Source organism: Schistocerca cancellata, chromosome 2 (assembly GCF_023864275.1).
Source record: "Schistocerca cancellata isolate TAMUIC-IGC-003103 chromosome 2, iqSchCanc2.1, whole genome shotgun sequence".
NCBI classification, from domain to species: domain Eukaryota; kingdom Metazoa; phylum Arthropoda; class Insecta; order Orthoptera; family Acrididae; genus Schistocerca; species Schistocerca cancellata.
Window position 1 is genome coordinate 243202406 of NC_064627.1, and position 72089 is coordinate 243274494.

General features: G+C 40.6%; 1 protein-coding gene across 1 annotated transcript; it reads right to left on the reverse strand.

Annotated features, from left to right (window-relative positions):
* Window positions 1-17862: 17862 nt before the first annotated feature.
* LOC126144913 (uncharacterized) lies at window positions 17863-39479 on the reverse strand. Its single transcript, XM_049915520.1, has 4 exons — window positions 39428-39479; window positions 23219-23305; window positions 22115-22173; window positions 17863-18070 (listed from the first exon to the last, which is right to left on the reverse strand). The coding sequence occupies exons 1-4, from the start codon at window positions 39471-39473 to the stop codon at window positions 17939-17941; spliced, it is 324 nt and encodes a 107-aa protein (XP_049771477.1). The 5' UTR covers window positions 39474-39479; the 3' UTR covers window positions 17863-17938.
* Between the last annotated feature and the right edge of the window lie 32610 nt (window positions 39480-72089).

Consider the following 72089-nt stretch of genomic DNA (forward strand, 5'->3'; position numbering starts at 1 on the left):
CATTTGTCCAAGTAACTAAAAAAATATTTTTTTTTTTTGAGAATTTCGAACATCGTGCACCATTTTTATTTTCAAATGTATATGTCCTTTTTTTTAAATTTTGCATCCGCTACCAGTCGCACGGACAGATCCTCATTTTTTCCACTCTTCTGTATATTATTCTTGTCAGCAACTTTAACAGATACGCTACTAAACTGACTGTGCGTTAGTTCTCGCACTTACCTGTCTTTCTGTCTTCCGTATTGTGTAGATAAAATTTTTGCAAAAGTCTAATCGCATGTCTCCAAACTCAAAGATTTCACATATGCATATTTATATACACTCCTGGAAATGGAAAAAAGAACACATTGACACCGGTGTGTCAGACCCACCATACTTGCTCCGGACACTGCGAGAGAGCTGTACAAGCAATGATCACACGCACGGAACAGCGGACACACCAGGAACCGCGGTGTTGTCCGTCGAATGGCGCTAGCTGCGCAGCATTTGTGCACCGCCGCCGTCAGTGTCAGCCAGTTTGCTGTGGCATACGGAGCTCCATCGCAGTCTTTAACACTGGTAGCATGCCGCGACAGCGTGGACGTGAACCGTATGTGCAGTTGACGGACTTTGAGCGAGGGCGTATAGTGGGCATGCGGGAGGCCGGGTGGACGTACCGCCGAATTGCTCAACACGTGGGGCGTGAGGTCTCCACTGTACATCGATGTTGTCGCCAGTGGTCGGCGGAAGGTGCACGTGCCCGTCGACCTGGGACCGGACCGCAGCGACGCACGGATGCACGCCAAGACCGTAGGATCCTACGCAGTGCCGTAGGGGACCGCACCGCCACTTCCCAGCAAATTAGGGACACAGTTGCTCCTGGGGTATCGGCGAGGACCATTCGCAACCGTCTCCATGAAGCTGGGCTACGGTCCCGCACACTGTTAGGCCGTCTTCCGCTCACGCCCCAACATCGTGCAGCCCGCCTCCAGTGGTGTCGCGACAGGCGTGAATGGAGGGACGAATGGAGACGTGTCGTCTTCAGCGATGAGAGGCGCTTCTGCCTTGGTGCCAATGATGGTCGTATGCGTGTTTGGCGCCGTGCAGGTGAGCGCCACAATCAGGACTGCATACGACCGAGGCACACAGGGCCAACACCCGGCATCATGGTGTGGGGAGCGATCTCCTACACTGACCGTACACCACTGGTGATCGTCGAGGGGACACTGAATAGTGCACGGTACATCCAAACCGTCATCGAACCCATCGTTCTACCATTCCTAGACCGGCAAGGGAAATTGCTGTTCCAACAGGACAATGCACGTCCGCATGTATCCCGTGCCACCCAACGTGCTCTAGAAGGTGTAAGTCAACTACCCTGGCCAGCAAGATCTCCGGATCTGTCCCCCATTGAGCATGTTTGGGACTGGATGAAGCGTCGTCTCACGCGGTCTGCGCGTCCGGCACGAACGCTGGTCCAACTGAGGCGCCAGGTGGAAATGGCATGGCAAGCCGTTCCACAGGACTACATCCAGCATCTCTACGATCGTCTCCATGGGAGAATAGCAGCCTGCATTGCTGCGAAAGGTGGATATACACTGTACTAGTGCCGACATTGTGCATGCTCTGTTGCATGTGTCTATGTGCCTGCGGTTCTGTCAGTGTGATCATGTGATGTATCTAACCCCAGGAATGTGTCAATAAAGTTTCCCCTTCCTGGGACAATGAATTCACGGTGTTCTTATTTCAATTTCCAGGAGTGTAAATTTCATAGAGCTGGAAAGGTCATTAGCGGTTAAGGTACCTAAACCATAAAAGTGTATCTTTGCTTCCTTTCTTTATCTTTCTTAGCCACAAGTTTGTGAAATTTTAATTTGTGAAGTAGATGATAAATGAATGTTGAATACAGTAACGTTGTTCAGAACAACGGAGGTGAGGAGACCCAGTGTAGGCACGGAGTGTTTTCCTATTGATCAACATCAATAAGTAACCAGAGTCGTTAGGTGAAGGACGGATAACCATCAACTGTTCTAAATGGCCTCACTAGATAGAAGTTTGGAATGCAGTCCAGCAGCCAGGACACCACTCCAAAGTGTGGTGACAAGAAAATTTGCATCATTAAGTATCGTTCTCTGTCCGGTTGAAAGCCGGTGGACAGAATTTCCTGCCACCACTAATAGTAGTTCAGAATATCTCCGTGTCTATGGCCACTACACAAGAGCTAAAATATCAGCCACAGTCTCACTTTTGTTATCCTTTCTTTCCACATTGAACTAGTAAACTTCCTGTACGACGTGAGACAGATGCTATGCGGTCTTACGATACTGTGAAGCGTAGTGCTCAGCAACTTAGCGACATCTCTGTGAGTGCGACGAAGCATCGCACGGCTGAAGATGAGGAGTTGTCGCTGTTGAACGGTGTGTTGGCTCCCATGCGTCCCACTGTGGCCTTGTAAAGCACACGGCAGGACGAAACGATAGCAAGTGAGGGGACACAGGGAAACACGCCGTATCACAAAGCGCGCCCACACAACGCAGCTCGAGTCACGTCCTTCACGGGCACCACTCACGGGCGAAGTGTCAGTCACTTACGGTATCGGCCCCACTCAACCGGTGGCTGTGACCCAGCTACGATATGCAGAGCGAAACCAACGATTGTTTCCAATGGCGTGAGGTTCTGCTACACGAAATGAAATATTTTTAGTAACAAGTGTGTTGTTATGAGAGTGTCATGCTTGGAGGATAGTGTAGCTAAGTACACGTGATGTTTCCTGTTCGGTGTTTCAATGTCTGAATTTGGGTTCACGTAACGGAACGCAAACTAAAGGCCACCACACGCGATTTGCAGCATTGTCTACTACTTTTGTTGTTGTGAGACATGAGGTTGTGTTTTGTGCAATGTTCGTAGATATTACGAGTTGTCTGCTTTTCGGTATAGTATAAAATTTTAAAGCTAGTTTCAGGATACTGTTAGTTCTTCAGTTAACACTATTTTAATTTTTATAACTAATTACATAGAGTGTAGACTGTTAAGCCAGGCTTCGTTACCTGTACAACATTTTCTACGTTGGCATGGCTCACGTGGTATTTTCAAATGAACTGCCTTTCTGTAAATCCCCATAAATTTCACCAATCGTGAAAATGGATATTTCTTTTAGTTGCCAAGAGATTTTATTTCAGAACGCTTTTAGCTTGTAAGTGCGCCTTAAAAGTACTTCTCCGTAATTTAATTTCACTTACTGATTATTGGCACGTAGTAGAGTAATAATGTAAGACATAGACTACTAAATACGGTACTGACAAGATTTTTCTCTATTGCAGCAGTTTTAAGTTTGAAAGGGATATTTGTTCTTAGGAATATCACCAGAGTAACTTCTGTAATTTCAAAAATTGACTGCAGCACACATATAGTGAGAGCTATAATGGCAAAATGCAATAAGAAAATACACTGAGGTGACAAAAGTCATGAGATACCTCCTGATATCATGTCGGACCGCCTTTAGCTCGCCGTAGTCCACCAACTCGACGTGTGATGAACTCAGAAAGACGTTGAGAATACCCAGCAGAAATATTGAGGCATTTTGCCTCTATTGCCGTCCATAAGAACAGAAGTGCTACTGACCCAGGATTTTGTGCACGAAGTAACCTCTCGACCATGTCCCATAAATGTTTGAAGGTGTTCATGTCGGGCGATCTCGGTGGCCAGACCATTCGCTTGAATTGTCCAGAATGTTGTTCAAACTAGTCCCAGTGACACGGTACATTACCGCCCATAAAAATTCGATCGTTATTTGGGGCCAAGGTGTTGTAAACGGCTAGAAGTGGTCTCCAAGTAGCCGAACATAACCATTTCCAGTCAAATATCGGTTCAGTAGGACCAGAGGACCCAGTCCATTCCATGTAAACACGGACCACACGAGTATGGAACCACCACCGGCTTCCAAAGTGACTTATTGACAACTTGGGTCCATGGTTTCGTGGGGTCTGCCCCACTTTCTAATCCTACCAAAAGCTCTTACCAACTGAAATCTGCACTCATCTGACCACGCTACGGTTTTCAGTTCGTCGAGGGTCCAACCAATATGGTCGCGAGCCCACAAGAAATGGTTCAAATGGCTCTGAGCACTATGCGACTTACTTTCTAAGGTCATCAGTCGCCTAGAACTTAGAACTAATTAAACCTAACTAACCTACGGACATCACACATATCCATGCCCCAGGCAGGATTCGAACCTGTGACCGTAGCGGTCGCTCGGTTCCAGACTGTAGCACCTAGAACCGCACGGCCACTCCGGCCGGCAGCCCACAAGACTCGCTTCAGGTGATGTCGTGGTGTTAGCAAAGGCACACGCCTAGGTCGTCTGCTGCCATAGCCCGTTAACGTCAAATTTTGCCACACACTCCTAACGCGTATGTTCGTCATACGTCCCACATTGATTTTTGCGGTTATTTCACCCAGTGTTGCTTGTCTGTTAGCACTGACAATTCTACACAACCGCCGCTGCCTTTGGTCGTTGTGTGAAGGCTGTCGACCACTTTGTTTTTTGTGGTTAGCACATCACCCCCTTATTGTATTTAAGAAAGAACGATATCCAGAAGGATATGATCACATTTTACAGCATTGTGAACTGCCTACAGTAGTGTGACGGCTCGGAGATGATGACTGTTGCATCAGCATGACAATGCAACCTTCCATGAAGCAGCATCTGTGAGACAATGGTACGTAGACAATACCATCCCTATAATGAATTGGCTTGCCGGGAAGTCCGACCAGCAGCCAATGGAAAATCTTTGGTACTAGTTATGACATTGAGTTCCGTCTACATCCCAGCATCCGACATCACGACCTTCTCTTGAAGAACAATAGCTTGCCATTCCTCCACATACATTGAAACACTTCATTCACTGTATCCCCTGGTGCAGTTAAACCTGCCATAAAACCGAAGCATGGACACATCCCATATTAATGTTCAGTAAAAACTGTCAAGATACTTCCAATTAGATAGTGTATTCTTGTGGTTGCTTGTGTTCTTTGTAGACGAGCAACACCATTTTCTATCATGATTTGTAACATCGGAGTAAACTGTGGTTTCTATATGTTTATTAACTATTCTAATTTCCTTATTAGTACAGAACTGTAGATAATGTTTCACAGAGTGGGTACTGTGACAAGTTTTTGACATACACTGCACTAATCCATCGTATGAAAAGAGATGTCACTTTTCGACTGTGTTTACTTTTTTGCTGCAATGAGTTTCTCAAGTCCACACCCGGTATGTGCCCTTTGTTTCATAACTGGTAATTCGGAGTAGCTGTTCTTGTTCCCGAGTAGACTTGAGGACGCGACATCCTTACAATCATATCGCTATCCTGTTGACTAGCTTAGCTGAGCTGGCTGTAATTAGTTTCTATCAGCACACAATATGCCAATGCAAATGCCGCCTTATCAGCTGTCATAGCTAACAAATGAGTGGACTTGTTGCTGATAGGGTAGCTGGTGCCAGCTCGTGACGTCCCCTCTGCTGACGCAACCATTTTAAAAACTGTTTTTCCCTCTGTATGGGGAATTGTACAAGCACAAGCATACATACACTTGCACCACTGCACATACTTTACGTGTGTTACTTTACAGCTACCGATTCACTCGCGTTACTCCCTTCACAATGGGGATACCAGCAGGCCTCTCGCGATGTGGTGTTTCCTCAGCTGCTGTGGCTAATTGTGAAACGTGCTGCAGTTTTCTCAAATCTTTTGGAGCATTTCTGGTACTCAAGGCAGAAACTGGCCATCATTACCATGGTAATTTCCTCATTATCTCTGTTTGTATATCTGCATTAATCATTCCTGTCTGTTTTCCGCTTCTGTCTGACAGCGTGAACATTTATAAAAGTTCTTCGGCTGTTGCACCTACAAGTTCCGTCTGTCAGTAGCGGCCGCTTTCACCAGGTTCATCATCTGTTTCGTTTCCACGAAATCCACAGTGGTCTTTCATCCAGCACAATGCAACTCCAAATTTCTATTTGTGAACTTGAACATCCTCTTCTTGCTGTTGTATGCCACTAGTTGCTTGTTTCACCTAGTGTGAAGGACCACATAAATTCGAGAGCTCATTTCGAATCATAGAATATGACCGCTGGATCATTCAATTTCTTCTCGGCATTTAGAAGCCATCATTGTGTGGCTGTTATAGTCGGTGCTTTCTCAGGCGGCAAAATTTCTTATCCTTGGGACAGCTCCTGTACGAGTAACCCTGATCACATCCATCTTTATTCTCCCTGGTGTCAGAGTGGAACGGCCTTGGATTCGAAACGTCATAACTTAGACACTGATATCTCACGTCTAGCTCTGGTATAATATGTCATTTTATTATTCTGCTATGGTAAACTGAATCACAGTACAGTAGGCTTTGTTGAGATAAATTTCTTTTTAAAGCAGACTAGTTTACGAATATTGCACAATTAAAAGAGGAGAAGTTTGGTTGAGCCCTTTTCTGGACGTGGGTCACAACGCTGTTTAGGTATGTACGTCTTCTTGTATTTCATACTGTGTGAATAATTATCCAGTGAACTGAACTTGTATCACAGTACAGGAGTAATACAAGACCAGCGATAAGTAAGGAACATCCTCCTTATGCATTACTGCACAGGCTGTGATTACCATATGGGCTATAACTGTTGAGATGCAGGGTAGTTAAAATAGTGTTCTATATTCTTACAGGTGGTACTGGTCAAAGTTAGAACAAAATGTCCATTGTTCGTCTGTCTGGTGACAAACCCTTGCTGAGACAAGTGCTGTTCTACCTGTGGCGAGAACAACCAGTACTCAGTGGTGTGTGCTGTCTTCCTGCTGACGCTCTTTGTTCGTCTCCCTGCTGGCTCTGTCTGTCTCCGTGCTCAGCTCTGAGCACTATGGGACTTAACATCTGAGGTTATTAGTCCCCTAGAACTTAGAACTACTTAAACCTAGCTAACCTACGGACATCACACACATCGAAGCCCGAAGCAGTTTTCGAACCTACGACCGTACCTGCAGCGCTGTTCTGGACTGAAGCGCCTAGAACCGCTCGGCCATAGCTGTCAGCTCTCACAGCAGTCTCCCACACCAGTCGACTGTAGGCGTCTTTCTGTGATAGTCGTGGTATCTGATAGAAACTGGTGATTCCTTGGAGTGTGAACAGCATGTACAGTGAAGTGGAATCTTATCATTTGTTGCGGGAAACAACAGACACACCCAAGTGACATGTACAGGTTTGACGTAAAATCTCTCTGCCAGCCAGCTGCCACAGAGAGTAGGTCCGAGTCGTCGATGTAAGGTGTCAATAAAACTGGCCACCCCATAGAATAGTAAATCTGGCCATCTGCACTATTTGGCTACGCTGCATACAGTGATATTTCGTACTAAAAGTTGGCCAAAAGTCCACTTTTGAAATGCAGTTAATACCTGGAATGCATAACTTCTTGTGATAGGCTGACAGAACGGGCATTTCTGAGGCAGTGTGTTATATGCTTATCATGCACTGATATGCAGTAAAGGTAATCTGTATATACAATGCGCTTGCAGTGCATCTGAAGCTTCACTATTCGCCTGAAATCACTCTGGATATCTGAATGCGTTAAAGTGTGTTTTTACTTAAAATATGGTAAAAGCAACATGGATTCTGAAGATCCGTGCATGTACTATTATTTATATTTCTTTTAATTTTTATTATTTACTGCTTTCATAGCTAATCATTTTTTATATAATTCAGGGTGTGTCCCTGCATATTAACACAGAGAGATAGAAAAGTCAATCCTTTACTGGAAATTTAAAGAAATATCCACTGAATATCGCAATTTGACTTTGTACTATTGTTTTACATTAATGAGTAGTCAGCTATAAAAACGTCAACTGGAGAATAAATCCTGAGAGCATATTGTTTTTATCCTAGGTCCTTCGATCGTCAAAGTTATGACACGAAAATGCCTCTGTGACATTATGAAGAGACTTTCTGAAAAAGAGTGTGTAAAAAATTTTACTTCGCAAAAAATTATATATTATCAGATGCTGACTTCCCTGATGCAGAAAAGAAAGTTTTTAACATAAACTGTCTCATATAAAGTCACAATTAAGGAAAAAATGGCTTTCTTCACATAAACTTCAGAGTACCTTGTTAAAAAGTCTACAACTGGCAGCGAAGTATCACTGTACTACTGTAATTCCGTGTTACAAAACTCGAGTTGATAGGCCACTAAAGTTGTTCGTAGAGTTAAGTGAATAAAAAAGATACAGCTACTGAGAAACAATTTTGTAGCCACAGAATTAATACATGCCACTCAAATGAAGCTCCGAGAATTTGAAAATGTTGATGGTTTCAAAGTGATTAACGATATTACTTCATCTCCCGTACAAGGAGCTGAACACCTAGAAGCATTAAACAGATTGGGGTCTTAGAGACTTCCAAGCAAAGAAACGTCTTTTATACACCCAAGCCTTGTCAATTTTTGTGGAACCCTCGCTGACAAAGAAAAAATGCGAAATAATCCGAGCAGCTGATAAGAAGGTTTATTCCTGTTACAGTATTTTTCAAGGGTCTAAAAAGCAATGCTACTCTGTGGCTGAATCTGTCAGGTCACTAACAATGTACGGAGATTCAAGTTGTAGCTTGCTTAATCACACATGAGGGCGATTACTATTATATTTGATAGAAGTTTTAAATGATCTTCCAAATGATGACATAAATTCATTGGAACTTAGCTATAAATGGGGGTGTGATGGTTCATGGCAAATCCAGTTTAAACAGAAATTTAAGAATGACCATCATTCCGATGAGAATACATTTCAGTGATCTTTAGCGGCTCTCCAACTTATTAGTCGCATAAATAAAGACCTAACTGATTAGAAAAATAGTACACCATCATTCCCTCGCTACTGAATACTAGGAAGCATCATCTGAATAATACATATTAGTACAACTAAGAAATAAATAATCTAATAGAAGCACAAAGCAGAAAGGTGGAAGGAGTATATAGAGGGTCTATACAAGGGTGATGTACTTGAGGACAATATTATGGAAATGGAAGAGGATGTAGATGAAGATGAAATGGGAGATACGATACTGCGTGAAGAGTTTGACAGAGCACTGAAAGACCTGAGTCGAAACAAGGCCCCCGGAGTAGACAACATTCCATTGGAACTACTGACGGCCTTGGGAGAGCCAGTTCTGACACAACTCTACCATCTGATGAGCAAGATGTATGAAACAGGCGAGGTACCCTCAGACTTCAGGAAGAATATAATAATTCCAATCCCAAAGAAAGCGGGTGTTGACAGATGTGAAAATTACTGAACAATCAGTTTAATAAGCCACAGCTGCAAAATACTAACACGAATTCTTTACAGACGAATGGAAAAACTAGTAGAAGCCGACCTCGGGGAAGATCAGTTTGGATTCCGTAGAAAAATGGGAACACGTGAGGCAATACTGACCTTACGACTTATCTTAGAAGAAAGATTAAGGAAAGGCAAACCTACGTTTTTAGCATATGTAGACTTGGAGAAGGCTTTTGACAATGTTGACTGGAATACTCTCTTTCAAATTCTAAAGGTGGCAGGGGTAAAATACAGGGAGTGAAAGGCTATTTACAATTTGTACAGAAACCAGATGGCAGTTATAAGAGTCGAGGGACATGAAAGAGAAGGAGTGGTTGGGAAGGGAGTAAGACAGGGTTGTAGCCTCTCCCCGATGTTATTCAATCTGTATATTGAGCAAGCAGTAAAGGAAACAAAAGAAAAATTCGGAGTAGGTATTAAAATCCATGGAGAAGAAATAAAAACTTTGAGGTTCGCCGATGACATTGTAATTCTGTCAGAGACAGCAAAGGACTTGGAAGAGCAGTTGAACGGAATGGATGGTGTCTTGAAAGGAGGATATAAGATGAACATCAACAAAAGCAAAACGAGGATAATGGAATGTAGTCGAATTAAGTCGGGTGATGTTGAGGGTATTAGATTAGGAAATGAGACACTTAAAGTAGTAAAGGAGTTTTGCTATTTGGGGAGCAAAATAACTGATGATGCTCGAAGTAGAGAGGATATAAAATGTAGACTGGCAATGGCAAGGAAAGCGTTTCTGAAGAAGAGAAATTTGTTAACATCGAGTATAGATTTAAATGTCAGGAAGTCGTTTCTGAAAGTATTTGTATGGAGTGTAGCCATGCATGGAAGTGAAACATGGACGGTAAATAGTTTGGATAAGAAGAGAATAGAAGCTTTCGAAATGTGGTGCTACAGAAGAATGCTGAAGATTAGATGGGTAGATCACATAACTAATGAGGAAGTATTGAATAGGATTGGGGAGAAGAGAAGTTTGTGGCACAACTTGACCAGAAGAAGGGATCGGTTGGTAGGACATGTTCTGAGGCATCAAGGGATCACCAATTTAGTATTGGAGGGCAGCGTGGAAGGTAAAAATCGTAGGGGGAGACCAAGAGATGAATACACTAAGCAGATTCAGAAGGATGTAGGTTGCAGTACGTACCGGGAGATGAAGAAACTTGCGCAGGATAGAGTAGCATGGAGAGCTGCATCAAACCAGTCTCTGGACTGAAGACCACAACAACAACAACAATAAAAGCACAATAACTTTGTTTTATTTCATGTTACAAAGTATGTAAATACGTAATCATTCTCTAAATACGTTCTTTAGAGCCTCACAGTACAGAAAAATACCAAAATTTTGACCAACCTTTTGCACCAAGTACTCTTACATGCGCTGTAGGATACGGAAGTTTCTGCAGGAAGTGTTATCTTCCATTCGAGGTTTACAATCTTGTATTTACTAGTGGTCTAGTGGTGAACGACATGCAATGGGAAATCAAAGTAGTTAGTTCGAGGTCACTCATTTGTTTATTCTTTTTTAACCACATATTGAATGCCTGCTGTAGGTGTCAGTCTGATGGAGGTTCAGGTATGATTTGATTAAAGTTGTAGTCCACTTTTCTTTTCTTGGTCATCAATCTACTGACTGGTTTGATGCGGCCCCCCACGAATTCCTTTCCTGTGCTAACCTCTTCATCTAAGAGTAGCACTTGCAACCTACGTCCTCAATTATTTGCTTGACGTATTCCAAACTCTGTCTTCCTCTACAGTTTTTGCCCTCTACAGCTCCCTCTAGTAGCATGGAAGTCATTCCCTCATGTCTTAGCAGATGTCCTATCATCCTGTCCCTTCTCCTTATCAGTGTTTTCCACATATTACTTAACGATTCTGCGTAGAACCTCCTCAATCCTTACCTTATCAGTCCACCTAATTTTCAACATTTGTCTATAGCACCATATCTCAAATGCTTCGATTCCCTTCTGTTCCGGTTTTCCCACACTCCATGTTTCACTACCATACAATGCTGTACTCCAGACGTACATCCTCAGAAATTTCTTCCTCAAATTGAGGCCGGTATTTGATATTAGTAGAATTCTCTTGGCCAGAAATGCCTTTTTTGCCACAGCGAGTCTGATTTTGATGTGTTCCTTGCTCCGTCCGTCATTGGTTATTTTACTGCCTAGGTAGCAGAATTCCTTAACTTCATTGTCTTCGTGACCATCAATCCTGATGTTAAGTTTCTCGCTGTTCTCATTTCTACTACTTCTCATTACCTTCGTCTTTCTCCGGTTTACTCTCAAAACATACTGTGTACTCATTAGACTGTTCATTCCGTTCAGCAGATCATTTAATTCTTCTTCACTTTCACTCAGGATAGCAATGTCATCAACGAATCGTATCATTGATATCCTTTCACCTTGTATTTTAATTCCACTCCTGAACCTTTCTTTTATTTCCATCATTGCTTCCTCGATGTACAGATTGAAGTTAAGGGGCGAAAGGCTACAGCCTTGTCTTACACCCTTCTTAATACGAGCACTTGGTTCTTGATCGTCCACTCTTATTATTCCCTCTTGGTTGTTGTACATATTGTATATAACCCGTCTCTCCCTATAGCTTACCCCTACTTTTTTCAGAATCTCGAACAGCTTGCACCATTTTATATTGTCGAACGCTTTTTCCAGGTCGACAAATCCTATGGAAGTGTCTTGATTTTTCTTTAGCCTTGCTTCCATTATTAGCCGTAACGTCAGAATTGCCTCTTTCGTCCCTTTACTTTTCCTAAAGCCAAACTGATCGTCACCTAGCGCATTCTCAATTTTCTTTTCCATTCTTCTGTATATTATTCTTGTAAGCAGCTTCGATGCATGAGCTATTAAGCTGATTGTGCGATAATTCTCGCACTTGTCAGCTCTTGCCGTCTTCGGAATTGGGTGGATGATGCTTTTCCGAAAGTCAGATGGTATATCGCCAGACTCATATATTCTACACACCAACGTGAATAGTCGTTTTGTTGCCACTTCCCCCAATGATTGTAGAAATTCTGATGGAATGTTATCTATCCCTTGTGCCTTATTTGACCGTAAGTCCTCCAAAGCTCTTTTAAATTCCGGTTCTAATACTGGATCCCCTATCTCTTCTAAATCGACTCCTGTTTCTTCTTCTATCACATCAGACAAATCTTCACCCTCATAGAGGCTTTCAATGTATTCTTTCCACCTATCTGCTCTCTCCTCTGCATTTAACAGTGGAATTCCCGTTGCACTCTTAATGTTACCACCGTTGCTTTTAATGTCACCACAGGTTGTTTTGACTTTCCTGTATGCTGAGTCTGTCCTTCCGACAATCGTATCTTTTTCGATGTCTTCACATTTTTCCTGCAGCCATTTCGTCTTAGCTTCCCTGCACTTCCTATTTATTTCATTCCTCAGCGACCTGTATTTCTGTATTCCTGATTTTCCCGGAACATGTTTGTACTTCCTCCTTTCATCAATCAACCGAAGTATTTCTTCTGTTACGCATGGTTTCTTCGCAGTTACCTTCTTTGTACCTATGTTTTCCTTCCCAACTTCTGTGATGGCCCTTTTTAGAGATGTCCATTCCTCTTCAATTGTACTGCTTACTGCGCTATTCCTTATTGCTGTATCTATACCGTTAGAGAACTTCAAACATATCTCGTCATTCCTTAGTACTTCCGTATCCCACTTCTTTGCGTATTGATTCTTCCTGACTAATGTCTTGAACTTCAGCCTACTCTTCATCACTACTATATTGTGATCTGAGTCTATATCTGCTCCTGGGTACGCCTTACAATCCAGTATCTGATTTCGGAATCTCTGTCTGACCATGATGTAATCTAATTGAAATCTCCCGGCCTTTTCGAAGTATACCTCCTCCTCTTGTGATTCTTGAACAGGGTATTCGCTATTACTAGCTGAAACTTGTTACAGAACTCAATTAGTCCTTCTCCTCTTTCATTCCTTGTCCCAAGCCCATATTCTCCTGTAACCCTTTCTTCTACTCCTTCCCCTACAACTGCATTCCAGTCGCCCATGACTATTAGATTTTCGTCCCCCTTTAGATATTGCATTACCCTTTCAATATCCTCATACACTTTCTCTATCTGTTCCTCTTCAGCTTGCGACGTCGGCATGTATACCTGAACTATCGTTGTCGGTGTTGGTCTGCTGTCGATTCTGATTAGAACAACCCGGTCACTGAACTGTTCTCAGTAACACACCCTCTGCTCTACCTTCCTATTCATAACGAATCCTACAACTGTTAAACCATTTTCTGCTGCTGTTGATATTACCCGATACTCATCTGACGAGAAATCCTTGTCTTCCATCCACATCACTTCACTGACCACTACGATATCTAGATTGAGCCTTTGCATTTCCCTTTTCAGATTTTCTAGTTTCCCTACGACGTTCAAGCATCTGACATTCCACGCCCCGACTCGTAGAACGTTATCCTTTCGTAGATTATTCAATCTTTTTTTCATGGTAACCTCCCCCTTGGCAGTCCCCTCCCGGAGATCCGAATGGGGCACAATTCCGGAATCTTTTGCCAATGGAGAGATCATCATGACACTTCTTCAATTACAGGCCACATGTCCTGTGGATACACGTTACGTGTCTTTAATGCAGTGGTTTTTCCATTGCCTTCTGCATCCTCATGTCGTTGATCATTGCTGATTCTTCCGCCTTTAGGGGCAATTTCCCACCCATAGGACAAGAGAGTGCCCTGAACCTCTATCCGCTCCTCCGCCCTCTTTGACAAGGTCGTTGGCAGAATGAGGCTGACTTCTTATGCCGGAAGTCTTCGGCCGCCAATGCTGATTATTTATCAAAATTTAGGCAGTGGCGGGGATCGAACCCGGGACCGAAGACGTTTTGATTATGAATCAAAGACGCTACCCCTAGTCCACTAGCAACAGCAAAACCTTCCGGGAATGTGCTCCTGGCCACATCAAGAGCAGACTAGTTCATATTGCAGAGTTGCCCCTCTGTACAACGGCCGCAGGCCACCGGCTTTGACGCCACAAACCGACCGACCACGTGACCCAGGCGCGGGGCACTTCCGTACGCTTCTGCTCTCACTTTGTGAGCATTCAACTGTTTCTTACTGTAGTCTGATTTTCCGCGAGAAATAACCTCGATACAACGAGTGAATACCGTGTAGTTTTACAAGACGCGTAACTTGCTGTGGGTGTATCTATCAAGTGTTATTTTCTTATTTCAACTTCTAGTCTCTGTTGTGCAATTACGTAGTGGATTTTGCATACTCAAAACTTGTGAAAGTTGTTTAAGTGGTATAAAATGGAGTCACATGTGAAAACGGCGAAAGTTGTCTAAGCGTTATAAAATAGTGTTCCCTGTGAAAAAGGTCTAACATTTGCGGCATATTGTTCACTCTGGGTTTAATGGAGGGGTGAATGAAGCTGAAGCAATTCCATACACTTGTATCATATAGAATCAATCACGAGAGAAAATAATTTCTGCTTTCAAGAAGGAACGTTCTGGATCTAATGATGTTCTGAATTCAGAAAATCTGGAAAATTGACATATGCCTTAAACAGCTTTATTTACGATCAGTAGGATAGTTTCAGAGGTTGGGTGGGGAAGTAATGCTTATCTACACTCATGCTCATAAATTAAGGCTAATGCTGATACATGGTGAAACAACCCTCTGGTGGGCGGTTTGCGGGTTTAAATCACCTCAGGGTATGACCACGCGGTGCATTTGACCTGCAAGGTTGGCAGCAGTCCACATCGCAGAAGTGTGTGGGTGCATGTCACAGTACGGTGCAGTGAGTAAATGTGCAGACGTTTTCAGACGTGCTAATGGTGACTGTGTGTGGAAAATAGCTCAAAGAACACATATTGATGGCGTAGTCGGGGTGGAATACTAGGGCGACTGGTGGCTAGTCAAACACAGCAGGTTGTAGCACGGGCCCTCCGTGTGCCACACAGTGTGATTTCAAGAATATGGCAACGATACCAGCACACTGAAAACGTGTCCAGGCGCTACAGTATGGGACGTGCACAGTGTACAACACCACAAGAAGACCGATATCTCACCATCAGTGCCCGCAGACGGCCATGGAGTACTGCAGGTAGCCTTGTTCTGGACCTTACCGCAGCCACTGGAACAGTTGTCTCCAGACACACAGTCTACAGACGACTGAACAGACATGGTTTATTTGCCCGGAGACCTTGAAGTAGCAATCCACTGACCCCTGGTCACAGGAGAGCCCTTAAAGCCTGGTGTGAAGAACACATTACATGGTTATTGGAACAGTGGTCTCAGGTTATGTTCACAAACGAGTCCAGGTATAGTCTGAACAGTGATTCTCGCAGGGTTTTCATCTGGTGTGAACCAGGAACCAGAAGACAACCGCTTAATGCCCTTGAATGGGACCTGTATGGAGGTCTTGGTTTGATGGTGTGGGGTGGGAATATGATTGGTGCACGTACTCACCTGCACGTCTACAGGTGTTAAGATATATTCGTATTGTGACTGGCCAATTTGATGCAGGCTTTGTGTGCCTATACATTGTTTTCTTTTTATTCTCATCATTTTTGTACTGTTTTTCTTTATACTATTTATCTTCTTTGTGTTGTGATAATTGATTGTAATGTATATGTAAGTACTTTACATGAATAGCTAGTTTTGTAATCCTTGACCTCAGTACGAGAGGAAAATGAATATCGCTGTTTGTTAATAACACAGAAGGAGAGAGATTTGAAGGGCAGTATAGGTAGTTCAGTGAAGGACTAAGACTAGACTATATTATGGAATAAACTCGACAAAAATATGGTTCAAATGGCTCTGAACACTATGGGACTTAACATCTGCGGTCATCAGTCTTCTAGAACTTAGAACTACTTAAACCTAACTAACCTTAGGACATCACACACATCCATGCCCGAGGCAGGATTCGAACCTGCGACCGTAGCAGTCATGCGGTTCCGGACTGAGCGCCTAGAACCGCGAGACCACCGCGCACCGCAGCCGGCAAAAAACTCGACAGCTTCATCGAGAAGAGAACCGTTTATCGAAAGAGAAGAAGGTTTGAAGATATAAGATGAAGACAGTGGTACTGAGAAATAAGATCACATCTGAGTTCCTGATATATTTATTCTGTGACATGTAACAACCAAAAATTTAGAGAGGAATGCGAACTCGCAAGAGGAGAAGATCGCAAGGGGAACGAAAAGCACAAGAAAGAAGATTTGGAAGAGAGAAGAGATTGGGGAAGATTCATCGCAGAAGACAACACAATATACTTTGAACATATTAGAGCCTCAGAATGTGTCAGAGACAACTGATGATAAACAGGAATAATTCCACTACGTCACGAAACTGAAGTGTAAAGAACAGTTTTCGCAATATTATTTGAAGTAAATTGCTTCCTTGCTTTATTGATATTTGGAACACTGCCAACCCACATTCCCGTATCACCAGTTACTCTCAGTTTTGGATGTACAATTTACCTACTTGTGTGAATAACTCATATGCATTCATTTTGTGTGCGGTATTTGTGTTTTGTGTCCGCAATCTCGGTCAAACGAGTTGACGAAATGTGGAGCAATGACATATGTTTCCTTTCTTGTTGACCTCTGTAGAATAGGGCGCACAGGAGGGCTACAGCAATATTAAATTTTTATATAACGGTCTTAATCGATAGGAACGACAACAGGAAGCAGTGAAAGGAAATTAGGGTCGTTATACAATGAACATATTAAGACGATCAAGCCAGTGGAATGTACTGCTCCCAAAGTCGTCAAAAGAAATGTTAATTTTGTGGTAAGTATACTTGCCATGTGTCATGAAGAAACTGCTTTTGTGTTAAGCTTATTGCAGAAAGGCCTTGTAAATAACGTTATTTGGTGGTACCGATGTGTCTCGCGTCTATGTTCCAAGACAAACAGAAGTTTCAGCTGGTGCAACGGCCTGTTGTTAGATGCCACGAGCGTTCAGAAGCGGTGCAGAATATTCCCGACAACGCAGTAAATACACACGGTGAGTGGTAAGTATTGTAGGAATGCGACCACGATATTGCTGCACTTAGCCTTCCTCGGCTGTTATCGGAAACAGGCGGTGACATTTTAGTAAACAAGTACAGTGGTAACTAAGGAAAACATACCGTACTACGAATGATTTCAGGACAGCTGCGCAAATTCTGTCAAGTGGTTCAGCGCGTCCTCGTGAAATATCGCGATAGAAACTCTCGGTAAACCGATCGAAGCGCCGTCACAACCAGGTGCAATACTGTTGTGGTCGACTGATATATCTCCCACACCCCGCGAAAAGGCTACTTTAATGGCGGGATAACTAATGTTATTGATTGTTAGACATAGACAAAGTTTTTCTCCCATTATTCTCGTATTGAACAGAATAAAAACCATGCCAGTTTTGACTGAATTTACCTGAAAGAGAGGATACTTTGCTGTAAAGCAGGTATTTGTGACGGCTGTGTGGAAAGGAAAGGTAGCTGTTAATACACAAGCAATTTGCCAAAATTCTTTAATTTTTGTGCAGTTTATTTCCGTACATGGTGCTGTTGTTACCCGAGTTCTTGACCCAAATTTCTGCTTCTACTGGTGATTACGGCGGTGATGAAGAGAGGCGAGTCTAGCGTGGGACGCAGACCTCCCTCTAATGCGAGCCGATCCACCGTCTTCTTCTGTAGTTTCGCCCTCAGTTAAAGGAGTTACGGTCGATGTCAGCTAGAGAGGAAGAGAAGAAGCAAGTGCTGTGCTACGTTGTTTCGAAATCTGGAGCCAACGTCACATTTCACGCTTAACATCACGTTACTGCTAAAGTGCCACATAATTTACAGAAAATAAACCACCTCCCAGTCACGGTATCACGATATCTTTGTGGCGTCATCGGTGGGTACGTCGTTAGACAAGCTAGGTTCTGTGCGCGGGAATTGTATGCATATAGGGAAACCAATGACCTGTCTGTGCACTCGTAGCTCACAGCTGTCCTTTGGTGACGTTTGCGTTTGCAAAGTTTCCGCGCACCTTTGATATGAAAGCGTATATCGTCTGAGGTAACGCCACCTTGTGGAACTTGTAGAGCAAGATACGCCGTTTATGTCAAGTTCGAAAGGCGTTGTAAATGAGATTACTTACCGCAACAAGAGACTAGTCATCCACAATGGCGGTATAGTTTGCGCCCAAAGAAAGCTTTTTTTATAGACGAGTGGTGACAGAAACAGTAATAAGGTCGAAGTAAGTGTTATGGTTTTGTCGTAAGCGACGAGCGTGCAGTTACTATTTCGAAGAGACGACAGACGAAAGCCCATGATTTACACTCATCAAACATTAAGGTCCGAGATTGTGCCGTGACGGACACGGCGGACAGGAGTCAGTGGAGCCGGCGGATGATGGCGGGTTCGAATCTCCACCACCGCTGCCGTGTGCGTCTTGTTGCAGCGGTATCACCAGCTGCGGTGCAGCCGCCAGCGAGGCTCCTTCGGAGAAGTGTTCCTAGCAGCTGAGTCGTGTCATTTGGTTAAGACTGGTGTTCAAAATTAAAGCAACAAAGAAACTTTGCAAGGTTGTGTTTATATTGCCACAAAACAGTATAAACAGGTGACAGTAAAGTAGAAACAATGTAATGAATACATAACGTAACCAACTGCAACATGCATAACGATAGACAAATATGTTCTTCGTTTTTCCCGACTTAACAGATTTACACACACATTGCGACACCTAGTTAATGTGCTGAGTGCGAGGTATGACAGCCTTTGGCACCAATACTGGCCTGACAACGACGGGACATGCTGTGAATGATGTCACTTATCTCATGTTGAGGCAATAACGCCCATTCTTCCTGGAGGGATGCTCACGAGTCTTGGAGAGTGGTTGGTGGATGCTGACATGATGCAACCCATCTCCCTAGTGCTTCCCAGACATCCTCTTTGGAATTCAAGTAAGGAGGGCAAAGAGGCAAAGCCATTCGTGCAGTACCTTCACTTAAAAAAAAAAAAAAACAATAACCACCCGAGCCTTATGTTATCGGGAATTATCGTCCATCAATACGAAGTCTGGGTCCACAGCACCTCGCAACAACCGTGCGTGAGATCCCAAGATCTCCTCACTGTACCTGACAGCAGTTAAATCTTGCTGATTCACCCGCACAATATCATGAGGAGCTGTTCGAGTGGTCAACATAATCCCTGCCCATACCATTGGAAATTCTCCTCCATATAGGTCGTTTTCTACAATGTCAGGATCCTGAAATCGTGTTCCACGTGCCCTCCAGATGCAAATCCGTCGATTATCACTCTCCAGGCCTAATCGGGACTCATCTGTGAAAAGAACATTGGCACACAGTTCGACCGTTGAGCGTGGTATGTTGATGGCTCAACTATAGACGTTCCCATCTGTGAAGACACGCCAGACGCCAGACGTAGACAGACATCAGGTCCCCCAACAATAAAGGCCACTCGGTTGAAGCCTTCTGTACACCGTTTGCCTCGATGCACCACGTCCGTGGGATGCTGCGATGTCAGATGCCAGATGCAGTGCAGTGCTAAGGCGGGACCGTCGTGCCCTTACTGCCAAATAATGGTCCATTCCTTCTGATATCACACGTGGTCGGGCTTGTTCTGGTCTCCGGGATACACTTTCCGTCTCTATAAACTGTCGCTTCACCGAAGAAACCATAGAACCATTCATATGAAGCCACCGGGCCACATCAGATTGCGACTCTCCAGCTTCCATTCTTCATATGGCCCTCCATAGCACATAGTATGTAGGCGTGTTCTCTGTGCCAAAGTGCGCCGTCTGTGAATGTGTACACAGCAGTTGTGGATGTTGGACTACCCTGACGTCATCGTCGGCGTGGTTATTCGTTGAGCGGAATGCACTCTTCCGTGCAGAATTCGATCGTAACGACATCTGTCGACAGTTTCCGTGATTATATCGTGAATTAGACACAGCACGGGGAAACAACAGTTTGTTGCTTTAATTTTGGACACCAGTCTACTAGCATTTATTGTTCGAACTCAACCGCAAGATCAGCTGCTAACACTGCGAAGACAACATTTATTTTGACCGACTATTTCTTGACGAGTAGAATTTGAATATATTGATTTGATTCAACATGAGGCATTTACATGAAATTTGGGTAATAATTATTATACACTCCTGGAAATTGAAATAAGAACACCGTGAATTCATTGTCCCAGGAAGGGGAAACTTTATTGACACATTCCTGGGGTCAGATACATCACATGATCACACTGACAGAACCACAGGCATATAGACACAGGCAACAGAGCATGCACAACGTCGGCACTAGTACAGTGTATATCCACCTTTCGCAGCAATGCAGGCTGCTATTCTCCCATGGAGACGATCGTAGAGATGCTGGATGTAGTCCTGTGGAACGGCTTGCCATGCCATTTCCACCTGGCGCCTCAGTTGGACCAGCGTTCGTGCTGGACGTGCAGACCGCGTGAGACGACGCTTCATCCAGTCCCAAACATGCTCAATGGGGGACAGATCCGGAGATCTTGCTGGCCAGGGTAGTTGACTTACACCTTCTAGAGCACGTTGGTTGGCACGGGATACATGCGGACGTGCATTGTCCTGTTGGAAGTTCCCTTGCCGGTCTAGGAATGGTAGAACGATGGGTTCGATGACGGTTTGGATGTACCGTGCACTATTCAGTGTCCCCTCGACGATCACCAGTGGTGTACGGCCAGTGTAGGAGATCGCTCCCCACACCATGATGCCGGGTGTTGGCCCTGTGTGCCTCGGTCGTATGCAGTCCTGATTGTGGCGCTCACCTGCACGGCGCCAAACACGCATACGACCATCATTGGCACCAAGGCAGAAGCGACTCTCATCGCTGAAGACGACACGTCTCCATTCGTCCCTCCATTCACGCCTGTCGCGACACCACTGGAGGCGGGCTGCACGATGTTGGGGCGTGAGCGGAAGACGGCCTAACGGTGTGCGGGACCTTAGCCCAGCTTCATGGAGACGGTTGCGAATGGTCCTCGCCGATACCCCAGGAGCAACAGTGTCCCTAATTTGCTGGGAAGTGGCGGTGCGGTCACCTACGGCACTGCGTAGGATCCTACGGTCTTGGCGTGCATCCGTGCGCCGCTGCGGTCCGGTCCCAGGTCGACGGGCACGTGCACCTTCCGCCGACCACTGGCGACAACATCGACCTCACGCCCCACGTGTTGAGCAATTCGGCGGTACGTCCACACGGCCTCCCGCATGCCCACTATACGCCCTCGCTCAAAGTCCGTCAACTGCATATACGGTTCACGTCCACGCTGTCGCGGCATGCTACCAGTGTTAAAGACTGCGATGGAGCTCCGTATGCCACGGCAAACTGGCTGACACTGACGGCGGCGGTGCACAAATGCTGCGCAGCTAGCGCCATTCGACGGCCAACACCGCGGTTCCTGGTGTGTCCGCTGTGCCGTGCGTGTGATCATTGCTTGTACAGCCCTCTCGCAGTGTCCGGAGCAAGTATGGTGGGTCTGACACACCGGTGTCAATGTGTTCTTTTTTCCATTTCCAGGAGTGTATTATGCTCTTCGAGAGGTATGCCTGTGACGAGACCTTTTATTACCTTAAATGCCTGTCTCATTCATGAATTAAATGGCTGAAATGTTCATTTTATGTTTGTGGGAATTTTTAACAATTTTGTGAAACATACTGCTTAATCAGTCCAGTCCTATAACTCCCAAACCGCTCCCTAACAAAGATGCACTTCGTCCATTTTTTTCAACTTACCTGATACAGTAGGCAACCGTCGTCGCAGCCATCTCCGTAATATTCGTCAATTAGGTCTTCTGCACAAGAAAAATAAAACACTTTACAAACTGTTTGTATTCAGAATACCAAAAAACAATTCAGTCATAAATAACGTTATAATTAATCTGACATAAACGTATGATTAGGCCTATTACCAGGCCGCTATACTATTACTTCTGCCACATGTTTCAATGTCTCCCCTAAACACGTTAATTATTGGAACACAAAACTGTTGCTATTAATTACTGTCGCGAATGATCCTGTCCACAGGAACATCAAAAGTTGGCAACCTATCAGCATCGAAGATGCAGGGAAACATCGGGCACTGAAATGACACTGAACGTTCTTAATATGTTGATACTTCAGCACAGACATTAGATTTAAATATTCTTAGTCACTTTATATGACTGTATTACGCGTATAAACATATGTTCTTGCATTTATTTAATTTCCATTAATTTTTTGTGTCAGTGAGCGAAGTTCACAAATATAACGTAATCACTTGAAACCGGGTTATCCGAAAGGCTTTTGATTACCTACTTATTTCAATGTTTTTCAGTTAGTGGAAGATATATATGTTGATCTTAAGTTCTCTATGTTCTGTATTATGAACAGTACTGTGTACTGCTCCTTTCATTGCACTGGATTCCATTCCGACGAAATAATAGCTCCCTCCTTATTAAAATACATAGTCCATCAATTTCTATCAATACTTTCAAAGGCATTTTTGCGTTTCACTAATACTTAACACGTTCTTTAATAACTTTATTAATCAAGTTGTGTGGATTGACATAATCCATCAAAAATAGCAACGCAGCTTACAAGGAAATAAACATTTGTATTTTTTCATTGTAAAAATAGCAACCATGCACTTGTAGCCACCTTTAAAACGTAAACGTAATTTTTTGATACTATTGTAAGAATCAACAAATTCAGGTCTTCTCAATGTTATATACGTGGGAGACCTAGAAGTAAATACATTATGGCCAAAAAGTTTAAAACTTTTAGAATGTTATTATAATTAATTAATTAAAAAATTTCGTTCATGAATTCTTCAGATACGTGTAACAGTAATATACATACCGTGCGAATAGGGGTATAGCCCATAATTAGCCTTTTCTGCCAGGTCTAGGCAAAGATCAGAACACGTCACCTTTGCGAAGCTGGCTCCTGCGAAAAAAACAATGCTGCAAGTAAATATGCATTACATATGTATTGTAGATGTCATTCACAATACACCACAGAAAAGAGTGTTGGTTTGTCTACGAGACCTAAAAAGGATTTTAATTTTTACTATCTGATTGAAAAGTTTCACGATACGACAACTCAGTACTGTGCCTGTATTTAGCGTTATGAAATAATGTCGGAGTTATATGAATATAGATAACCGCAAAAATTTAGCACACTAACGGAATTAGGTTCACTTCAGTGCGAATACGAGCACATCATCGGAACTGGAGACATAAACAGGATCTTATTGACACAGTCTCTACACAACGTGTAAAGAAGATTCTTGAGTTACCGTACGAACATTCTCTCATTGCGCCCCACACACCTCACTGCGTACCATCCCATTGCGCGATGAAAGGTGGACCCCACACATCTCACTGGATGTAGCTATTTCCGTGGTTCACTCCTACCAGCCCCTATGGCTCAAGTTGCGTCACGCATCCTGCGTGCAAACTCAGAACTACGTCAAATGTTGATCAATAGGTATAATGTTCAAATGCGTTTCCAGTCAAAGCCGACGCCTCAGTGCTACTACGTATACAGAAAACCGTGGAAATGGCGAAGAGCAATACGTTCCGAACGCCTGAATAAGTCATACTCGTTGCATCGCGCTCAGAAATACCAAATACGAGCTGCGCGGTTCTTTGGAAGAATCTCCGTAGCGTGGGTGAAGGGAACACAGTCAGATGACGAAGTGAATGAACTTCTTTCACCTCTATTCAGCTCCCATGCTGAGACGAGTCGTCACCTGGAAGAATACCAAGATACAAAATGCTGATATTTATCACATTGCTATGTTACAATAAACACAATAATAAAAGCAATAAAATAACGAGAATCTTTCTTAACCGACAGGCAACGACTGTATTAGCATTACCATATTCAAGAATGTTCCTGACGGCACAGTATCAGCCTTGATAGGCATATTTATTATTTCTTTCGTGAATGGGATACATTCTTTTCAATGGAACATGAGTGTACCCAGACATGCTCCTAAAATCATCACCAAGTCATCAACTGTGAAATATCTGTATAAGAGCCGTTTTGTGGCATCCTTTCCGTTTAAATAATATTCTGAATCAAATTCCGCGCCACGAGGTTGGTGCTGTTCTCTTTTTCCTGTGACAGGATTGAGCAGTGGAGCTATTTCAAACCTGACAGATTAATATAATGCGAGCTACTTGTGCTCTGCATCTTTATTAGGAATTTTTCACATTTGGCAGATTAATGCAAGCAACTTGTACTCTGCATCTTTATTAAGATTCATTTTACAATCACTTTCTATTCATATGTATAACATGTGCATCGTATTTTACCCTCTGTACTCTACATTACCATGTTTCCTTCCCCACCCCTCATGACGCGATTATGTTTGTGTGAATGAATATTAATCTTGGTTATAAGGGATAGCGTTGTCCTGCTGCTTTTCGTCTACTGCTGGTGCGGGTCTACCACCTAGATGCAGTTTAACCAACTTGGTGTCCTGTCAGCAAACAAAGAGGTTTATCCCCACTGCCCGAGTGTAGGTTTTGTGCTAAGTTGGCGGCGGAATGAATACTCTGGTCACTTCCGTTTACCTGGGAGCTCCCCTGCCTGCGACTGTGCTGAAGACACTCTATCTTGGGCTTTTGGCGTGTTCACTTCGTAATCGTCCGCCCCCGGTAGCTAAGTGGTCAGCGCGACAGAATGTCAATCCTAAGGACCCGGGATCGATTCCAGGCTGGGTCGGAGATATTCTCCGCTCAGGGAATGGGTGTTGTGTTGTCCTAATCATCATCATTTCAGCCCCATCGATGCGCAAGTCGCCGAAGAGGCGTCAGATCAAAAGACTTGCATCCGGCGAACCGTCTATCCGACGGGAGGCCCTAGTCACACGACATTTACTTCGTAATCGTTAAGCATGGTCTTGGTCTTGTTAATTTCGCTTTTGAAATGTGTAAGCTTCATTCAGACCAACTGAAGTGGTCTAATTTCTCTTCCAGTCATTAACAGTGAAGCATTGTGCTTATACATTTGGGGGAAATGTTAGGAGTGTCGGATTTAATAATTACCTCGTAGTAACATTGTCGCTTCAGAACATTACATGGTGGAGAGCGGCCCAGTACGTAATGAGAAGGACAGTATAAGCATTTTTTAATTTGTATGAATGTATAAATAATTGTGTCTTCGTATGCATGTGCTGTCTCCGTTCTTTTCGTTGTGTATAAGTGTCTACCACTTGATCTGTCTCCACGTGTCTCTTGTAACGAGCCACCAGCTCATAATTCATGAATTCCGTTACTGAATGAGGAAACTCTTTCTTGTTTTTCATATTTCCGTGATTGATAGCTATTTTGCAACTTTTCTGAATGATAATCTGCGTGATTTGTTCGTGGTTAGCTAGCTCATATGTTAGTAGAATCGCGTGACATTTACACGGCGAACCTACAGTTACCGGGTGTTTTAGTGTTGAAATATACATGTAATTGAATATTAGTCTGGTTTGCTGACGCAGTTGGCGTTCGCGCGTAAATTTGACCGTATTTTCATTTCAGTGCCGTTTTCTTGGATCCGTTGTACTTTCGGCTGGAACTCGTATGCTGTTTTCCTATGTAACGAATTGTATACAAATTATCTTGCTTTCGATTCATAGTTGACGATAACCACGCAGTCGGTACCAACCTCCTTGCTGCAGTTTCATTTATGTAGCGTTAGCGGAGTTCTGTATGTCTGCGAATGAATGATCGATCTGAGATTGTGAGATACTAGGTCACGATTAAATTATCGTGTGGTTTTACGCTGAGGCACCAGAAAAAAACTGTGTACATCGTCCGTCCATGAGCACATCATCTTGGCTTCATTAACAAATTGTTTTGTTAACGTTTAATCGACATGTGTTTTCCATAGTCAGTCAAAGCTCCTCTACTGAACCACCTTGTTTGAAATTATTCTCTTTTATTAATTCTGTGTCACTGCATAGTTTAAGCTTTGTTGATCATTCACGAAAAGAACCTTGAAACGAATTAATGCAACTGTGTAAGCTTTTCCAGACCAACTTTCTTTATATTTATGTACAGAGTAGGGTCTGGGCTGGTGGCGACGCAGTAGAAGCACCTTCGTATGACATGGTATGTGGCGTTCCCAGCCATAGTCAATATCAAGAGCCAGTTAGAATGTAACAGCAAACAGGTACAGCCTTACAAAACATCACCCACTGTATCCATAGTATTGGAATACATTGATCACGATCAACTGATTAAATGCTTGTGTAAATACGACACTTATGTCATAGATCAGTTCGGATTCGTAAATACCACAGCACAAATCGTGTGTAAATTCAAGTAATGGATGAGATGAAATATGTCACACTCAACAGCATGATCACAGTATTGACACTACTAGACATCTGCAATGCATCTGACGCCATCAAAATTCATACACTGTCGACGCAGATAAAATATTCCGGTAACATACTGAAGTGAACTGAGACCCAGAGAATAGCGTGTGGTCTGTGGGAGTGGAGAGCCTTACTGGAGGCTTGTTCTCACAGGAGTGTCCCAGGGCTCAGTCCTAGGCTAACTTTTATTCTCCTTGCGTGTCAACGTCTTCTCATCTGTTCTGTCTGCCTGTTAACTTTCCTTTCTGTGCAGACGTCCTCCATCTTCACACGAGAGCCACACCAGTAGATTTCAATGCAGCCACTGTCCAGATGAATAGCGATCTGTCTTCGGTGGTGCAAAACCGAGAACTAAATATGATGAAATCCTAACTACCTTCAGTACACTACCAGAAATTAATTAGTTCCAAATTGTATGTTCAGCTCCGGTATCCAAAAACTATGTCAGTAAACGTGAACGTTACGGGTGAGACTTTGAGTGAGCAGTTCCGCCGGGTAGAAATCACTGCCGCCACGCTTAGGAAGACTCCCGCTTGCAGTCACTCGATCTCCTGAACCTCCGCTACTGCGATATAATCCAGTACGGCGCGAGACTGTAAACTCTTGACGGTTAGGACAAACTGTGAATAATTGTGTGCGTTACATCTCCAATATTCGCCAATATCCACGTAATTTTCTCGTACTTTCAAAAAGGACTATTATAACGTGACTACCGAAAGCTGTCCGTACTTCTTCGACTCTTCAGAGTGAATGAAATCCGATACTTCTTTGCATCAAAGGTCACGTACCTGTCACATCATCATAGCCGTATTGTACAAGGAGTAACTGATCTAGAACGCCAGCGGTGTCTGCCCATAAAACAAAATCATTCGCAAACTCATTCTCCGTTGCTGGTGCCTGCCTCTTCAACAAGCTACACTGCACGCTCCACACAATTCAGTGCCCCCTTGTATTTACGAAAAAACTGTATCACCTCCTGTGGCGCACCTAAAAAGAAGGAACAAATATATTCAGTTTCTTGCTATGAAACAGTAATTAAATGCTCCCGTCTTCTCCCCGTTATGTTTCCCTTTCCATTCATTTCTTACACAATCGCTTCCATTCACTATCTTGAAAAAAATAATTAAAAAAAAGGCTCTGACCACTATGGGACTTAACATCTGTGGTCATCAGTCCCCTAGAATTTAGAACTACTTAAACCTAACTAACCTAAGGACATCATACACATCCATGCCCGAGGCAGGATTCAAACCTGCGAACGGTGCGGTCGCGCGGCACCAGACTGAAGCGCCTGGAACCGCTCGGTCACGCTGGCCGGCTCACTCTCTTCGTTCATGCCCATTGCTGCTTGTGATTTGAAGTAAAACTACTTTCAGTCTCCTTGTGGTCTACTGTACGTCGACAAATACTATATTTTATCCATTCTGGTAAGAGAACACCGCAGCCGTTTTCGTAAATTACACTGTTTGAAATACTACTACGAGCCACAACTATTTTGAACTGTTTTTATTCTACCATTACTAGTTCCAGCCTTGAACCCTTCGTCATATAGTAACGTCGACTTCTTTGCAAGTTTTACATTTGTGATCATAATGTAACAAAGTTTCTGTGCCCGCTTTGTTTACAAAAGATTTTTCATTTGCGTCCTAAATTACAACAAAGTTTTTGTGGTTACATAGCTTTACTCTTATATACGCTCTATGTATTTCACTTACTTCCTGAAAAGCCCTCCGATACATATTATAAGAAAGACGTATGCTTTTCTTTTGCGATACATGCTGATCAATGAACTGAACTAAATATAGGATGGCGGATACATTTGTTTACATCGGCTACTGATTTGATGTGACGAAGACCGTGATATGTGTACAGATACGGTTCTCTACTGGGATTATTGCCAACATACTTCTTCGTAATACACATAGTTTTAATACAGTTATATATTTAATTATTATGGTATGAAAGGTGCTGGTAACTGCCTATGTAGAATTTTCTCTCTGTCAGTTAACTATTATTTCAATCATTTTAGGTTATAGGAAGTGTATGAAATTTTGAAGATACGCATGTTTTTTTCATTCTAGTTGGTCATTCAATATGCAGTCAGGTTTATTGTGAATGTGGTTATATGTTTCTAATTCCTCTAACAAATTCATCTGTATTCCTCTTTCGGCAAAATGTAATGTCTCAAAGCTTTCTTCAATGCTTACCTCTGTGTTTATGTGTTGGGCCAAGTGAATAGCTGAAGTTGACGTGTTTGGGTTGTTGAGCCTGAGAGCATCCATGTGTTTGCTGTATCGTACGTTGAAACTCTACCAGTTCGAATGTAGAATTTGAGGCACACAGAATAATATAGTTTTAAATGCCAGACCTGTGGTGTACCTTAGATTTTAAATTTAAGTTGTCGAAATTTTTGTTTCGTTTTATTGTTTGTGGAGAATTAATTTTCATATTTTTGACACCGAATACGTTTGCAGTCCGATATGGAACATTAGTAACGAATGGTATGCAGACATATTTAATAGAGTTTCGAGGAACTGTTTGTGCCACTAAAGTGCTGCTTGATTTGAACGTAGAGATATTTTTGTTCCTGTGTTTATTTTAGACTCTACTGTGAAGTTTGGGGACGGTGTCAGTGCAGAAGAAAAGAATAAACCACTTGTAGTTACATCAAACGAAGGAAGCTCAGCAGTAATAATATATGAAGACGATTATTTAAATAAGAAACTTGATTTTTCAGAAACAGCAACATAAAGGAAATTAATACCGAACTAACCCTAAAATGACAAAGCAAGCCTAAAAAAGTCCTTGAAGAATGCAACTTCCTCTTAATCTCAACTGAAAAACCTGAATCTGCAATAATGAATCCATCTGTCCCAAAACTTCGATCACAACCACAGATTCACAAAGAACAGTCTTCTATATGTCTGAATGTCAACTCACGAAAGAGCCTTTTCTACGAAATCTGTTAAAATCTTAATGAGATCCTCAAAAAAGGGCTATACATTTGAATCTAATATTTGTGTAAACAATAGCTGTGAGCTTTCAGAAAACATCAAATACATTCCCATGCTTAACAGGCCAGATTCACATCCTTCGATATAGTTCATATGAAAACAAAATCTTAGCAATTAAAAATAACATGTTTCGATATAAAGAGCTTACTCTACGTGAAATTTATGAGCTTGTTGAACTTCTAACCTTAGTACTAGCACGTAACTCCTTCAGCTTTAATAACAATTTTTATTAAAAGGCCCGAAACTAGTAACGGTACAATAAAGACTTGTGGCTGGTTGCAGTACTTTCTACAGTCAATCAACAAATACTTTTAATGTTTTCTTCAGTCTGGTGACTCGCCTGATGCAGCTCTCTATGTTACTCTATCCTGTGACAGCTGCTTCATCTCTGAATAACTACTGCAACATGCATCCATTTGAAGTCTGCTTGTTCTAGACATTCCTAGGTCTCTATCTCTACAGTTTTGACCCCCCCCCCCCTCTCCCCACCCGAACTACCTCCATTACCAAGGTGACTATTCCCTGGTGCCTCAGAATGGGGTCTATCAACATACCCCCTGTTTTAGTCAAGTTGTGCTATAAACTTCACGCATTTCTTCAATTCAGTACCCCCTCACTAGTTATCGAATATAGACATTTAATTTTCATTTTCCTGTAGTACCACACTTGAAAATCTATTTTCTTCTCGGTTAATCTGATTATCATCTGCGTGCCAGTTTCCCCAAGTGACCTCAGAAAATAATTAATAACCTTCAAATTTATATTCGATAATAACAAATTTGTCTTTCCAGAGATGATTATCTTCTATTTGCTAGTCTACATTTTATCTTCTCCGCTTCGTACATCGTCAGTTATTGTGTTGCCAAAATAAGTCATCTACTAGTCACTAAACTGCTAATTTTCGTACTCATTTTCTAATTAATTTCCTCAACTTCAACTGATTTAAATCGACAACATTCCATCACCCGTGTTTTTCTTATATTTATATTGAACTTATAACCTCTTTACAAGACAGTATCCATTCTGTTAATCTGCCCTTCCAAGTCCTTTGCCGTCCAGTATTTTGCAAACTTCATGTTATTGTTATATCTAAGTGTTTTTATCGCAGATTGAATGTAAGATTTCTGATAGCATATTTGTCGTAAGGAACATAACATAATATGCCTACTTGTATGTAATAGAGGGTCAGATAGTTCTAATCTTGCGAGGACAAATTTATCGATCAGTAAAAAATAAAATAAAAACTGTGATGTCGGACTTTTTTCGCACATTGTGTTTTCATATTTTTTACCTATTACGCTTTTTTTGCCGTTATATCCATGCACTGTGTGATAGAGACTTCAGTGATGGAACTGATGCAGTAATTATGACCACATTATGTAACATATTCCAGACAGACTCTATGAAATAGGTACCTAATTCACAAAAACATGTATTCGCTGTGGAAAGTGTTCTACACCGGGAGACTTTTCAGGTTTTATCCTCTAGCCGTCCTATTACAAAGCTTTAATATATTTTCTGATTTCATTTTGAAATAGTAGCAACCATGTTATCTATGGTGCAGCCTTTTTGTGAAATTACAAAAATTTCTGAGCAGGTGTAAGCTTTTTCCAAATGTGAAAATTTGTGCAAGGTTCAGCATGGCCATGCACATAGGAACAAATACGCAACTCATATTTCAAATGTTGCAATCGAGAATATCTTGTCAGTGCAGGATTTAACAGCCTATGTGATCAATCACTAAGTGAAATAAAATTGTATAGAAGTATTATCAAACAGAAGATACGAGTTAAATACCTTTTGAAAAAGAACTTACCAGTACAAGAAAGGCTAGTATTTTTCTATTTAAAAGGCTCTGATTTAAAAGTCGGGTACCAGCTGTCTAATTCTACCTTTCTCAGAACCTTTAAAAATATTCACAAAAATTTAGGCGTGTGAACATTATCGCGGTCTTTCAAACATAAAATTCACCTCTCACCGACTTGCCCTTTTTCACCACTTATTGAGCCCAACTGACTGTCCTTATCCCTGTGTGTCTCTCTGTCATTGTCTCTTTCATTCTGCCCTAAAACTATTGTTTCCTCTCATTGTCACTATCTGCCTGTTGTTACATTTTAATGCTAGTATCCCATTCATTCCTTTCCACTACTGGTGTCTCTTTTCATTGCCATTATCTCTCTCTTCCTCGTTGTCATTGTCATAGACCCTGCCTCTCATTATCACTGGTTATCACAAAGTTCCTCTTCCTCCTCTTTACTTCTCTCCCACTGGCAATGTCTCCTTTACTCTTTTCCTAGCACTGTTCTGCCAATTTCAACTATGATCTACTGCCAATGTGGCCCTCTCTTTCTCTCACATCGCCATTGTCTTCTTCGCTCTTTTTATAATACAACCATTGTCTCTCGTCTTCCAGTATTTATTAATTTTCCGTCTCTTTCCCACTGCCACTGTATATTTCTCTCTCAGCATAAAGAAGAGTGAATATGTTCGCATGCCCAAATTTTTAGGATAATCCTTATAGGCGCAGAGGAAGATAGATTGAGGCAGCTGATATCGCACTTTCCAGTCGAAGTCTTTTAAATAAACAGGAGCATATTCATCTTTTTGTGTTTCGATAGGACCATTTATCATATTTCCGCTGGTTTTCTTCTTTTCCGTACTGCAGCAGCAGGGCATGTCACTCATATGAAAAGAACTTTATGGGCCAGCGGAATTTTAATAATTCAGTTATATGAAACGGAAATAAAGCAAAACTAGTCATACATCTGAGACCGGATTTCACGCCTACAAAAATTTAGTATCTGCTTCAGTACTACGACATGGAGTGAACCCTTCTGATGATAACAGAGAGAGTTTACAGCATCTTCCTTCGTGCTGCGTCACTTTATAAACTATGTTTTAGCCTAACACCGGACTTTTCGTGTTATTTTAAGTGTACAAGTAGGGTAAATTTGATTATTCATATTTCGGAAACGGATAAAGATATCAAGAAAATTTTCGAGGTTGTTCGAGATCGGGATCATGGGAATATACAGAAACAATTACAGCCCTTTTCCGTACTTAGCCGTCCTGAAATCCATGTATAGGTTTGGTACCCAAAAACCTGTTTTTGGGGTGTTTCACGGGAAAGGATAAAGATTTTTAAAACGTGAAGATGGTACTTCTAGAGAAATGCATAGAGAATATACCGTTAAAATTCGTGCAATTTGCTGGGGTTAGTTATTCAGAAGTCTGCTGCTGACGGCGCAAACATGGTATAAACTCTTTTTCTGGTTTTCTCAGGAACCGTTCATGAACTATATGATGCCTCCATTAGCCCTGTAATTCACATCGTTCGCCACATCTAACGCAAACAGAACCAACCAATTTTCTCCATTTGTCTGTTCGGGAGGAAGTGTGAAAGGTCCAAATTTGGACCCTGTCCTGTAGGATAGTTACAGTAAGTCTATATTTGTGTTGAGTATGCAAATGGTCCCTAGCCACAATTTCCATTTTCGAGACAGGAAAATTATTAAGAAATTAGAGAAACTCACGTGTTCCATGGGAGAAGAGATTCCGTTCGATGTAGATGATCGTTGACGACTGAGCAAGTACCGTATGTCATAACAATCCGCATGTTCTGCAATTATTTTTAAAAGCATATACAATTTTATTCGCCATAATATTCTACAACTGAAGAATTAACAAGATCAACCAAAATAGCTTTAAAATACGATGCACTGCTGAAGTGTGTAAACTCGTAACATTTACAAATGCTGCACAAAATACAACCTCACGTGTCACAACAACAGAAACGGTAGAAAATTTCGAAGCTGCTTACCGTGTTCTCTAAAATTCATTCCTCCATATGATTCTGCAATGGGTCACTAGATTGAAACACTGACTAGGAAAAATGAGGTTTCCCTAGTATATTCCAGGTAGGAGACTCTCTCCCACCGATTTCACAATCTATTCGTTGCGTAAGTGAGAACGAGTGTGACGCCACAGAACGCTAAATCACAAAAGGGGAGGGAGTCCATTAAAGCTGTGAGTTCTTAGGTTTGAGCCATTCCAGCAAGAGAAGCAGCCTCATGAACGATTCAGCTGGACCCCGGGTGCTTAGCGCGCGAATGTAACTGCTGTAGGAACGTCTGTCGAGATATGTGGCGAATGTGGCGAGGGATAGCGTGGAAATACTAAAAATAGCTGTTCGCATTTCCTTTTTCTCACATAAAGAAGGAACTAACACTTGAATTAACAAAACCGATGCAGTACACCCCGTTGTTGAGCCCGTAATTGCATCAGTGTATGCAAAGCATGTGATCAAAAGTATTCGGACACGTATTAGTGCACATAAATGTAGTGTGTGCCCATCCTTTGCCTCCATGAAGGCTTGAACTCTGTTGGGGAAACTTTCAGTGAGGTCTCGGCGGGATTGGTTAATGCCGGCACGGTCGCGGGTTCGAATCCTGCCTCGGGCATTGATGTGTGTGATGTCCTTAGGTTAGTTAGGTTTAAGTAGTTCTAAGTTCTAGGGGACTGATGACCTTAGAAGTTAAGTCCCATAGTGCTCAGAGCCATTTGAACCATTTTGATTGGTTAATAATGTGCTTCCGGGTGTTTTGCAGAGTTGTTACTCGTATTTATATTTTATGTGCTAAATACATGCTCTAAATCCAGAAAATAAACAAGATCCACTAAGTTCCTAAAATGGAATCAGTAGCTCGTCAGAACACCCAAAAGCAAAGCACGCTATTAATTTTTCGTTGAGATGTCTGTGAAGCAATGGTGGTTCATTCTTCCTCAATAGCTCAAACCAGAGAAGGCAGTGATGTTGGACGCTGGGATCTGGAGAAAAGTCGGTGTCCTGACTCATCCCAGAGATGTTATGTTGGGTTCGGGTCGTGATTGTGAACAGGACATCCTACATCAGGAATGGTTCTCACTGTAAAATGTGCGTTTAGTGTTTTCTGAAGCGCACAAAGTGAACCGCAGCCTAATCATCAAATACACTAATGAGCCAAATAGTATGACCACTGCCCATCGCGATGTTAGATGCCGCCTGGAGGCGTTTCGGGCATGTGACGCGATAACGAATGTATGTTAGCTAAGCAGACACGGACAGGGGATCACCATGGCGCAGCTATGGACTGCAAATGGGAAATCCATTGAGATAAGCGACTTTGACAAAGGACAGATTCTTAGTATGCAGCGCCTGTGAACGAGTATCTCGAAAACGGTGAACCTGTTCGAATGTTCACCTGCTACTGTCATGAGCGTCTACGGAAAGAGGTAGAAGCACAGTGAAACTACCACTAGGCGTTAAATGGTTGGACGTCCACGACTCTTCATAGAACTTGGGGTTCGTAGGTTTGTCTGCTCTGTAAAATAGGATAGGTGGTGATTTGTGGCATCTCTGCCGAAACAGCAAAATGCTACTGCACGCACAAGTGTTTCAGACCACACCGTTCACCGCACATTGTTGAACATGGAGCTCCTCAGCAGACCTCTGATACGTGTTTACATGACGACCCAAAGGCAGCGTCAGTTACGATTTCAGTGGGCGCGTGACCATCGGGATTCGACCGTCGATCAATGGAAACGTGTCAACTCTTCGAGGGAAATTACATTTTTGCTACACTACACGCTGGTCGTCTCCACAAGCGCCACCATCGAGGTGAACGGCGGCTCGAAACGTGCAGGGCGCCGAGGACGCAGTCTCATGGGTACAGTACTATGCTATGGGAGACATTTTCCTGCGAGCACGGAGGACCTGTGGTAGTAATGGAAGACACGCTGACAACTGCGAACTATCTGCATCCCTCCATGTTGATGTCTTCCCCGACGGTGACGGCACCTTTAAGTAGTTTAATTGTCCGTATCTCGGAGCCGGAACCGTGCTACGGTGGTATGAGGAACGTTATAATTAACTCACGATGATGATCAAATTCGCCTGATGTAAATTCTATGGAACCCACCTGAGTCGCTATCGGGCTCCATCAACGCGTCCGCAAATCAGCGGCCCGTTATTTACGAGAATTACACGACCTATGAGTAGACATCTAATGCCGCACACCTCCACAAACGTACCAACAAACTGTTAGATCCCTTATATGTAGAATGAGTTATGTATTTCGTTCCAAAACGGACAAACAAGCTATTAACAAAGTGGTCATAACGTTTTGGCTCATCATTTTACACCCTGTGCGATTCACTTCGGTCTTCAGTGCTGGCACTGCACATGGTTGGGGGTAAAGTTCTCCAGGCTTTTGCGATACTCAGATCCATCCACTGGATTGCTACAGGCTATAGTTTGATTCTTAAGACCTAATATTTCGTTGCCAGTTGTTCATTGTGCAGCGACGTCGCTCTCTGCAACATCAGAAGCGTCACTCAGCACTACCTACAGACGTGTGGGGCTTATGAGGAGCTGTTTTACCATTGTACCTCACTATTTTTAACCCTCTATCCTAGCTACAGTGATGGTAGAACTTGGGAGTTCACGAGTGATTCCTTTCGCTGATTTCATGCGATTTTTCACAACGACCCTCCACAATGCTCTACTGTCCCTTTCCATCAGGGCAAGTGGTCCCCTTGGTCTTGGTTTAACTGTGATTGTTCCATCGCGTTTCCACTTCCCAATTACGGCACCAAGAGTCGACTTGGGTAGCTTTAGAAGAGTTGAAATGCTACTGGTGGACTTGTTGCTTAAGGGGGCGTACTGAAAAGTAATATCTCCGACTTTCTTATGCCAAAACTCTTAGAACCTTTTACATAAAACAAATGTTACTAACATTCTACATCATTATTCATAATATCAACATATTTGCAGCCCTCTTGTAGCGTGTAACGTGACTGTATGTAATGTAAATACGTCGGTGCGCCGGAATCAGAGCACTTTAGTCGAGTTTCGAAGTTGAAGACTTCCTCTACACGTGGAACACCCTGTCCCGTTACATAAAAATGCCAGACCACACATGAGTACATTGACGCCTGCAACAATCCGGCGGGTTGGTGTCACTGTCATCGATGAAAATGGTCCATTGACACACAGTCAACACGGATTTAGAAAACATCGTTCTTGTAAAACACAACTAGCTCTTTACTCGCAGGAAGTGATGAGTGCCATTGACAAGGGATTTCAAAATTGATTCCTTATTTCCAGATTTCCGGAAGGCTTTTGAAACTGAACGACACAAGCGGCTGCTCGTGAAATTGCGTGCTTATGGAATACGTCTAATTTATGTGACTGCATTCTTAATTTTCTGTAATAGAGGTCACAGTTCGTAGTAACTGACGGAAAGTCATCGAGTAAAACGGAAGTGAATTTTGGTGTTTCCCAAGGTAGAGTTAAAGGCCATTTGATGTTCCTTATCTATATAAACGGTTTGGGAGACGATCCGAGCAGCCGTCTTAGGTTGTTTGCAGATGACACTGTGTTTATCGTCTAGTAAAGTCATCAGAAGATCCAAACAAACTGCAAAACGATTTAGAAAATGTGTCTGTAAGGTGCGAAAATTGGCAGTTGATCCTAAATAACGAAAATGTGAAGACAATACTATTATTTTCCATTCTGCTGATTCAAATAAAATATCCAATAGGATGAGAAAGAGAATTTTATCCTTCAATAATAATCAGATCCAGATTACTTTTGAAGACTGGGACTGCGCCTTTTCATTTTAGATTTACAGAAGTCATAGGTGCTTCAAGCTGAAATAACTGCTTAAAAATAATAACATGGCAAAAAATTGCCCCGATAATAGTACTATCATATTGTATTCAACTAAGAACATTTATTTTAACCATTATCATCTTAAGAATTATCATTGGGGCAGTACTGCAGATGAGTGGTAAGAGGAATCCGTTAACTTCTGTTGTACGATAAATCAGTCAAATCTAAAGACCGAAAATTCATCTAAATACCTCGGAATTACAACTGCGAACAACTTAAATTCGAAGGAAAACAGAAAATATGAGGAACGCTAACCGAAGACTGCGTTTTATTGGCAGGACACTTAGAAAATGTAACAGATCTACTGAAGAGAGTGCCTACACTACACCTGTCCGTCCTCTTTTACAATACTGCTGTGCGGTGTGGGATGCTTACCAGAGAGAATTGACGGAGTACATCGAGATAGTTCAAAGAAGGGCAGCACGTTTTGTATTATATATGAATAGGGGACAGAGTGTCACAGAAATGGTACAGGATTTGGGGTGGACATCATTAAAACAAAGGCGTTTGTCGTTGCGGTGGAATCTTCTGATGAAATTCCAATCACCAACTTTCTCCTCCGAATGCGAATATATTTTGTTGACACCTACCTACATAGGGAGAAACTATCAACACGATAAAATAAGGAAAATCAGAGCTCGCACGGAAAGATACAGGTGTTCGTTTTTCTCATGCGTTATGTGAGAATGGAATGATAGAGAACTGTGAAAGTGGTTCGATGAACCCTCTGCCAGGCACATAAATGTGATCTGCCTAGTATCTGTGTAGAAGTAGATGTCTACAAGGTGCTTACTTTGAGAAATACATATGTAAACTTGTAGAATATAAGAGACACACTATTAATAGCGGTTTTTTTGTTTAAAATATTTTAGAGTTTTCTCATAAAAAAATTCGGAGACATTTCTTTTCAGTGCATCCTGGTAGATGACGTCCAGGGGCAAGTGAGCATTCACAGTCGCTGAACTTTCCTAACAAACTCTGCTATAACTGCTTCTCTGCTTACAATACGATATTCGTCTCCTCATATACTGGCTGGTCTGCCTCTCGTGCCGTCTAGTGGTCACTTCAGCATTAGCCCTATATTGGGATGTCCAGATAGTTCTGATGAGACGATGTATCATTAACGTTATTTATGAAATATCAAATAATTAATTCCTTGTCAAACTTGTATAAGATATTTGTTATCTCTGTCGCCACTCCTGCATCAGTACCAAAAACTACAGTAGTATTGCCCATTTATTTTAAAGATAGATGCCATTCTACACCTCGTTCTGACCAGACATTAAATTACTGTGTTTGATTTTGAAAGTCATTCAAGCGATAATCTTTCAAGTTTTGGCCACATGAACCACACTTACTCAAGTGCCTAAAGGGAAAAGCCGTCACAAATTAGTTAAGTGATAAGTGAACATTGCAATCCCATTTTAATCTTTGTAAAAGTTAGTCTTCTCTCATATAATTTCAGATGGCTTCCTGTCTTATTATACTTAAGTTATTCACTAGTAACTAACCTTTTTCCCAAATTGCTTTTCTACTTAATGATATGTAGGTCATCTTACTCTGCCATATGGGATGCTACTGTCATTCTTCCTTTAACTTTCTCCTTACTTTACGACTTGGATACGGTAATAAAGGTAGCGCTGTGGTGCCAGAGGCAAAATTTTCGTTTTATGTCATGTGAGGGAAGAACAAATCTCATGTCAAAGACAAGCTTAGGGATGAAATGATGCAACATAATCGCAAAAGGTCACTGCATGAGAACCACGAATGGAAATCAATTTAATTCTGATGCAATTTAAAACAAATGATTACGATCCTCATCACATGTTTAGTTAAATATAAAACATCACTTAGTATTTATCCGTCACACTAAATAAACACACATTTAGAACTCTAGTGTTAGGGGATGCAGGTCCACCGCACACGAACATTATTCTGCGCTGCTGGAACTGCTGGCTTACCGACACAGGCGACGACCGCGACGACAAAGATGAATGACTTCTGCATGGCGAATGATAGCCAAGAGTCCCTAACACAGCCCTATATATGCAGGGAATCGCCCACCGCTTCGGAATGCAAATTTGAGCGGAAAAAATGTGCATAATAATGATAACTACTTGCAAATTGCATGTCCGTCAGGTTTCTTGTATTTTGCTTCTGATTATCCACACAATTTTTAAACAAAAGTTAATCGACATTCCTTGTCCGTTATCATATGTGAGTTGCGTGTCTACGCGGGTAAGCCTGATAATAGAAATATTATGAGGTACAATCTGTAGTTTCAGATGTTTTTTTTTCTAGACATTGAGTTTCTGCGTGCATCAGTACTGCGATAAAGGCTGACAAGGAAACCTTAGCCTACTTGCCACTATCAACATGAGTCATAGGTAATTACGTCGTTAGGGAAGTTTTAAAAGTGTCTATACCGTTGGATAATTTCTTTGGTTTCATTCCTAGTTATAAACTAAATAAGTTGTATTATAAGGAACACTGGCTATTAACGTTGTTATAAAGCTGCATTATTTGCAAGTCATTCCATCAACTTCCATAGTTGTCAATTGTGTTCGCTGAAAATACTGTGCCACGTTATTTTCATACAGAAAAATAGTCCATATGTAGTGAGGTTAAGTAAAGGAAGCATAACCATTAGGATTTTTGACATTACCTGTACGATGTAAGAGGGCTACGAAGTTCTTTCTCAACGTAATTTTGATAGACGGTGTCGCGCCACGGTCGATGATGGAAACCTTTTATTGTTTGATCCGAATCGACTACCACACTGCTATTGTTGATGCCGTCTTCGGTGCAGAGACTGGTTTGATGCAGCACTCCATGCTACTCTATCCTGTGCAAGCCAGTTCATCTCCGAATAACTACTGGAATCAACGTCTTTCTGTATCTACTTACTCTACTCACCTCTTGGTCTCCCTCTACGATTTTTTCCCCTCCACGCTTCCCTCCAATACTAAATTGGTGATCCCTTGATGCCTCAGAACGTGTCCCTTCTTCTAGTCAAGTTGTGCCACAAATTCCTCTTCTCCCCAATTCTATTCAGTACCTCCTCATTAATTACGTAATTTATCCTTCTAATCTTCAGCATTCTTCTGTAGCACCACATTTCGAAAGCTTCTGTTCTTTTCTTGTCTACATTGTTTATCTTCCATGTTTCACTTCCATACATGGACACACTCCATACAAATACTTTCAGAAACGACTTCCTGACACTTAAATCTATACTCGATGCTGACAAGTTTCTCTTCTTCAGAAAAGCTTTCCTTGTCATAGCCAGTCTACATTTCATATCCTCTCTACTTCGACCAACATGAATTATTTTCCTCCCCAAACAGCAAAACTCGTTTACTACTTTAAGTGTCTCATTTCTTAATTTAATCCCCTCAGTATCACCTAATTTAATTCGACTACATTCCATTATCCTGCTTTTGCTTTTGTTGATGTTCATCTTATATCCTCCTTTCAGGACCCTGTCCATTCCGTTCAGCTGCTCTTCCAAGTCCTTTGCTGTCTCTGAAAGAATTACAATGTCACCGGTGAACCTCAAAGTTTTTATTTATTCTCCATGGATTTTAATTCCTACTCCAAATTTTTCTTTTGTTTCCTTTACTGCTTGCTCAATATACAGATTGAATAACATCGGGGAGAGGCTACAACCCTGTCTCACTCCCTTCTCGACCACTGCTTCCCTTTCATGCCCCTTGACTCCTATGAACTATCTGGTTTCTGTACAAATTGTAAATATCCTTTCGCACCCTCTATTTTACACCCCTCATCTTAAGACTTAGAAACGGAGCATCACAGGTAGCTTTGTTAAAAGCTTTTTCTATGTCTACAAATGCTATAAACGTAGATTTGCTTTCCTTAACCGATCTTCCAAGATAAGTCGTTGGGTCAGTATTGCCTCCCATGTGCCAAAATTTCTACGGAATCCAAACTGATCTTCGCCAAGGTCGGCTTCATTCGTTTTTAAAGAATTCGTGTTAATATTTTGCAACCATGACTTACTAAATTGATAGTTCGGTAATTTTTAAACTTGTCAGAACCCCTTGTCTTTGAGATTGGAATTATTATATTCTTCTTCAAGACTGAAGGTATTTCACCTGTCTCTTGCATCTTGTTTACCAGATGGAAGACTTTTGTCACAACTGTCTCTCCCAAGGCTGTCAGTAGTTCATGTGGAATGTTGTCTACTCCTGGAGCCTTGTTTCGACTTAGATCTTCCAGTGCTCTGTCAAATTCTTCATGCAGGATCATATCTTCCATTTCATCTGCATCTACGCCCTCATTCATTTCCACACTGCTATACTTGTAGAATCTTGTGTATAGGAAGCCGGAGTAACACTTTCTTTAACTCTTCTCCTTCCTTCAAACACGCACTAGAAGTAAAGATGCGAACATTCACTTGGAAATTATTCATCGCATGAAATATACTTTTAAGGTGCTAAAAGTTTGTGACTCTCTTAAAAACAAAATTCTCATGTAATTAACTGAGAAATATAGGTTCCAAATAATCAGATAAACTCTATACTTTTTAGATAAACTACAGACTTTCTAAGATAAACTCTATTTTCTTTTTCGATAAACTACAGACTTTCTAAGCACTTTAATGTACAATTTTATGCGGTACTGGCGAGAGTGAGCTATTAGGCCAACGTCATATCACAATGACTGTCTCTGAAAGAGGATGTACTATTGCTCACTAAAAATAACTCATGAATCGTTACGCTGTAAGTGCCTTCAGAGTAAATTCAGAAAAACTTTCGAGATATAGAATGGCAGGTGATCCACTCAGTTATTATAAGACTATTATCTTTCACCGGGGACATGAACATTTCTGTAAGTACTGGCACTCCTCAGCCTTTTATGCGTTCCTGGACTGAGCTGTCTCCCAGACGAAGATATGGTTCCTGTTCTGGATAAAATAATATCGACATGAAGAACTTTTCTCACATGCAGAGGCCTATTTAGGCCCAGGCAGACAAGGTAGCCGCCTAGGGCGGCCGATTTTAAGGAGCGGTGGATTTTAGGAGGTAGCTTATAAGCAGTTATTGCTTATTCGAGACATTTTAATCATTACTCTTGAAAAGAGAATGCGAATTTATCTCTGAATGAAATGGGTATGAAATACATTGGCAACAACCCATAATACACTATTCAGTGTAGTGCCTTCTCTAATGTGGCATACGTTAAGAAGAAAATTCTCATTGCTCGCAGTTACGCTTTTTGATGGGAGATGCCGATAACCAGTGTCGGCGTCGGCACTCAGTCGTGCCCATTCAAACATTAAATTCAAAGAAAATATCGCAAATCAATCTAACAGGCGCCCAATTAGCTCACACTTCGGTTTAATTTGAAACTATAAGGAATGCAATTGTCTAGTGTTAAGTTTGCAATTTACATTTTCGTATTAATTAAAATGAGTGACAGCACACATCCAGCTCGTGTCAGCTATAGTCGGAAACATTAGAGTGGAATAACGTGCAATGTAACAGTGTTGTAAACAATGACAAAAATAGGGAAGTGGGTCATTTATCTTGCCATACTCTCCTTGAATTCCAACATCACAAATCAATTATACTATAAAGATGCGAGGAACAGATTTTCTACAAAGAAACCACGCCGTAAACAGCTTTAATGGTAGGCTAAAATTTGCCACCACCCCACTCTGCACTAATGCCAAATTTCTTCAAGATGTCGTATCCAAGATGGAGGCGATATCCATGGCAACATCACAGTGAGGTCATGGCGCAAATTCAAATTTTGGCAGGAAAATAGGTCAATTGGGCTACCTCCACAAACCCAACCCCATCCCTCCCCACTCCTCCCCCCACCTCCCACTAACAAAATTGTGGGAAGTTCAAAATTTGGCAGCAAAAATGTCACTTGGTCTACCTCCACTAACCTAAGAAACTGGAAGGAAAATAGGACACTTGGGCTATCTCCACTAACCTAAGTCGTCCAACCACCACCTATTCCCTGGAATTGGTGGGGAAAGGACAGCCTTTGCTGGGCTGCTGGATAGGATCGATGTAAGTCTTTATTTTGCATCCATTGTTTATTTAAAGAATTTGAGCTGTTATAGGAAGTAGCTCAATCTAGTGTGTTCACCGTGAGGTCTGGAGTCCAACTGACCTAGTACACAGTACTGCCACCAGAGCGCACTGTCGTCCAACAGCGCTCTGTCGAAAAATGGGGGAAAAAGGACTTAGTCTGTATCCAGCTACTGGAGAGAGGAAGGAGCGTACTTTATTCATCTTTTTAGTGGGAAGTTGGAACAATTTACTTAGGGATGCATTCCACATAGTATATGTATCATGCTGATACAACACACACTGACATTCTTGGGATCAGAATAAATAACTACGGAACTGCAAAGTATTCGTAAATCAGCGAAATAATGCAGTACACTGATGTGCAGACTTGAAATCAACCAACAAAAATAATGCATAGATAAAAAAATAATGCATAGATAATGCTCTACACACGCTCACTAATTGAAAACGGTCGAAATAATGCACTGCACAGACTACAGACCCGCAAACGACTAGTAAATTACCGAAAAAAGCAGGAAACTTACGTACAGGCATGTAGCGAACTCGTAAATTGTGAAAATAATGCATGTACAACGCTCTGCACACACACTCACTAATTGTAAACTGTCAAAATAATGCACTGCATATCCCACAGACCTGCAAACTACTCGTAAATTACCGAAATAATACAGCACACTGATGCACAGACACAGTCACCACACGTAAAATTGACAAAAATAATGCATGTACTACTTTGTCAAACACACTTGCTCCAGCCAGGTGGCCGTGCGGTTCTAGGCACTTCAGTCTGGAACCGCACGACCGCTACGGTCACAGCTTCGAATCCTGCCTCGGGCATGGATGTGTGTGATGTCCTTAGGTTAGTTAGGTTTAAGTAGTTCTACGTTCTAGGGGACTGATGACCTTAGAAGTTAAGCCCCATAGTGCTCAGAGCCATTTGAACCATTTGAAACACACTTGCAAGGCTTAAACAACCGAAATAATCAAATGCACAAACACTCATAGCATGGAAAACAGCTTTCGTACTATCGTTAAGAAATTCGTTCATGACATGTCAGCAAGCTGTTCCCTACAGAGTTCCAAGGTGGAATGAAGACTGGGACATCCTTCCTAGTGATTCTAACTGGACAGCCAGTCCTACATGCGAGACGCATCTGCCTGCACATGTCTTTACCAAGCCACAGTGACTGATGCATAGCTTTCAGAGCTGCGGGTCCAGTGCCGACCAAGATGTCTGCATAGCGGCTCACGCTCACAGGCACAGATAAGGGGTTGCCATTGTTACACTGATGTCACGTGTCTACATAAATAAGAGCCAAGTCTCCCACTGAGAAATCGTAAATTGTCGCAGGAATATTTAACGGTCTCTTTTGTTGCTTTAGGAATTTCCGTCTGTCTAATCTTGTTTACATGGAAATTCTTGCCTTAACAGAACCTGTTTAGGAAAATCGTCCAGAATAACACCGAGTGAATTTTTTGTGATGGTCCTAACGACACATCCCTTGCTACCTATCCTGTAAATCCTGAGGTCCTGCCCTCTACACACGTCTCAAAAACGGTAACAATCCTCATTGCTAAAGGCCATGTATGTGCACACTTGCAAGAACACTGTTAATCATTAAAGAAATCTTGTTATTTGGAAAGAGAGCGCTGTCTAAGCACAGACAGGAAAATCAGAACAATTATGCACTGTCCTGCAGAAGAGAAAAATGGCTGGAATTCTTGGCGTCCTACAGTTCTTGGTCTGGAGAGGTCCTAACGCAACAATGGTGAATGAGGGACAGCATCCATCCAGAGATGGATGGAGTGCTTGAACATGTCATGAACAGAATGAGATATTCACTCTGCAGCGCAGTGTGCGCAGATATGAAACTTCCTGGCAGATTAAAAGTATATGCCAGACCGAGACTTGAACTCGCGACCTTTGCCTTTCGTGGGCAAGTGCTCTGGCATCTGAGCTACCCAAGCACGACTCACGGCCCGTTATCACAGCTTTGCTTCCGCCAGTACCTCGTCTCCTACCTTCCAAATTTTACAGATGGCAGAGCTCTTGCCCGCGAAAGACAAAGGTCCCGAGTTGTAGTCTTTTTCTGGCACACAGTTTTAATCTGCAAGGAAGTTTCATGTCATGAGCAGTTGAACAAAGAAGAAGACATCACGTTACTCCCAGAACTTTCCATAGATACCATGGCCCCATCTTGTTTCAACTAGTCAGCAGAGACTCTTGTATTCCAGCACATAGGATGTAGGCTCTTACTGAATTTACCTGCCAAATTACTGATGCTGCTTGTGTGGATGCACTGTCCGCATATCTTTTTCTGCAGACGAGACTTTCGGCGGCAAAACTATTTTGTACAGCTCGCCTTATTGCACTGACCGTTAAACCCTGCAGAAGTAGTCTCCAGATCGTTAAATATGGGAAGACACTTCCTCAATTACACTGCTCTGCCACTGACAACAGAAGCTTGAATATTTCATCGTGAAACCGGTATCCTATCTAGATATATATGACAACATACCGTATCAATGTAGAAAACACGCAATTCGTATCCTGCACCATACAGAATTATCACTTCTGCATCCTGCATACAGCTATCGACCATCGGACACTCTTATATATACCGCGAAGGCAGATAAGCTAAGCGCATTGACTGTGCAGAGTCTTTGCAACACTAGATCTTTCGAGCAAGTTTGGTAGGTCATCTACTTCAACCGACAGTCACAAGCTATCCATCCCCACACACACACTGGCCCGATGTGTGACCAGAGCACCGTCAGTGGACCGATATGGCTCTCCGATCTGTTGTCAGTTACTGATTTAGTCCCGACCCGCTTGCTTCCTTGCTTGGTACACCCATCTCCAGACTCTAGGATTTTAAGAACATATGTATTTTCAAATGGGTTTATCAGGATATTGTACCACTTTCACGATACTTCTCGCTATCAAGGACACAGCAATATTGCTAGAATAGCAGTATCGCTTGCACAGTATAGTTTCAAAGATATAGGCTGGAAGTTGTTTCTCTAGAAACCCAAAACTGTAGCAAGGTGCAGCGTGTTGTAAACCACTGAGTAACTGGAAACTTATCCTGTCTGCAAAGGTCCTCACCTGAAAACTGGGAAAAAGTAGAGGAACCTGATATTGCCACTCGCGAATACCAATGTCAGTGATGAAACAGATTCCAAATGATCCCTATAATTTACAGAGTAATTAAGGAGCTTCTCGTGTATGTAGAATAAGCAAACTTGTCTTTCACCTGTCTTTCATCTGCTAGATGCACTCACCAAAATCGAAATCCTCTCATCCAAATAAAGGTGGGAAATGTGCAGAAGCAGTCAACTGCACAATTTACGTGGGAGGGAATATTGGTTCAGAGAAAACACATGACCATATTGTATCTGCTCAAATTTCCGTGGAGATCAAATGTGATCAAGAAGGCTGTCCAACACATAGTGAATGTTGTTTCACTATATAGCTGTCTAGAGGGCGACACAGTTAAGTCAGCTGCATTCCTGTGCTCCAGCCGGTCTTTCCATTTCGATGGCCCCTGTCGTGGGTGAATCATTCCCGCCACAGACCACCACCGACTCGTACTCCTCGCACACCAGACAAATTCGACCTAGGAACTGGCCACATACACTCCTGGAAATGGAAATAAGAACACCGTGAATTCATTGTCCCAGGAAGGGGAAACTTTATTGACACATTCCTGGGGTCAGATACATCACATGATCACACTGACAGAACCACAGGCACATAGACACAGGCAACAGAGCATGCACAATGTCGGCACTAGTACAGTGTATATCCACCTTTCGCAGCAATGCAGGCTGCTATTCTCCCATGGAGACGATCGTAGAGATGCTGGATGTAGTCCTGTGGAACGGCTTGCCATGCCATTTCCACCTGGCGCCTCAGTTGAACCAGCGTTCGTGCTGGACGTGCAGACCGCGTGAGACGACGCTTCATCCAGTCCCAAACATGCTCAATGGGGGACAGATCCGGAGATCTTGCTGGCCAGGGTAGTTGACTTACATCTTCTAGAGCACGTTGGGTGGCACGGGATACATGCGGACGTGCATTGTCCTGTTGGAACAGCAAGTTCCCTTGCCGGTCTAGGAATGGTAGAACGATGGGTTCGATGACGGTTTGGATGTACCGTGCACTATTCAGTGTCCCCTCGACGATCACCAGTGGTGTACGGCCAGTGTTGGAGATCGCTCCCCACACCATGATGCCGGGTGTTGGCCCTGTGTGTCTCGGTCGTATGCAGTCCTGATTGTGGCGCTCACCTGCACGGCGCCAAACACGCATACGACCATCATTGGCACCAAGGCAGAAGCGACTCTCATCGCTGAAGACGACACGTCTCCATTCGTCCCTCCATTCACGCCTGTCGCGACACCACTGGAGGCGGGCTGCACGATGTTGGGGCGTGAGCGGAAGACGGCCTAACGGTGTGCGGGACCGTAGCCCAGCTTCATGGAGACGGTTGCGAATGGTCCTCGCCGATACCCCAGGAGCAACAGTGTCCCTAATTTGCTGGGAAGTGGCGGTGCGGTCCCCTGCGGCACTGCGTAGGATCCTACGGTCTTGGCGTGCATCCGTGCGTCGCTGCGGTCCGGTCCCAGGTCGACGGGCACGTGCACCTTCCGCCGACCACTGGCGACAACATCGATGTACTGTGGAGACCCCACGCCCCACGTGTTGAGCAATTCGGCGGTACGTTCACCCGGCCTCCCGCATGCCCACTATACGCCCTCGCTCAAAGTCCGTTAACTGCACATACGGTTCACGTCCACGCTGTCGCGGCATGCTACCAGTGTTAAAGACTGCGATGGAGCTCCGTATGCCACGGCAAACTGGCTGACACTGACGGCGGCGGTGCACAAATGCTGCGCAGCTAGCGCCATTCGACGGCCAACACCGCGGTTCCTGGTGTGTCCGCTGTGCCGTGCGTGTGATCATTGCTTGTACAGCCCTCTCGCAGTGTCCGGAGCAAGTATGGTGGGTCTGACACACCGGTGTCAATGTGTTCTTTTTTCCATTTCCAGGAGTGTATATTTTACCATTGTACTTATAATTATATACCACGATCGTGGTCTCTATTGGACCACATTCCACAATGAGCGATGTATCGGAAATATCCTCTGCTGAATGCAGTGCCTCTGGAAGTAGAAAGATCTGTGGCATTCTTATGAACTGACATACTTCTCCAATTTAAAAATAATCTTTCATTCCCTTTGCGTCTACTGCAGTATTCTGCATTAAATCCATACCTTCCTTATGATTGCACATGTCAGAACACAAAAACGCACATACTTTACAAGCCTGATGCTCAAGGCGAACCTATTATGTATTCACTACTACTAAGTAGAATACCTCGTCAGTCACTGATTGCTGGTGATACGAAACAATACGGAGCGAAACTCTGCGATGAGTGGACATGTCTCATACGTTTTTATTGTGAGTGTCTTAGAAATAGAAAAATAACCGGCAGTTGACCCAATTTCCAACACAGAACAGATCTTCGGACGTAACGCGTGATTGATCCACCTTTGAGCCCTGTCTGAGATGTGATGTGTGGTGGATCAACCTCAGAACATCGCTCTGGATATAATGCACAGCAGATCCACACTCGAACATTAACTTTGATGTGGTATATTGTGGATATGCATCCTAACATCGCACCAGACACTGTATGTGGCGGATCCGCCTTCAAACCCTGTCCCAGCCGTGGCATACTATCGACCCGGCTCCGAAACTCGCTCCAGATATAACGTGTGGGGGATCTACACTTGAACGCTAATTGGGGGCCAATGTGGTTCCTGGTAGCCATCCGCGACACATGCACATACACAGACATACAGAAAACAGAGCAAACGCACTGCAAATGTAGAATATGTGGGTGGGATCGAGTACAGTGCTATACTATGCCGATCGACCGGAAAAGTAGCGCATTTGCTCTAGATGTTGTGCGGCTGTACTACAATTACAAGCAATTTTAGAAAGACAAGTGATATCATGGTCGCATGGAAGGAAGTGACATAAAATCGATGGAATTACAAAAAATGACGGAAAATATGTATAAATTGTCGGAAAAATTCACCGAAATGCGTGGGAATTGAAGAAGTAGTTGCGAGTCTTCTGGTTGCCACAGAACAATTCTTGTACATGGGAACGAGTATGCGACAGCAAGAGGAATCCGAGAAATCGTTGACATGGAAGTACCATGAAGAAGGGGAACAGTCACTTTCCTTTCCATCGAGGCTCCATTCTGTTGTATGTCTGTTGAGGTAACAGTGATATAAAGGGGTTGAATACTGTATTTGACGCTTTCCAAGAAAACAGAGGCCCATCTGCCTCTAATCTACATGCATCCGCGTTAAAGAATGACAGAGAACAGATGGAGTGATTGGTTGAGAAGGAGCTGTAGTGAGGTACAGTTTAATGGAATTTAATGGAAGACTGATGATGCGTTCTACAGAGGGAGGGAGATGTCACTGCAGGTCATTTAACCATTTTTTCCGTTGTTTTGTCAGGATGCATCAGTTGTGTGACATAGCCTGCGTTAGACTCGTATACAACTGCATGTCCTGTGTGTGACATAGAGCACTGTATACTTGGAATCACTAACACCAAACCTCACGGTCATCAGAGGACTTCCATCTCTTGTGTGATGAAACGTGATCATCCTGTTTCGGTGTATTCCTCTACATGAAAGAAGACTTTTGTGAGGTACTCCATTCCCCTGTCGCATCTTGGGCATAAAATCGAGACTTCAGTTTCATAACTAAGGTGATTCTAAGTTAGTGTCAGCTGTTTGTAAAGCACTGCACTCCCCTTGTTTACATATGCTTGACAAACGTCCTGTTTACAGAGTTAGTGGCGGCATGACGTGTAATTTCAGATGTCAAACGCCTGTGCTATGGGTTTACCCGTTTCCTTGTAAGAGGTATTCTCTGTTACTAACGATCATTCTATAAAGGACTGATGTGAGCGTAGTATAATTCCAGAACCGTGATCGGATGTGAACAGTGTGCGCTATATACCTCTGGAGAGGTATATTGAGCATGTATTACACAGATTAGATATTTTAAGGAAGTAGTTCTTCCATTTTACAGTTTGTTACCATAGTTATTCGTAGAGATACTTGCAGGAAGGATGTATGTCATGCACTGGAAATATATTTCTTATATTGTAACTTTAACAGCGTTGCATTCCACACGACTAATAGCTCGCAAACTGCAACGATCTAACGTTACAGCCTGTTTTAAGTTCAAGTTCGTGTAGTCTTAGGACTGCATGTGTTTATGTACTCTCTTACCAATACCTTCTTGGTACTGTTCCCAGACACTACAACAACAAAATGGCTGTGAGCACTATGGGACTTAACTTCTGTGGTCATCAGTCCCCTAGAACTTAGAACTACTAAAGCCTAACGAAACTAAGGACATCACACACATCCATGCCAGAGGCAGGATTCGAACCTGCGACCGTAGCGGTCGCGCGGTTCCAGACTGTAGCGCCTAGAACCGCTCATCCACCACGGCCGACACTACAACAACACTTTAGAGTTGCTAGCACAGTTGATTTATGTAAAATGCCTTGAACTCTGTCCATTTGAAGCTCCATCATGCATAAAAACTCTGTCCATTTGAAGCTCCATCATGCATAAAAACCCCTTTCTCTTCTTAACTGACTGCTATTACATCACCACACTTTCATATCTACTACTATACATCGATAAGGGGTGCTAACCTTCTAGACATGCGCACACCTGAAGAAATCTTGTGCACTTGGATGGGTGTGGAACAGGAATTACAGACTCGGTACACTCCATTCTTTCACAAGACGTGGAATGTAGCAGTCTTCTTGTGGTCAGTTGCAGATTAATTCGGTGACAGTGCTGCAGGGCATGTTGGTCAAAGACTCTCAAGAAGATCTTTCAGTCTCTAACCTAAGAATACGAGAATACCCTTTGACGCCCATCCGCATGTAGAAAAACCAGGAGATGTTAACTTGTACATTACATCGACAGTGTCCTTTGTCCTTCCCATCCCATCTGTCCTCTGGTACGTTCTTGATTACCACATAATGACTGACTGACATCGCTTGTTTGAGATGGAGAAAGAGTCTTGGTGGAGGGGTAACACCTTCTGCGGATGGCTAGCACCGAAATAGTGATCACGTTCATGAGTGCAGTATAAGGAATCAACTGAAACGGAACACACAGTCATCATGTATCCCATCACTGTGGCAGATGAGTTTAAATGTAGAGATCGTCAACCACCTTCAGACAGCAGTTTGGAAACGTTCGACCACACCGCAGAGCTCTTCTAGTTTCTTTACGTTGTGACTGTGTTTTATTTAAAATCATCCACTGTGTGGATGTGTGTGTGTGTGTGTGTGTGTGTGTGTGTGTGTGTGTGTGTGTGTGTGTTTTGTGGTAACAGCAGCAACAACATGATTTACACCATGCGATGTCTAGTTTTCTGTGATAGGAAATGGATCAGACCATGTTAATGTCAGATTGGAAACACAGATCTCGAAGTCATGGTGTTAAAAACTAAATTTATAGCAGTGTACAAAGCATGTTATAGCAGAAACAAAACAATGTCTCAAACGACGACACATTGAGCCTCTCTTGCGACTGACAGTATAGTCTATGGGATACGGTCACGCTCCTCCTTCTATAGTGCCGGGTGTTAACACTTTAACAGTGGTCTGTGCAAGTGCCTTCGATCACTGGACGGTTGGGGTACAGGAATGTATCTGACTTAACTGTGTCGCCCTCTAGACGGCTGAATAATAAACCAATACTCATTATGTGTTGGACAGCCTTCACGATCGCATGTGTTCTCTGTGGAAATCTGAGAAGATTCAATATGGATGTGTGTTTTCGCTGGACTAGTATTCCCTCCCACGTAAATTGTGCAGTTGACTACTTCTGCATATTTCCCGCCTTTATTTGGTTGAGAGAACATCGACTGTGGTGTATGCATCTAGCAGGTGAATTACAGGTGGAAGACAAGTTTGCTGGCTCTGTACACATTAGAAGCATCGTAGCTGACTTTGTAAATTATAATGACAATCTGCAATCTCTTATATCAGATTTATACATCAGGATTCGCGAGTTTTCACCTAAAGATCTTCGCCGACAGGATAAGTATCTAGATACTCAATCGTTCCCAGCACCCTGCACCTTGCTAAAGTTTAAGATTTCTAGAGAAATAATTTCCTGTCTTTATCTATGGAATTACATTGTGCAAGCGATACTGTTGTGCAAGCGTATTACTATGTGCTTGATATCGAGAAGTATCGCAAAAATGAAAGAATATTGGTAAACCATTTGAAAATACAAATGTTCTTCTAATCCCAGAGTCTGGTGGTTGGTGTAGAAAGCAAGCAAGCAAGCAGGTCAGGGCCAATAACGGTAACGCCTTTGTGCCAAGGGGAACCGACAACAGATCAGAGAGCCACCTCTGTCGACTGACGGTGCTCTGGTCACATGTCAGGCCAGTGTGTGTGTGTGGAGGGGCAGATGACTTGTGACAGTTAGTTGCGGTGTATGACCTAACAACCAATGTGGTGAATACCTAGTGCTGCAAGGACTATCCATGTGCTTTACCTATCTGTCTTCAAAGTATATGTGCGAGTTTCTGATGGTCGATAGGTATAAGCAGGATGCAGAAGTGATATTTTGTATGGCGCAGAACACGAATTGCGTGTTTACTACATCGATACGGTATGTGGTGATATCTAGCTGGGTAGGAGATCGCTTTCACGCTGAAATATTCAAGCTTCTGTCGTCAGTGGCAGAGCAGTGTAATTGAGGAGGTGTCTTCCCTATATAACGATCTGGAGACCACTTTTGCAGGGTTTAAATGTCAGTGCTATAAGGCAAGCTGTACAAAATAGTTTTGCCGCCGAAAATCTCGTCCGCAGAGGAAGAAAGGCGGACAATGCTTCCACGCCAGCAGCATCAGTAATTTGGCAGGTAATTTCAGTAAATGCCAATCAGATAGCTCCATTCGTTCACAAGACATCCTTTGTCTTGGGACATAAAAGCCTCTGCAGCCTGGCTCAAACGAGATGGGGGGCAAGGTCTTTATGGAATGTTCTGAGAGTAACATGATGTCTCTTTCTTTGTTCAAGTGTTGTAAGACATGTTGAAGCAGACCATCCATCTCTGGTGGAATGCTGTCTCTCATCCACCAATACACCTTTAGATCTATAGTTTAATACCCTGCTACTCAGCCACCCAGCAACAAATGTATTGTCGTCATGCCTATAAAATAAATGTCATGTGGCTGACAACATGGTGCAAGTAGTTTTCATCTGACACCATTTCAGTGATGATGTCGTCAGTTCGTAGTCTTGCCATCACCAGCAATTGCACCCAGATTGATCGCGCGACAGGTAGGAGCGCTGTTGTTCCGTTATGGAAGGAGAGCGTTACATTTATGACACATGATGCTTCTGATTGTGTTTATTAGTCTCGGGACATTTTTACTAATAAATGGCAAGTCGTCTTCACAGAAAGTACTGAGCGCTTGGCCAGACCTTAGAGGTGGGTAATAACCTGCTCATGAACACACAATCATTCACCCCATACAGCCAGGTTTCCTCCTCTCCTTCTGCACTGCGTAACCGACTGCAAAATCCAAAAATATGGCAGCAACACTTAAAAAGCCCGCACATCGACGTGCAGGTGGTCTCATAAAGTGCTCCATGGTTGTACATTCTTCCGTGTCCCCGTATACATACTTTTGTGAAGTTACTCTCTGTGCCCACTGTCCTCAGAACCATGAACCACTTGACGAAAATATGTCTGTGAAATCAGCTATCTGGCGGATGTTACCGGAAAATAGAAGCAGCAGGGTAAATGGAAATTGCTAGTAAATGGAAGTTGCTATGGTACTCCATCCGAACACGTCTTGGAAGGCTCAACGGTACCGACCGGCCGCCGTGTCATCTTCAGCCCTCAGGCTTCACTGGATACGGATATGGAGGGGCATGTCGTCAGCATACCACTCTCCCGGTTGTATGTCAGTTTACGAGACCGGAGCCGCTACTTGTCAATCAAATAGCTCCTCAGTTTGTCTCATAAGGGTTGAATGCACCCCGCTTGCCAACAGCACTTGGGAGACCGGATGGTCACCCATCCAAGTGCTAGTCACGCCCGAGAGCGCTTAACTTCGTTGATCTTACGGGAACCGGTGTTACGACTGCGCCAAGGACGCTGGCAATTGCTATGGTAGTATATCTTATACCGCTGTTTATAAACACTGTATAACGTTCTAGAGATGTCATTTACACAAAAAGAAAATAGCGAGCGTAGGTGATAGCCGCACTACAAGTACAACTGTCTCTTGGCGTAGTTTTATTTATTTGTTAGCAAACTTAATTTCTCGTTTGTAGAGAAAGATACGCATTTTAAAAGACAGATTGATTTATATCGTTATAATTCTTTATTATTACAATCAGCATTTATATGTCTAATTTGAAAAGCAAAAATAATAGCATTCTTAAAACTTGATAAGTGCTACAGAGTCTCGACTATTTTGCTCATCTCAGCACCTCATACCGTACAGCCTCAACAAAGAGGTGAATGCAGTGCAAGCAGACGTCTGTGCCGATCCCCCTAAGTGCCTTCTGCAAAGATCGGATTTCTTACTGTGCCAAGGAGTGACAGCTAATGGCAGCGGTCGGGGGTTGGGAGGCGGGGGGGGGGGGCGAATGATGTATCGCTTGTGTGGGAAAATGTTCTCTATCAGGCACTGATCGTAATAGACCTGTCACAAGTGTAAGAGAAAGTTGGGAGCTAGTTAAATAATGTCTTTTCCATTCTATGGTGCCTAAGGGGAGTTTCCTGTGTTAGCCTTTTATTTCGTTCCTTTCCTTTATGGATGTTACCTACGGCGACCGCCAAATTCCTGTTCTGTAGCCTGTCAGTTTGTGGACATGTTTATGGAAAAAGTGTAATGCAGTTTGTGAGATACTGTAACGCTCACTGGTACATATTTCATCTGATCTAGGAGTTCTGCGTGGTTTATGGAAGAACTCTTGTGAACAGGAGAAATGGAAATGCTTCTATTAGCTTGGCGACTTCGCAACTGCAGAAGGTATGGGCCACCTCACTAGACAAGGGACGCACCGGCGACTCTACCGTCATATATACTATGCAGATACACAACACTGGAGCATCTGTGATATTTCTGAGAACAAATGATATCATGGTTGGTGAAGAAGTACATAAAAAAACTTCCAGTACGCGAAGAAGGAGTTTACCTTGTAAAATATCTACTTTGCGACACGATTCAGGGCTTTACAAGTAACTAAACTCATCATTTCGTTCTTAACATCACTATATCGACAGATGTAGTTGCGAATTCTAGTTCTCCCCAAGGAAGTATATATATAAGAGACGAGCATATGGGATTGGTTCCCAAGTATAAGAGTGGCTCAAAGGCTTCTTAAGTAATAGAACCCGGTACATTGTCCTCGATGGTGAGTGTTCATTGGAGGTGAGGGTATCATCTGGAGTGCCCAGGGAAGTGTGGCAGGTCCGCTTTTGTTTTCTATCTACATAAATGGTCTTTTGGATACGGTGCATAGCAATGTGCGGCTGTTTGCTGACGATGCTATGGTGTACGGGAAGGTGTCGTCGTTGAGTGACTGTAGGAGGATACAAGATGACTTGGACAGGATTTGAGATTGGTGTAAAGAATGTCAGCTAACTCTAAATATAGATAAATGTAAATTAATGCAGATGAATTGGAAAAAGAATCCTGTAATGTTTGAATACTCCATTTGTAATGTATCGCTTGACACAGGCTTGTCGATTAAATATTTGGGCGTAACATTTCAGAGCGATATGAAGTGGGACAAGCATGTAATGGCAGTTGTGGGGAAGACGAATAGTCGTCTTCGGTTCATTGGTAGAATTTTGGGAAGATGTGGTTCATCTGTAAAGGAGACCGCTTATAAAACATTAATAGACCTATTCTTGTGTCCTGCTCGAGCGTTTGGGATCCCTATCAGGTCGGATTGAGGGAGGACATAGAAGCAATTCAGAGGCGGGCTGCTAGATTTGTTACGGGTAGGTTTGATCATCACGCGAGTGTTACGGTAATGCTTCGGGAACTCGGGTTGGAGTCTCTAGAGGAAAGGGGGCGTTCTTTTCGTGAATCGCTACTGAGGAAATTTAGAGAACCAGCATTTGAGGCTGACTGCAGTACAATTATACTGCTGCCAACTTACATTTCGCGGAAAGACCACAAAGATAAGGTAAGAGATATTGGGAATCGTACAGAAGCATATAGGCAGTCATTTTTCCCTCGTTCTGTTTGTGAGTGGAACAGGGAGAGAAGGTGCTAGTTGTGGTACGAGGTACCCTCCACCACGCACCGTATGGTGGATTGCGGAGTATGTATGTAGGTGTAGATATAGATAGTTGGTCACTAACTGGCACGAATACAGGACATATAATTTTAACATAATGTCAAATGTGTCAGTAATAAGTAAGCACTATGCTATTTAACAGCAGGGGGTGGGAGCAATCTATATAGAATATATACATGAAAATAATAATAATAATAATAATAATAGTAAGAATGACTAAAAATCTGTTCATCTGGAATCCGGAAGGAACATACTACTGGTCTGCTACACTACAGCATTGGTAGATCACAAATTTTGTAATTTATAATTTTGAACTACATTACTACAACATTGCACTACACAGCACTACATTACACTGCACTACTGCGCTTGGTATGTGGACCAAGCTGAATCTGTGACTTGTTTGGACCAGCGCCTGTACCTGTGTGTCAAACTTCACATATGAATCGCATGCTAGCCGGTCCGAGCTAAAGCGCTGCCGGCATACTATTTACATTTGCTTGGCTCTTCTGTAACGTACCCCCGGAACAGCTCTCATTTCATGTAGCTTTTCACAGCGGCATTTTGCGCTCAGCACAACTCAGATGAATTCGGCACAATCGTAGTGTTGGCGCTGTTTACCCTTCGATATTTGTTCCTGGTATGAAGAACGTTCACAGGTCAAGTGGCTGCTTGTACAAAAAGAGGCAATTTAGTGACCTGTCGTCGCAATCTTTAACGTGAATGGAAATGACACAAGAGAGGGGTGAGATTTCTCAGTCCGTATAAGAGACAGGTATTGCTTAAATGCTACTAAAGGACATTATATGCAGAGGGAATCTGAACCTTTAGATGACAATGAAAGAGCACACAATTGCTATGATTGACAGATGGGATTCTTTGTTTTGTACATTAAGAAGCATTTTGTGCTAAATTTGCAGGTGTGGAGCGCTTGATGAAATTCGCAGTACGAGCAGTAAAATTTCATGTCACACTCATTATTTCATTTTCAGTTGCAACAGTTTTCAGAACAAGTGAAGGAAGATTATGAAGACTTCACACATTACAGCAAAGCACATTGTGTAGAGCATGGGGAACACCTGGAACGATTCTTAGATTTAAATCTCGTTGTTACTGAATTTATAAAGGAAAAAGGTATACAGAAACGAAAATTAGAACATCCAGAATGGATTGCAGACTCCGGATTTTAATTGGAGTTGACCTCACACTGCCCCCCGTAAGACACTGCAAGGTAACGTTTTTCTGATTTGATGGGGATGTATTTAAAAAGAAAATCGTGCTGTAGAACGATCACATTCTAACAAAGACAATCCAGTTCCCTAAGATCATAGACGTTAAGGAAAGTGTGAGGTCTGAAGAATTCATTGTGGCCTTGCAAGAATTACGGTAGTTGTATAAAGGTTTTGAAGATACTGCCCACTTACATTTATCTTCGAGCTGTTTCTGAGACTGTCTGCCATTTCATTTGAAAGTGTCTCTGTATATGTGCTGAAGTGGCCGGTTGGCCAGCAAGGATATTTCCATTACGAAAAATCTTTTTATGTTAAAATTGTCCAGGACGTCGACATTGCTTTTCTGAAGTGAATTTCAAAGTGTCCACAATGTGGTCCCAAAAGTGATACAATATTTCGATCGACGTAACTGTGTGAATGACTCTTATTCGATTGTGAAACTACATAAGTCAGGATTACATGGAAAATTCATTGTGAAACTCAATTAATTTGTCTGTGTCTGTCCGTATGCTGACAGTTTGTTGCTGATAAAAATTATACTATGTTTTCATCGAGCCAAATATAGTTAATTGATACTGAGAACATGTTTCATTTGTGAATGTTAGCATGCAGTGTGGATGTACTGTCATTTAAATGCGGCGCATTTTCAGTTTTCCCCTCTTCCCACTCCTTGCGCTGAGGCAGTGGGGCGTGGTGGTAGGGGAAATGTAAAGTGAGCCTGAGAGCTGTGGCACTCGGGCCCAGACATAATCCGCAAGCCAAAATCTTGGGCACCCCTTACGCAACTAGTCAACAGTAAGTTCAATTACTTTCTCATCTCACTGCAACTTTGTTCCCTTACTGCTGATGTGATATTCGAATTTAGATTGATCCACACTGAACACAAAATTAATGTCAATTTGTTGAACTGTAGCAGATATTTGATTTTGAGAAGTGTCAGTAGTTTATGATAATAGTACAAACATACATTTTACATTTCAGTTGACGTAGGTGGTGACACCTCACTGCAGAATCCTTGGTGTTGACATTAAAATATCACACCACATTTGTGAGGCATTAAGTTAAAAATCGTTGGATTGTACTGAAACAACTGCCAAAGTCGACCAGTCTATAACATTTAGCCTGTAACATGATGTTCATTCTTTCTGGTTTCTTCAAAATAGCAGCAGACCTACGAACTGATCATTTTATACTTTTCATGGTTTGTTCCACCCTTCTTAACTTGATTCTTTTATTGCCATGTCTGTTTATTATTTTTTAGTTTGTGCATGTTTTTTGTTGCTGTCATTTTCAGGGACCATTTTGGATGGTTTCTGGTAAGTCTCACTGGCTGCATCTGTGGTAAAAAATGGAAGATGTATCTTTTATGCCATGAACTTCCTGTGCTTGTTGTGGAATATACAAACTGTTAATACCTTCAAAAAAATTTATGTATATAGTTGGATAACTTCAGCATTGATTGTACTTCACTACAGAGTGGCAAGACAAAACCAAAAAAATTAAATAATGACCAATTAAATACTACTGAAAATTTTGTATCTCACCTAAAATAGGAAGAAAGGTAGGAAGACAGGTAGAAATTTACTTATAACATTAGATATACAAGCTGTGAAAAAATAATCGAAAATCTAATAAGAAAGAAAGAAGGTTTAGGATTAACAAAACATGAAGGAGGAGTTTTTCTGTTACTTTTGACAGAATTACATTATTTTGCTACTCTTGGTTCATTAGTAGGGGGCTAGTATTGCAAAAGTAGTAATAGAAAAGGTAGAAGGTGATAGAAAATTAGAGGAACAAAAAAGACATACTTTAGTAATGGAGAAGGAGCTTCAGCAGGTGCATGTGTGAAGTAAATAAATTCTCTAAAATAATCCAAGAATATAATAATTCTTTATCAAATTTTAATGCAGAGAATCTTGTTAAACAACTAAAAATCAACCACTTTCGTGATATTTTCGTAATTGATGAATTGCCTAATTACTCTGAAGGATATTAATCTGGTATAACAAATTTAGATATTTAAGATAATGTAAGCACTCACTCAATATGTTATTGTAAGAATAATGATAAAAACTTTATCTTTGAGAGATTTGAAGGGAATATTCCTAAAGAACTGGTTAAATATCTTTGCTCAGATGAGTTGTTTTATGACTGGCGATGAATACACAATTTTAATGAAATTGTTTGTGGTCATTTGTGTTTATTTGTGCTAAGGCTACGGTACAGCAATTACAACTTTCATGATATTTGAAGTATAATAGCTGGACATTTTTAAAAATAAGTCACAGCCCATTAGAATTAGAAAAATATAATTGACTTTGGAATCATTTGATCATAAAATAGAAAACAACATTTCAGAAAGAATTAAGCAGAATTTTTCAAATGACCAAGGGCTATACTAATTTTAACGGCAGGAGGTTAGGCAGTTTAAAAGATCCAATATGTGGTTATGAGGTTGTTAATAAACAACATTTAGAATATCAACTAGAAGATCCTTCTATGGAGGCTGAGTGTATGAGTATTCTTGCTCAATTCAACAAGTATATTACCAAATAGGAATTAGCATCACATAGTTTGTGACTGAATAATTACTTTACACAAATGAAATAAAGCACGCATTAGTGATTTAATGTCACATTTTAAATCGAAATGGGAAAAAATTCATGAAAAACGAACAGTTGAATTTATATTTATTAAAGAAGGTCAATAAATAATTCATCATTTCGAATATGATTTTATTCTTAACAAAGCTTTTGTGGTTGGTAAATCTATATATATAATTTTCCTATAAATGATTTTCATATTAAATTAAAAGTTTTGATGAGGTTTACAAAGTGACTAGTAACACTGTATGAATAACATTCGAACATAAATCAAGTTTTATAGCCACAATATTAAATGAATCTATTAAAGTCATTACATGTAAAGATAATTATTTTTAGTGAAATAATTTAAAATTTAGTACATTTTTATTCCGTATGAATTGTCACTCAAATGTGATGGTCAAATTAAAGAAAATTTACTGAGAGTATCACCCCCAAATAGTAGCCACTAAAAATGGAAGGCAGAGGATTGAAGGTTCTGTACAGTATGCAAGACTAAAGGGAGTCAATTTTTCAACAATATTCCATATCTGATGGTCTAAAATTCCATGAAAAATTTATTAATGAATTACATCAACCAATGTGAAAATGTATTAAAAGAGGAAATGTTATTTCTTTTGATATACATGAATTATAGCAAGCCAATCTAGTAGAAATAGAGTCTGGAAAATTAAGAGAAATTCCAAAATAATGAAGAATACAAATATTTACGAACCACAGTAAATGTCTTCTCGAAATTTACTTCGACTATTCCAGTTACAGATAAAACAGGTAGAAATGTTGTTGATGCTTTTGAAAAAATATTAAGAGAGAGAACTCCCAAGAATTTACAAATAGCCAATGGAAAAGAATTTTATGATAAAGAGTTTTAAGAAAGTATTAAAAAATATAGCATTAATTACTATTCTGCTTTTACAGAATTAAAGGTATCCCTTATAGAAAGATTTAGCAGAACATTAATAGAAAAGATTTGGAAGAGATTTGCTCTTCAAGGAAATTATAAATGGACTGATGTAGTCAATGACTACAATAATACAAGGCAATGAACAGTAAAAATGAAGCTAATAATAGTGAAAAAACTTAACAGCCAACTGCCTTTGTATGTAATGAAAAGCTTAAATATAAATTTGGCAGTAAAGCTAGAATTAGTAAAGTTACAACAATTTTTTTAAAAAAGTGCTGAAGTTATTTGGTCAACAGAAATGTTTTTCAATTGTAAAAATTACTCATTGTAATCCTGTGCCATGTAAATTGAAGGCATAAGGTGGAGAAGAAATAGAACGAAATTTTTTTTGTACAAGGACTATAAAAAACAAATTATCCTGATGTATTATTTGTTGAGAAGTTAGTAAGAAAGGAATGAGGTAAACCTTAAAGCTTATGTTAAATTGGTAGAATTAGAAAATTCACACGATGGTTTGGTGGATAAATAAAATAATTATATATAATTTATGTATATGTGAATGGAAGTTGTTGTGGATAATTTAAATCTGTCCAGAATGGCATATAATATTAAATGTGTTTATTTATTTTATTAAAAAATGTAGAGTATATTTTGATATGAAAATAAAGTTTAATAAGCGTGATTTTGGTCAGAGATATTTGAAAATTTTAAATATGAGTTGAATGAATCGGACAGTTTTAATGGGTTTGGTTTATCTGATTATATAACAATCATTATGTGCGTTATGTAAAATTTAACTATTAAAAATTAGTTGATCTCAGATTCATTTATGAAGCATAATCGTATTGTCAATCTGTTGTTCTTGTTAGTATTTCTCTAAAATAATGAAACAACTGTAGTGACTAACAATAATCAATCTTTCTTTCATTCTTTCATATAACTTTATCAGATTAGGATAATAATTAAGTCTCAACATTAGTTCACAATTTGGATGTCTATTTCTATAATATTTATTTGTTTTTAAAAAATTACCATGACTTTGAATATATAATAATTAAAAATGAAATTATTATTAAATAATTTTAAAAGAACAAATTTAGACCTTAATTGTGGATTTCACAGCAGAGGAGCAACATTTTGTCTCATTAAATTTGAAGGACCCATTGAAGTATTAATAGTATTATTCAAACAATCAATTTGATTATTAAGATTTCTACTTAAATTTTGTGAATAATATAATTCATTTTAAAAAAATTTTATTTCCTTTTTAATTTTATATGTTTACAATGTTTATAAATCGATTATAAAACTTCTTCATAAATCCAATCTCGAAGGTCTTCTGCTAATCACAATTTTCGTTTCATGATTAATGGGCAAAGACCAGTTTCATTAATAAAACTTATCTTTGAATGCAAAAGTAATGAATCGTTACCCTACAGATCCATATACTTTTCTTCATATTTTTCTGTTAGATGTGATATTGCCTTTTTTGTGTTTGTAAACAGTAAATGTTGTGCCTCATCTTTTGCTTCAAACCATGCATTATTCTTTTGAGCAATAATTACAAATTCATATTTCCTTTTCAATGTCAACCTGTAGTTGATAAGGTTATATATGTTGTTGTTGTTGTTGTGGTCTTCAGTCCTGAGACTGGTTTGATGCAGCTCTCCATGCTACTCTATCGTGCCACAAACTTCTCTTCTCCTCAATCCTATTCAATACTTCATCGTTAGTTATGTGATCTACCCATCTAATCTTCAGCATTCTTCTATAGCACCAAATTTCAAAAGCTTCTATTCTCTTCTTGTCCAAACTATTTATCATCCATGTTTCACTTCCATACATGGCTACACTCCATTCAAATACTTTCAGAAACGACTTCCTGACACTTAAACCTATACTCGATGTTAACAAATTTCTCTTCTTCAGAAACGCTTTCCTTGCCATTGCCAGTCTACATTTTATATCCTCTCTGCTTCGACCATCATCAGTTATTTTTCTCCCCAAATAGCAGAACTCCTTTACTACTTTAAGTGTCTCATTTCCTAATCGAATTCCCTCAGCATCACCTGACTTAATTCGACTACATTCCATTATTCTCGATTTTCTTTTGTTGGTGTTCATCTTATATCCTCCTTTCAAGACACCATCCATTCCATTCAGCTGCTTTCCTTGCCATTGCCAGTCTACATTTTATATCCTCTCTACTTCGACCATCATCAGTTATTTTGCTCCCCAAATAGCAGAACTCGTTTACTACTTTAAGTGTTTCATTTCCTAATCTAATTCCCTCAGCATCACCCGACTTAATTCGACTACATTCCATTATTCTCGATTTGCTTTTGTTGATGTTCATCAATATCCTCCTTTCAAGACACTATTCATTCCGTTCAGCTACTCTTCCAGGTCCTTTGCTGTCTCTGACAGAATAACAATGTCATCGGCGAGCCTCGAAGTTTTTATTTCTTTTCCATGGATTTTAATACCTACTCCGAATTTTTCTTTAGTTTCCTTTACTGCTTGCTCAATATACAGATTGAATAACATCGGGGACAGACTGCAGCCCTGTCTCACTCCTTTCCCATCCGCTGCTTCCCTTTCATGCCCCTCGATTCTTATAACTGCCATCTGGTTTCTGTACAAATTGTAAATAGCCTTTCGCTCCCTGTATTTTACCCCTTACACCTTCAGAATTTGAAAGAGAGTATTCCAGTCAACATTGTCAAAACCTTTCTCTAAGTCTACGAATGCTAGAAATGTAGATATGCTCTTCCTTAATCTAGCTTCTCAGAAGAGTTGTAGGGTCAGTATTGCCTCACGTGTTCCAACATTTCTATGGAATCCAAACTGATCTTCCCCGAGGTCGGCTTCTACTAGTTTTTCCGTCCTTCCGTAAAGAATTCGTGTTAGTATTTTGCAGCTGTGAGTTATTAAACTTATTATTCCGTAATTTTCACATCTGTCAACACCTGCTGTCTTTGGGATTGGAATTATTATGTTCTTCTTGAAGTCTGAGGGTATTTCGCCTGTTTCATACATCTTGCTCACCAGATGGTAGAGTTTTGTCAGGACTGGCTCTCCCAAGGCCGTCAGTAGTTCCAATGGAATGTTGTCTACTCCGGGGGTCTTGTTTCGCCTCAGGTCTTTCAGTGCTCTGTCACACTTTTCACACAGTATCGTATCTCCCATTTCGGCTTCATCTACATCCTCTTCCATTTCCATAATATTGTCCTCAAGTACATCGCCCTCGTATAGACCTTCCATATACTCCTTCCATCTTTCTGCTTTCCCTTCTTTGCTAAGAACTGGGTTTCCATCTGAACTCTTGATGTTAATGCAAGCGGTTCTCTTATCTCCAAAGGTCTCTTTTATCTTCCTGAAGATATCTGTCTTAGATAGATAGATATCTATCTAGATAGATAGAAGAAATCTATCTTACCCCTCTTGAGATAAGCCTCTATATACTTACATTTGTCCTCTAGCCATCCCTGCTTAGCCATTTTGCACTTCCTGTCGATCTTATTTTTGAGGCGTTTGTATTGCTTTTTGCCTGCTTCATTTACTGCATTATCATATTTTCTCCTTTCATCAATTAAATTCAATATAGCTTCTGTTACCCAAGGATTTCTACTATCCCTCGTCTTTTTACCTACTTGATCCTCTCCTGCCTTCACTACTTCATCCCTCAAAGCTACCCATTGTTCTTCTACTGTATTTCTTTCCCCCATTCCTGTCAATTGTTCCCTTTTGCTCTCCCTGAAACTCTGTACAACCTCTGGTTCTTTCCGTTTATCCAGGTCCCATCTGCTTAAATTCTCACCTTTTTGCAGTTTCTTCAGTTTCAATCTGCAGGTCATAAACAATAGATTGTGGTCAGAGTCCAAACTGCACCTGGAAATGTCTTATAATTTAAAACCTGGTTCCTAAATCACTGTCTTACCATTAGATAGTCTATGAGAAACCTGTCAGTATCTCCACGCTTCTTCCATGTATACTGCCTTCTTTTATGATTCTTGAACCAAGTGTTAGCTTTGATTAAGTTGTGCTCTCTGCAAAATTCTACCAGGCAGCTTCCTATTTGATTTCTTAGCCCCAATCCATATTCACCTACTACGTTTCCCTCTATCCCTTTTCCTACTACCGAATTCCAGTCACCCATGACTATTAAATTTTCGTCACCTTTCACTATCTGAATAATTTATTTTATTTCATCATACATTTCTTCAATTTCTTCGTCATCTGCAGAGCTAGTTGGCTTATAAACTTGTACTACTGTAGTAGGCATGGGCTTTGTATCTATCTTGGCCGCATTAATGCGTTCACTATGCTGTATGTAGTGAGCTTACCCGCATTCCTATTTTCCTGTTCATTATTAAACCTACTCCTGCGTTACCCCTGTTTGACTTTGTATTTATAACCCTGTATTCGCCTGACCAAAAGTCTTGTTCCTCCTACCACCAATCTTCACTAATTCCCACTATATCTAACTTTAACCTATCCATTTCCCTTTTTATATTTTCTAACCTACCTGCCCGATTAAGGGATCTGACATTCCACACTCCGATCTGTCGAATGCCAATTTTCTTTCTCCTGTTAATGACATCCTCTTGAGTAGTCCCCGCCCGGAGATCTGAATGGAATATTTTACCCAAGAGGATGCCAACATCATTTAACCATACAGTAAAGCTGCATGCCCTCGGGAAAAATTACAGCTGTAGTTTCCCCTTGCTATCAGCCGTTTGCAGTACCAGCACAGCAAGGCCATTTTGGTTAGTGTTACAAGGCCAGATCAGTCAATCATCCTGACTGTTGCCCTTGCAACTACTGAAAAGGCTGCTGCCCCTCTTCTGGAACCACACATTTGTCTGGCCTCTCAACAGATACTCTTCCGTTGTTGTTGCACCTATGGTACAGCTATTTGTGTCGCTGAAGCACGCAAGCCTCCCCGCCAACGGCAAGGTGCATGGTTAATGGGGGGGGGGAAGGTTATATATATAATGTGCTAAATGTTTCTCCATTATCTACACAATCTTTGTTTTCATCCTTAGAATAAGCATACCCTAAAAGATAAGCAACTTGATTTACATAAAATAGTGACAATTTTTTCATCAATAATTCTGATATTTAAGACTGATATTAACTAGGTCTATGTATCAGTTCATTTATCAGAAATTTTTTTAATATAAGTGTTAATTTTTTTATTTGTTTACCATTTTCTTATATCAATTGAAAGTCCAATTAATTTGGTTTGTCCTAGTGCAAACAAGAGAAAAAAAGTCAGTTAAGAGATAATTATAACAAAAACCAATTTGTCCTCAAAAATGGGTTGTATTCAATGTACACAAAAGAAACAAAGTGGATATAAGAAATTATTTAGAAAATACAAAATGTTGTATTAAAAATGCAGTCTACAACACATATTTTTGAAATTTGTATATTAAGAGGTAAATTGTTGTTCTGAATCTGCACATAAATGTGATACAGTCTTTGAAAAAAAGAGAAGAAAATGTTTAAATTGTACCAATAAGCATTTTCAAGAGTCCACCAAAGATCATTATTAAAAATCAGAACAGAAATATTATAAAAAAATTTTATTCTTGTGGAAAATATGTTATGAGAATAAACAAGAAAATGCATCAATAATTAATTACCTATTGACGAAAAACTGTTAAAAACTAGTTAGAATTAATTGTTAATTTTTTGTTGTTTATTGTTTTGTTCTCTAAACTCCATGTGATACATTATCGATTCCATTTTGTAACATAAATCTTTTATCGTTGCTGGCGGTTAAACTATTTTATTGCATTTAACACTATGTAATTCGTGTTTATTAATTCCAATTAAATTCACTTTTTATACTGCTATTCTTTTTCTTTCTAACATTTGTATAAACAGAAAAAGTAATTTCGTATTTTACTGCAGATCTTTTAAGCCCTTTAGATTTTATATATCTTATACTCTATAACAATGTATTCTCGATTTTAAACTAATACATTCTAACATAATTCTACAGTGATTCCCATCTTTCATTTTTCCTAAGACTTTTTTGTTCAGTTGTGGCAATCCATAGCTTTAATGTTTGGATACACAGTTGTATCAAGTTCATTTATCATCAATCTCTTGGTGTATTTTATATCATATGTCAATTATTCAGCATCATAATAGACAAATAGCTATTTTCTCCATAGTTTGTTTTTATTACATTATATTGAAAATCGTACATTTTTATTCTAGTTTTTGGACTGGTACTAATTTTCCTGAAAATATTACTGTTTGTACATAATTTGAATTGCAACAGATTGCATATTTTCTCAGGCTGTTGAAATATTTTATTTGTTTTGTGTATTTCTAATATCTTCCATCATTTTAGCAAATCAGCATTATTCATTCATTTATAAAAAACCTTTTTCAAAATCATAGTCACCTGTTTCTCAAATTTGTGTTAAAATCAATATATTTTTAAGTGGTATCTTAGTGTTCAAAACTTAATATTATACAGGTTGTTGTTAATGTTTATCAAAATTTAGACACCACTTCTACAGTATAAAACATATTCCCTTTATTATTTAATGTTGTTATTAATTTACGTCCTTCCATCACCAAAAGTATGTCTGTATGTTAATCATATAAGTTTTTAAAATTCTAAATCAATTTTGAAAATATCTCCATCATTAAAATCGGTTTGCACTCTGAGTATTTTTTTAGTATAAAAATATTTTGGATCAAACCTATCAAAACCTCAAATGGTCAAAATTTATACATAGCCTTACCATAAAATTTATTAGTGTCTAAATTTGCTAAATAATGCTATTCTTTTCCTGCATTAAGATTTCCTGTTCGTTTAATATCTTTCATATACCATTTAATACTTCGAGAAATAACTCCTTGAATTGCTTTTTCTAGCATTAAAATCATACCATAATGGACTAATAAATCGAGCTCCATTTTATTAATTTTTAATGTAGCATCCCACCATAAATCTGGAGCAGTAAATACCAAGAAGGATCGAGTTAGTAAGATTTAAGGTAACTCAGTGAAAATTTTTATTAATATTGACTCATATTACAATATCTGCTACATTATATTTTGTTGTATATTCTTCTAAATTGTACCCAAACTAATTCTCCATCATAATCTTTATCAAAAATATTTGATTTATTAAGTTTTGAGTAAAAGTGTTCTTACTTTTTGGTAGTTTTGTTTCTCTAAATTTTCCTTCAGAATCTAAATACATGTATAGATAAATGCCTTTTTTAATGATTAGCTCTAACGTTTCATCTTTGAAATATTTTTATGTACTTGTAACTTGCTCACTTTTAAGATTTGATGATAACTTTGTCAACACTAGATGGAATAAATATAAAAGTATCTAAAAATCTTGCAGCTAATCGATCTTGAATCACTTAAATCAATGAAATATGTTTTTATTCATTACTCAGAACAGTGTCAATGTCCTTAGTATCCATACGTAACTCTGTAATACACAAGTAAACATGATAATTTTTAACTTATAACTATAAACTTTTAGAATACAAGAATTTTGATAATTAATATTATAAACTTTGTGGGCAGCCTATAGAAATTTTCACATTAAATATCAATAATCCCTTTTTTCCTATGACAGTATATTTGCCTTCACAAATAAAATATTTCTCAGAATGTTTAAATTCTTTTTCCTTCTTTACTTACTATTATTTTTACATGACGATCATGAAATACTCTAATTTTTCTAGGTTCTTATTTTAACATTCCTACTAATGTTTGTGGTATATGGCTACCGACATATTCCATGTGTGATTTATCGTCTCCATTAGAATATTTTATATAATAAAAAGAATTTCATAAAGATTTTTGATGTTTGTTAATATTAGATTTTCTTCACAGTTACCAATTTTTTCTTCACTACCATTCGAAACTGCCATAATTAATAAAAGGTATTTTTAACGAATTTTTGTAATTTTTAAATATAATTTAGTGTCTTTCTTTAGACATTTCTATTTTTCCTTGTTGCTGGTTATAATCGTTTTCATGGTTGTCTAACTTTTCTTGACAAGAAAAAGTTCCTAAAGATCTGTCACAAAGATATATTTTCCTATTTTGCTTAGTTATATGTTTACTAAATAATGTAGACAAGACCTTTATCCTACAATAATAACATTTTTCGACTTTACATTAACTGAAGATTAACATATTTTTCTTGATTGTGTTTCGATGGTAAAGAGGATATATTTCAAGTTTTCTCTTATGCATAAACTTTTAATTAAATATGTATAACTTCTTTCCATTTTTTAGTATCAGTTAATTCCACAGGAAAATAATTTTTTTTCTCTTTCAAGATCATCTTCTACTTCTAGACCAATATGTTTGTATGTGTTAACTATTTCTGTATCTCTGTCTGCTTGATTGAAAGCACATTTAATAGAATATAGAAAACATTTTTGACTATTACTTGTTAAATTGGCAACTTATTTATCTTTGATTACTTTTGGGTAAATCGATAACTGAAGAACAAAAAGTTTGATTGTGACTATTAAAATTTAAATATATACTACTTACAGAAAATAAAAGACAACCTTATTGTCTTCTTCGCATTTCTTACATAACAGTTACTTTTTCTTGTTATCTTTGATAATAGTCTTCCAATAAGACTTCTTTTTTTATTTTAAAACTAATGGTTGTGATCTGTCATGTCTCTTAAAATTGCAATGAAATCTCATATTAACTTAAATCGAACACTTTTCTATAAAAATATTTTAAAATTTATTTATTTTTGTTCCAGTTTCATTAAAAAGTTGAGTTTCTGCAATATTAGCAATATAAGTAATATTGTCAATTATCATTCTAGATTTTGTAGCTGTATTTTGTCCATTCCCTTCTAGTTGTTTTTGATCCTCTGTCACAATGGTTTATAAAGTTATAAACAGAAAAAAATTTCTGCTAGTCTTCCTATTTCGTTTCTTCCAGTTATCTATTGCAATCTTTGGGAAACTCATTCCATTGTTGTTATTAATATTAGCATTATTATTCGAGTTATTATTTTAAAATATTTCAGTAAGAGTGAGTAACTCTTATTTAGTTTGTGTAGACTTTCCTTTAAAATTTATTGTTTTGGAGATAAATTGATGTTATTTTAATATTTTATTCTCTATTCCATTATCCTTATTACTGATATAATTCTTATTATTTTTAAAAAGGTTAGTTAATGGTTGTTTTCAAAGTTTAGAATCGTTTTCAAATTTTTTGATGTAGTAAATTGTAGAAGATTTTAAAATGTTATTCGCCAGTTCTTTATTATTATTAGTAATACTGACTTTAATATTTTCAATAAAATTAGTAAATTCTTGTTTATAATACCCTCTTAAATTTATAGATTTGCTAATATTTTGAAGTCATTTAAAGTTTTATTCTCCAATTCCTCTTTATTCTTAGTATTATCATTATTATTTTCAATAAGATTTATTAATTATTGCCAAGTAAGTTCTGAATATTTTTTAATTTTTAGTTTTCCTAATTTTCAGAATTCTTTTATTATTTTATGATTCAAATCATTGACATAATAGTTATTAATAGAAAAAGGGGTCCAGTTTTACTTTAAATTTTAGTAACCTTTGGGTTTATTTGCTCTGTAATAAATACAAAAATCTTGGAAGTTGGTGTTTTTTCGAATTATTAACAAATATATATATATATATATATATATATATATATATATATATATATATATTATAGTTAAAACACATATTTATTTAGTTTTTAACTATGTGCGAGGACTGACAGATTTGTGAGTTATGACTGAATCGTAAGGCGAAGAGAGAAGAAAGATGAATACGATTCTGACGAATTGGGAATGTCCACCATGGCGTGGGCACGACTGCTCTGGAGGCAAGTCGGCAGCGAGGCGCAGAGCACACCAATCCAGAGGGAGGCTGTGACATCTATCCATGGACAGGCCAGAGGGGTGCCCTGGTTACAGGGAAACAGACAGCGTAATAGAAGGCTCATGGCTGTCTGGACTGATTGGCAGTGAGGAGTGGCAGTGGCTGAGAGGCGACACAGATGGCAGTGCAGACAGCAGAGACACTCAGATGACATGAGAAAACTTGCTGGTACAGCATGCTGTTAAATGAGCAGGTAGAAACAACTGATAGTAATGTTGCGCACTTGTCTCAAATCGGGCAGTACATTAGTTTAAGCAATGCGTTAATGTTACCACCACAACTATTTGACAGAAACAAAGTACAAAAAATGTTCAAATGTGTGGGAAATCTGATGGTACTTAACTGCTAAGGTCATCAGTCCCTAACCTTACACACTACTTAACCTAAACTATCCTAAGGACAAACACACACACCCATGCCCGAGGGAGGACTTGAACCTGCGCTGGGACCAGCCGCACAGTCCATGCCTG

What these genes read in the sequence shown, in the direction of transcription:
- LOC126144913 (XM_049915520.1), bottom strand. Translation starts at nt 39,473, where the DNA reads ATGCAGAAGTCATTCATCTTTGTCGTCGCGGTCGTCGCCTGTGTCG. An exon ending in CGCGGTCGTCGCCTGTGTCG is followed by an intron (nt 23,306 to 39,427) that starts GTAAGCCAGCAG and finishes TTTTTTTCGCAG; the next exon opens with GAGCCAGCTTCGCAAAGGTG. An exon ending in ACGGTTGCCTACTGTATCAG is followed by an intron (nt 18,071 to 22,114) that starts GTAAGTTGAAAA and finishes CTTCCTCTCTAG; the next exon opens with CTGACATCGACCGTAACTCC.